We start from the raw sequence: 69,433 nt of genomic DNA, 5'->3' as shown, positions 1-69,433 counted from the left end.
TTGTAGATAATGGGGTTTCGCTCTGTCGCCCAGGCTGGAGTGCAGTGGCGCGATGTCGGCTCACTGCAACCTCCACGTCCCAGGCTCAAGCGATCCTCCCACCTCTGCCTCCTGGCTAGCTGGGACCACAGGGGCGCGCCACCACACCCGACTAATTGTTTCATTTTTTGTAGAGACCGGATCTTGCGGAATCGTCCAGGCTGCTCTGGAACTTCTGGCCTCAGCCCATCCTTCGGTCTCGGCTCCCAAAGCGCTGGGATTATAGGCACAAGCCACTGCCCCCGCGCCCACTTCTGCTTTTAAAACATGAGTCTCAGGGCCCTCTCCTGGTACCTCCTGTCCCCCAAGGCCATCTCTCCTCTGGCTTCTCTTCTCACTTCAACCAGCAGAGAGACAAGGGTTCCTCATGAGAGCCACTCCTTTGCAAAAGTCCCCCATTCATTCCCTTCCCTCTCTCTCCCTCCGTCATACTCTCCTGACAAAGCCTTGCCCTGGATGAACCGCTCCAGGCCACGCCAACAGTGCCCAGCATTGGTGGAGGAAACACAACCAGGAGAGGGTACCAGGAGCCACGGCCAAGTGGGAACTGGAAGCTGGAACAGCCCAACTACCCACCCAGCCTGCAGAGGAGAGACCAGAAATAGCCTTAGCTTCCAGGGAGATGGCGAGTGATCTCATCCTGCGCCTGGTCGGCAGGCCGTTGAGAGCAGCGGTCTCTTCTCTCTTGCTCTCCACCCCATCCGGACTTGTAAGCCCCGTTTGCCCACAGTAGTCCCTCAATAGAAATGTACGAAATGAATGGATGGATGAGGGGCTCTGGGCTGCAAGGGAGAAGGAAGCAAGCAGAAAGCCTTCCTCATCAGGGGGCTTCCTCCTCCACTGTCATCCCCAAGGGACTAAAGTCCCGAATGTGAGTGCCTAGCAGATCCATGCCTGGCTCCAGCACCCTGACTTGGAGCCCTCTGCCTGGAACAGTTACCCACTTCTCCTTCCCGGTGGAGCTGGGTCCTGAGATGGTGGTGAATTCACTGGCATTGAACAGAGACTGGACTAACAAGGGCGACCAGCACTTACCCAGTGCCACCTACCACCGTGCCGAGCATAGATTTGTATTTAATACACCTACCGTGGGAGGCAGGAGGCTGCTATTGTGCCCATACTAGGAGAAGGGAATGAAGACTTAAGGAATGGCATAAGGATCATTTGCATAGCTCTTAGTTATTTGGGCAACACATTCATTTAATTCCACAGCAATGTGGGGAATATGAGGGACTCTTCCCTGCCTTCCAGGTCAGCGACAGAAAAAACAAATGATTTGCTCAAGGCCACACAGCCCCAAGTCCTCAAACACCAAGTTCTGGCCTTTTTCCATTTGCCACCACTGCCACTCCACCTTTCCCCACCCCTAGGCAGCAAGAGTGACTCACGCTCTGAACTCACTCCACATCCCATTTACAGCACCCATGAGTAACTCTCCCTTTTAATAGCTTTGCACCAAGAATGAACCTAAACAAACCCCTTGCTGGGATGTGGACTCCTCCTTCTCTTTAGTTCCCGCTGTGTCTCCAGTTCCTAGAATGGCCAGATCCTGGGACTCAATCGGTTTGTTGAGTGAATTAAACCTACACCAAAGGACGCCAGGCAGTGCCGAACAGACCTCAAAAAGACTGGAGGAGAGGGAAGTGAAGGAGAGGGGGTGGGAGTCAGTTCTGGTCCCAGAAAGAAAAGAGACACTTCCTAGCATTCCTTTAGTGGCCAGTCTTCATGCCTCATATCCTATGGGGTCGGAAAATTGTTCCTCACATCTCGTCTCCATCTTATTCTCACATTCCCCACACACCTTAGGAGCAGGAAATGAGGTTGGTGTCCTCCTGGCTCCCCATGGCTGCTTCCAGAAGTTACGCCCCCCCCCGCCCCCACCCCACCCCTTATGAACATCCTTTAAGAAGCAGGGCATCCCGTTCCAGCGCTCTCTCCTCCTCACTGTCTTCTTCTGGCCTCCTGCTCACCCCCTCATTTCCTGAAGGCTCAGCCCCTGGCTCCTGTCTTGCTCTGCACCCACTCCTCTCATTATTCCAGGCAGCCTCCTCCTCCGCGCGAGGGACCTGTCCACCACCAGGGCCCCTTTGTTCCTTGTCCTCTTCCTCTCTGATTACCACTTCCTCCACCCCAGCCTCCCACTCCTGGGGCCACATGCTGACCTTGTCGTTTACCTGAAACTGACCTACCTCGGAGGCCCCGGCTCCATCCCCCTCTCTGTCTACCTGTCCCCCAAGGCCATCTCTCCTCTGGCTTCTCTTCTCACTTCAACCAGCAGAGAGACAAGGGTTCCTCATGAGAGCCACTCCTTTGCAAAAGTCCCCCATTCCCTTCCCTCTCTCTCCCTCCGTCATACTCTCCTGACAAAGCCTTGCCCTGGATGAACCGCTCCAGGCCACGCCAACAGTGCCCAGCATTGGTGGAGGAAACAACACCTGAGCAGATGAGGGCACTGTCCCTTCTTACTCGCCACCCTCCAGTGGGCTCCCAATGGCACCAACAGACCTAAGATGTTTGTGAAGTTGGTTCTCGCCCACTCTCCGCTGTGGCCACTATGCAGTCTCCAGCGGCCTAGAACTCTCCCCAACCATGCCCCCGATTTCACCTGACACACTTCTCCCTTCGTGGGGAATGTAGAGTCATCAGATAAGAACTTTCTTAAATTCCTAAGGCCAAATTCACCACTTACATGAGAACTCGCCTCCTATTTCTCTCCTGATAGCACGGGAGAGGGGACCCCAAAAACCAGCCATCCACAGGCGCCCTGGGCTCTGTCCTCTCATGTGTCCCCACTCTGCCAACTGCATCTTCACCCTCTCCCTGCCAGATCTTCCCTTCAGCATCAAAACATGAATTTGGGGGCCGGGCGCAGTAGCTCACACGTGTCATCCCAGCACTTTGGGAGGCCCAGGTGGGCGGATTACCTGAGGTTAGAAGTTCGAGACCAGACTGGCCAACATGGGGAAATCCCATCTCCACTAAAAATACAAAAATTAGCCAGGTGTGGTGGCGCTCACCTGTAATCCCAGCTACTCGGGAGGCTGAGGCAGGAGAATCACTTGAACCCAGGAGATGGAGGTTGCGGTGAGCTGAGATTGTGCTACTGCACTCCAGCCTGGGTGAAGGAGTGAGACTGTCTCAAAACAAAACAAACAAACAAAAAACCCCATGCATGTGGTAACACGGGCATCTTAAAAAGCCAAAACGATCACCCAAAGCTCCCTCCTTTCCACCTCCCCCTCGCTCAAGACTGCCCCATTTCTCTGCTGTCTTTCAGAGCCCAGCCTCTCTGGAGCTGCCTGTTCACGAGGTTGCACCTCCCTCACCTCCATCCTCTCTTGTCTGGCCTCTGCCGCTCCCTCCCGCCTGAAACTGCTCTTGTCCAAGTCACCAACAGCACAGTGGGTGCCTCATCCTCTCCCCATTGTCTTTCACAGGGGACGCCTCCATTGTGAGCCACTCCCCGCTCAGTCAGCTCCTGGTGCTGAGCCTCCTGCTTTTCCTCCCACTCTGTGCCTCTTCCAGCAACTCGAAGCATCGGGGGCTGGTCTCGGCCCCCTTCCTCTGCATTTGCACTCTGCCTAGGCCTAGACCATCGCTTGCCTTAGATACCATCCCCAGCACGTTGACTCCCGACGTCTCTCTCTGGCACAGACTTCCACTCAGCTCAAGACTCATACCTGACTGCCTACTTGACCTCACCATGTGAAAGCCTCCAGGACCTTAACGCAGAGCCTTGCTGTCCACCCGTCCCATCAGCAGGCCCACACCACATGACAGGCCAGCCCAACTCTGACCTGGACCACAAAACACCCTTGCACTTTCCACTGCACCCAATCTCTCCTCCACCCCAGCCAGAGTGGTTCTGGAATTTGTACCAAGTTCATGTATTTTATAATTCCCAAAACATTAATTAAAAAGAAAAAAAAATAACTTGAAAGCAGGGTATCAAAGAGATACCTGTACACCCATGTTTATAGAAGCATTATTCACAACAGCCAAAAGATGGAACCTGCCGGGGCACAGTGGCCCACACCCATAATCCCAGCACTTTGGGAGGCCAAGTCAGGCGGATCACTTGAACCCAGGAGTTCAAGACCAGTCTGGGCAACATGGCAAGCCTCTGTCTGTACAAAAAAAATTTTTTTAATTTTAAAAATTAGTTTGGTGCGGTGGTGTTTGTCTGTAGTCCCAGCTACTCGGGAGGCTGATGCAGGAGGATCACTTGAGCCCAGGAGGTTGAGGGCACAGTGAGCTGTTTGTGCCACAGCACTCCAGCCTGGGCAACAGAGTGAGACTCTGCCACAAAAACAAAACAAAACAAAAAAAAGGAACCTTCCCACTCATCAGCAGATGAGTGGATAAGCAAAATGCTATATACAGTGGAATATTATTCAGCCTGAAAAAGGAAGGAAATTCTGACACATGCTATAACATGAATGAACAGTGAGGAAATTATGCAAAGTGAAATACGTCAGTCACAAAAGGACAAGTACTGTATGAGTCCACTTAGCGTCGTCGAGATCACAGAGAAAGAAGTAGAATGGCAGTTGCCCGGGGGAGGGGAGAATAGGGGGGTTATTGTTTAATGGGTTCAGAGATTCAGCTTGGCAAGGTGCAAAGAGTTCTGGAAATAGGTTGCACTGCAGTGTGAATGCATTTAGTACAACTGAAATGTACCCTTAAAAATGGTTAAGATGGCTGGGCGCGGTGGCTCACACGTGTAATCCCAGCACTTTGGGAGGCCGAGGTGGGCGGATCACGAGGTCAGGAGATCGAGACCATCCTGAAACCCCGTCTCTACTAAAAATACAAAAAAATTAGCCAGGCGTGGTGGCGGACGCCTGTAGTCGCAACTACTTGGGACGCTGAGGCAGGAGAATGGCATGAACCTGGGAGGCGGAGCTTGCAGTGAGCCAAGATCACACCACTGCACTCCAGCCTGGGTGAAAGTGCGAGACTCCACCTTAAAAAAAAAAAAAAAAAAAAATGGTTAAGATGGGGCCGGGCGTGGTGGCTCATGCCTGTAATCCTAGCACTTTGGGAGGCTGAGGAGAGTGAATCACCTGAAGTCAGGAGTTTGAGACCAGCCTGACCAACATGGAAAAACCCCATCTCTACTAAAAAGACAAAATTAGCCGGGTGTGGTGGTGCACGCCTGTAATCCCAGCTACTCAGGAGGCGGAGGCAGGAGAATCACTGGAACCTGGGAGGTGGAGGTTGCACTGAGCCGAGATCGTGCCACTCCACTCCAACCTGGGCAACAAGATCGAAACTCCGTCTCAAAAAAAAAAAGGTTAAGATGGTACATTTTATGTTTTTTTGGTTTGTTTTTTTGCCATGATTAAAAAGAAAAACCCATAAATTAGCTCAAGTTTCTTTCTCCCTTGCTTTTACTTCTTGGTTTTTTGAGAGGAAGTCTTGCTCTGTTGCCCAGGCTGCAGTGCCATGGCGCGATTTCGGCTCACTCTGCCTCCCGGGTTCAAGTGATTCCCCCATCTCAGCTTTCACCATGTCAGTCAGGCTGGTCTTGAACTCCTGACCTCAGGTGATCCACCTACCTTGGCCTTCCAAAGTGCTGGGATTACAGGCGTGAGGCACTGGCCCAGCCTCTCCCTTGCTTTAAACTCCACGATGGTGTCCCGTTTCACTTAGAATAAAATCTGAATTACTGGCCTGGCCTAGAAAAGCCCTGCTGACTGCACCCCCTGCCCAGCCAGGCCGGGCTCTCCCTCCTTGTGGACTCTATCCCAGCTTCACCTTGAGCTAATACGCTGTTTCCTCGGACAAGCCTCCCCTAGCCAGTGTACCCACAGGTTTCCCCACGGCCTCTGCTGCGCCCTGTTCATTTCTTTTGGAGCACGGTTCCCAGTGTGTAGCTACGTGCTGGTGTGTTTAGTGTCTATCTCCCACCCCCACGACCTCCGTCACCACCTCCTCCAGGCATGAAGCTTCTTGAAGGCGGGAACCAATGCTGTTTGGTCGCCACTCTATCCCCAGCACCCAGCACAGCTCTGGGCATGTCCTTGGTGCCTTCCACATCTTTGCTGATGAATGGGTGAGACTTTCTCTCAGTGTGGCAACAGCGCAGCGTTGGACACTCCAGGAACTGAACCCCAGCCTCACCACTTCCTGGCTGTGTGATGGGCAGTCTTAACCTGTTTGAACTTCAGGCTCTTCATTGATAAAATGGGGACATCTTGCAAGGCAGTTTGAGGATTGTATTACATAACCTATATAAAGTGTTTGCCCCTGGTCAACCAACTGGTCCCTAACATCACTGTATTCTACGCCTTCAAGGGGATACTACTACGTAGGCAATAATTCTTGACTTTTGGTGGGAGGAGACGGTCACATACACCTTTGAGAACTTGATTACAACTATAGAATTACCTCTAGGCCGGGCACTTTGGGAGGCTGAGGCAGGCGGATCACGAGGTCAGATCGAGACCATCCTGGCTAACACAGTGAAACCCTGTCTCTACTAAAAAAATACAAAAAAAATTATCCGGGCATGGTGACAGGCGCCTGTAGTCGCAGCTACTTGGGAGGCTGAGGCAGGAGAATGGCGTGAACCCGGGAGGCGGAGCTTGCAGTGAGCCGAGATCATGCCACTGCACTCCAGCCTGGGCGACAGAGCGAGACTCTGAGAAACAAAACAAAACAAAACAAAACAAAAACCCTACCTCTAGATAGAGGTATATATGCTTATTCAGACATATATATATAAATTCTGAGGTTCACTGACCATAAAAAGTTCTACCATGGTTGCCAGGTTAAGAACCCTGAATGTAAGGAAAGAAACAAAATTAATGTGGTTAAAGAGCTGAAAGGTGGGTAGCCGTCAAGAACACATGGAGAAGCCTAGGAAGGCCAGACCCAGAGGGGGGTCCAAGGCTGGCGTCCCTAGTGCCACAGTGCCCTCTGGCGGTAGATCATAATTATTGCAGCGTACTCCCAGGCCAGAGGAAGAAATGTAGGACTCGGAAAATGCCCGAGTCCACTCTGTCTCCCCTCAAGCCTCCAGATGGCCTCTGTCCACCCATCTGTCCTTTAATCGTCTTCCCCACAGCCCATCTCTTAGGAATTTGATATCTCTTAAGGCAGTGAAATGTTTCTCAGAGTGAGGCCCAAGGACAGTTTACTCAACAGGTCCTCAGGTAAACAGATAGTTTCAGAGGACAAAGTGATCAACAATTTTGTTCCCCTACTTTTCACAGATCTGAAAAATGACAGTGATTATGGCTGTCACAGAAATATCATTATGTTCTAATAATGATTATGTTTTTACTACTTATTACAATCGTAAAATTTGCACAAGGGGTTTCCAGGACTGCTTGAATTATCTTGACTAATCCTTTCGTTGGATTGTTTCTTTTTTGAAACAGGGTCTCACCCTGTTGCCCAGGCTGGAGTGCAGTGGTTCAATCTCAGCTCACTGCAGCCTCAACCTCCGGGGCTCAAGAGATCCTCCCACCTCAGCCTCCCAAATAGCTGGGACCACAGGCATGCACCACCATGCCTGGCTAATTTTATTGTTTGTGGGGACAAGGTCTCACTATGTTTCCCAGGCTGTTCTCCACCTCCTGGACTCAAGCAATCCTCCTACCTCAGCCTCCCAAAGTGCTGGGATTACAGGCATGAGCCACTGCGCCCAGCCACCTGGGCTAATCTGATTTTCCATCCTGTACAGGTTTTTGTTTATATTTTAAAATGTGCTTTATGCATTCATATAGTCGTGCAATATCTCCAAATTACAAAAGTTATTAAATGGCTCAAAAGTGCTTCACTGACTCATCAGAGTAGCAATGAAAATGAAAATGCATTTGACAGCTCAGAATAATGTCATCCACATAAACAGTGACCAGGATTTCAGTGGGAATATAAAATAGCTGTATGTGCTAGAGGAAGAAGGAAAAATGTAAATGATTATTTAGCCCAAGCAGCAAAGAGAAACTGTAGAGAAGAGCTACCTCAGAGACTATCTAGAAACTGGGTTTTACTGGCTATTCACTCCTTGTCCCCAGTGAATTATCTGCTATGAAATGTCAGCTCTTGGCTCGAAGTCATCAGATCTTTTGTATCAGTCACAATCAGAGTCTACTGATTTTTTTTTTCCCCAGAATAAGCACAAAGCAACATTTTCCAGAATAAAAATTTAATTTTGTGCAAGAATATAGCATATCATTCAAAACTGCCCTCACTCCTACAGCTGCAAGTCACTGAACGACAAAGAAGCCAGACAAACTAGCTGGGAGGTTAATGACATTAATACTTAGAAGTGGCTGGGCACGGTGGCTCACGCCTGTAATCCCAGCACTTTGGGAGTCTGAGGCAGGTAGATCACAAGGTCAGGAGATCGAGACCATCCTAGCTAACAAGATGAAACCCCGTCTCTACTAAAAACAAAAAAAATTAGTCGGGCGTGGTGGCGGGCGCTTGTAGTCCCAGCTACTCTGGAGGCTGAGGCAGGAGAATGGCGTGAACCCAGGAGGCGGAGCTTGCAGTGACCTGAGATTGCGCCACTGCACTCCAGCCTGGGCGACAGAGCACGACTATCTCAAAATAAATAAATACATACTTAGAAGCAGTTTTATCAAATGCCACTGTTGCATGTCACATAACAATGGCAACACACAAGAGCAATCACCATGATATGTATCTGCTACCAGAGTCCTTTTTTTTTTTTTTTGAGATGGAGTCTCACTCTGTTGCCCAGGCTGGAGTGCAGTGGCACAATCTCGGCTCACTGCAACCTCCAACTGATTCTCCTGCCTCAGCCTCCAGAGTAGCTGGGATTACAGGCGCACACCACCATGCCTGGCTATTTGTGTGTGTGTGTATGTGTGTGTGTGTATTTTTAGTAGAGACGGGGTTTCACCATGTTGGCCAGGCTGGTCTTGAACTCCTGACCTCATGATCCACCCACCTCGGCCTCACAAAGTGTTGGGATTACAGGCGTGAGCCACCACGCCCAGCAATAGTCCTCTTCATGGCTGGCTAAACTCCTGATGCACAGACTGAAATGACCTTCATGTGACTCAGGCTGCAGTCACTAAGGACACATTCCTTTCAATGTGATCATGTGGAAACAGGCAGCATGTACGAGGGAATGCTTCCCTGTCACTCCAGCGCCCCACCCCACACACACACCATGAGGTACTCTGACCCTAGAAAGCAAAGGTGAACTGCATTTTGTTTTAATTTCACATTTTTTATTGAGATACAATTCACATAATTTAAAAGTTACCATTTTAGGACAGGTGGTGGCTCATGCCTGTAATCCCAGCACTTTGGGAGGCCGAGGCGGGCGGATCACGAGGTCAGGAGATTGAGACCATCCTGACTAACACGGTGAAACCCCGTCTCTACTAAAAATACAAAACATTAGCTGGGCGTGGTGGCGGGTGCCTGTAGCCCCAGCTACTCGGGAGGCTAAGTAAGGCAGGAGAATGGTGTGAACCTGGGAAGCGGAGCTTGCAGTGAGCCGGGATCGCACCACTGCACTCCAGCCTGGGCAACTGAGCAAGACTCCATCTCAAAAAAAAAAAAAAAAAAAACAAGTCACCATTTTAAAGACCAGGCACAGTGGCTCACACCTGTAATACCAACACTTTGGGAGAACGAGGCAGGCAGATAGGTTGAGCTCAGGGGTTTGAGACCAGCCTGGACAACATGCCCAAACTCCATCTCTAGAAAAAATAAAATAGCCCAGCCGGGCGCGGTGGCTCAAGTCTGTAATCCCAGCACTTTGGGAGGCCGAGATGGGCGGATCACGAGGTCAGGAGATCAAGACCATCCTGGCTAACACGGTGAAACCCCGTCTCTACTAAAAAATACAAAAAACTAGCCAGGCGAGGTGGCAGGCGTCTGTAGTCCCAGCTACTCCGGAGGCTGAGACAGGAGAATGGCGTAAACCCGGGAGGCGGAGCTTGCAGTGAGCTGAGATCCGGCCACTGCACTCCAGCCTGGGCTACAGAGCGAGACTCCGTCTCAAAAAAAAAAATAATAATAAAATAAAATAAAATAACTAGCCCAGTATGGTGGTGTGCACCTGAGGTGGGAGGATCACTTGAGCCTGGGAGGTTGAGGCTGCAGTGAGCTCTGATTGTGCCACTGCACTCCAGCCTGAGCGAAAGAGTGAGACCATATTTAAAAAAAAAAAAGTTAGTCCAGATTCTCTCCCTATACCATCCCCTGGCAACTGCTAATCTATTTTCTGTCGCTATGGATTTGCCTATTCTGGGCTTTTTATATAAATGGAATCATACAATATGTGACTGGCTTCTAAACAAAATGTTTTCAAGCTTCATGCATGTTGTAGCATGCAACAGAACTTCATTCATTTGGCTAATTTTTTTTTTTTTTTTTTTTGAGGCAAGTTCTCACTCTGTTGCTCAGGCTGGAGTGCAGTGGCATGATCTTAGCTCACTGCAGCTTCAACCTACCGGGCTCAAGAGATCCTCCCGCCTCAGCCTCTCAAATAGCTGGGACTACACATGCCACGTTTATTTCATTCATTATTGCTTAATGGACGTTGGGGTTGTTTCTACTTTTTGGTATTATGAATAGTGCTGCTGTGAACATGCATGTACAAGTCTTTGTGTGAACACGTTTTCTCTTCTCTCAGATATATACCAACAAGTGCAGTTGCTGAGTTATATGGTGATTCTATATTTAACCTTTTGAGGGGCTGCCAAACTGTATTCCAAAGCAGCTGAATCATTTTACATTCCCACCACCAGTGTCTGAGGGTTCCGATTTCTCTATATTCACACCAACACTGGTTGCTTTCCTTGATTTTATTATATAGCTATCCTAATGGATGTGAAGGGATACCTCATTGTGGTTTTGATTTACATTTCTCTAATAACTAATGATGCTGACCATCCTCTCATGTGTTCATTAGCCATTTCTATATCTTCTTTGAAGATATGCCTATTCAGATGCTTTGCCCATTTTTAAAATTGTGTTGTCTTGATTGTTGAGTTGTAAGAGTTCTTTGTATAGGCCGGGGGCAGTGGCTCACACCTGTAATCCCAGCATTTTGGGAGGCCATGGTGGGTGGATCACCTGAGGTCAGGAGTTCAAGACCAACCTGACCAATATGGTGAAATCCTGTCTCTACTAAAATAACAAACAAACAAACAAAAATAGCTGGGCTTGGTGGTGTGCGCCTGCAGCCCCAGCTAGTCGAGAGGCTGAGGCAGGAGAATCACTTGAACCCAGGAGGTGGAGGTTGCGGTGAGCCAAGATCGCACTATTGCACTCCAGCCTAGGTGACAGAGTGAGAGTCCACCAAAACAAAAAACAAAAAACAAAAAAACAAAACAAAACAAACAAAAAAAAAAAACAAGTGGTCTTTGTATATCCTGGATGCTAGGTCCTTATCAGATAGATATTTGCAAATATAGTCTTCCATTCTGTGGATTGTCTTTTCACTTTCTTATTGGTATCCTTTAACCCACAATGCTTTTAATTTTGCTAAAGTTTGATTTCTCTTAATTTATTTTTTCTTTGATTCTTGTGCTCATTTCCAAGAAACCATTTCCTAATTCAAAGTCACAGAGATTTTCACCTGTTTCCCCCTTTTTTTTTTTTTTTTTTTTTGGAGACAGGATCTCCCTCCACTGTCCGGGCTGGAGTATAGTGGTGCAATGTCGGCTCACTGCAGCCTCAACCTCCCAGGCGCAAGCGCTCCTCCCACCTCAGCCTCCCAATTAGCACACCATCATGCCTGGCTAATTTTTTTTTTTTTTTTTTTTTTTTTGAGACGGAGTCTCGCTTTGTCACCCAGGCTGGAGTGCAGTGGCCGGATCTCAGCTCACTGTAAGCTCCGCCTCCCGGGTTCACGCCATTCTCCTGCCTCAGCCTCCCGAGCAGCTGGGACTACAGACGCCCGCCACCTCGCCCGGCTAGTTTTTTTTGTATTTTTTAGTAGAGACGGGGTTTCACCGGGTTAGCAAGGATGGTCTCGATCTCCTGACCTCGTGATCCGCCCGTCTCGGCCTCCCAAAGTGCTGGGATTACAGGCTTGAGCCACCGTGCCCAGCCAATTTTTTTTATTATTTGTAGAGACGGGGTCTCACTATGTTGCCCAGGCTCCACCTATGTTTCCTTCTCAGAGTTTTATAGTTTTAGCTCTTGCATTTAGATCTTTGATGTATTTTAAGTTTTATATATGGTATGATATGAGTCTAAATTCATTCTTTTGCATGTGGACATTGATTTGTTTCAGCGTCATTTGTTGAAAAGGCGATTCTTTCTGCCACTGAATGGTTTTGGCAACGTTGGCAAAAGTCAATTGACCATAGATGTGCAGACAGGAATTATTATTATTATTATTTTTTGAGACGTAGTCTTGCACTATCGCCCAGGCTGGAGCGATCTCCGCTCACTGCAAGCTCCGCCTCCCGGGATCACACCATTCTCCTGCCTCGGCCTCCCACATAGCTGGAACTACAGGCGCCTGCCACCACGCCTGGTAAATTTTTTTTTTTTTTTTTTTTTTTGAGATGGAGTTTCACTCTTATTGCCCAGGCTGGAGCGCAATGGCACGATCTTGGCTCACTGCGACCTCTGCCTCCCAGGTTCAAGCGATTCTCCTGCCTCAGCCTCCAGAGTAGCTGGGATTACAGGCATGCGCCACCATGTGGGCCTGGCTAATTTTTTTGTATCTTTAGTAGAGAGGGGGTTTCACTATGTTGGTCAGGTTGGTTTTAACTCCTGACCTTGTGATCTTCCTGCCTCAGCCTCCCAAAGTGCTGGGATTACAGGCGTGAGCCACCGCGCCCAGCCAATTTTTTTGTATTTTTAGTAGAGCCAGGGTTTCACCGTGTCAGCCAGGATGGTCTTGATCTCCTGACCTTGTGATTCGCTCGCCTGGGCCTCCCAAAGTGCTGGGATCACAGGCGGGAGCCACCATGCCCGGCCGATGTATGGACTGGATTCTGTTCCAGCCGTCTCTTTATCTATCCTTATGCCAATACCACATCGTCTTGATTACAGTAGCTGTGTAGTAAGTTTTGAAAGGTAGGGCCGGGCGCGGTGGCTCAAGCCTGTAATCCCAGCACTTTGGGAGGCCGAGATGGGTGGATCACGAGGTCAGGAGATCGAGACCATCCTGGCTAACATGGTGAAACCCCGTCTCTACTAAAAAAAAAATACAAAAAAACTAGCCGGGCGATGTGGCGGATGCCTGTAGTCCCAGCTACTCGGGAGGCTGAGGCAGGAGAATGGCGTGAACCCGGGAGGCGAAGCTTGCAGTGAGCTGAGATCCGGCCACTGCACTCCAGCCTGGGCGACAGAGTGAGACTCCGTCTCAAAAAAAAAAAAAAAAGAAAAAGAAAGGTAGGAAGTATGAATCCTTTAACTGCGATCCTTTTCAAGATTGTTTTGTTTATTCTAGGTCCCATGCAATTCTGTATGAATTTTAGGATAAGCGTGTCCATTTCTGGGGTTTGGGGAGACAGTTTCAACAGGGATTGCATGGACTCTGTAGATAAATTTGGCATCAACATCTTAACAATATTAAGTTTTTAGACAATAACTATAGGCTGTCCTTTGATTTTATTTAGACCTTGTTTAATTTCTTTCAACAATATTTTTTAGTATGCAATTATTGCATTTCTTTGGTTAAATTTATTCCAAAGTATTCTATTCATTTTGATACTATTCTGAGTAGACAGTCTTCTTAATTTCACATTCAGGTTGTTCATCGCTAGTGCATAGAAATGCAACTGATTTTTGTATATAGAAAAGCCCGGAACTAGTAATGTAACTGATCTTGTATTCTGCAACTCTGCTGAACTGGTTTATAGCTCTAATTATTTTTTGTAGATTCTAATTATTTTTGTAGATTCCTTAGGGTTTTCTATATATAATATCATGACATTTGCAAACACAGATAGCTTTACTTCTTCCTTTCCATCACACAAGTTTTTTTAAAGGCAGGATGACATTTGTGACATTGATATGCTAAGGAAAAGCATTAATCTCATTGTAAAGGGTTTGTTCAAGTAGTATATCTTAGTGACACAACAGAACCTATGACTCAGGACCAGTATTTTACAACCTTCATGGTAGAAATAAAATACCAGGATTTCTTGAACTTAGAACTCTGGCACAGTTGCATCATCAACGCTTTACTATTTCCCAACATTGGATTTTTTTTTTTAGAAAGAAATCAAAAACATATTATTGAATATATTTTAAAACCACTGAGATTAAAAAGTAAACTTCATGTTATGCATATGTTACCACAATAAAAAAACAGTTGAAATTCAACATCAGAACATGAAATACTTTCCAACGAAGCCAAGGGTGGGATAAGAAATCTATTTGCCACCATCACCCAGGGTTAAAACAATCTTCCAAATTTTGAGTGTAGTGTGCTTACAGACGTAGGTCCTGGTGGTGTGGCAAATCACCCTCCCTGAGGATGTCTGCCACAGTTCTGAGTTCAAGTTTCATCAGCTTATCTAGGACTGTCTAACAGCCACAAAGCACTGGATGTCGTTCCCAAAGTCTGACACCAAGCTGAATTTAAATAATCTAGTGATGACAATGTCCTTCTCCTTGATTTAAAACAGAGACACCATTGTTACTTTTTTAGTGTTTTAATACATTATTTTAAAATTTGAGACAAAATTGTTTTTGAGACAGGGTCTTGCTCTGATGCCCAGTCTGGAATATAGTGGTGTCATCACAGCTTACTACAGCCTTGACCTCCCAGGCTCAAGCAATCCAACCACCTCAGCCTCTGCAGGCAACTGGGACCACAGGTGGTGCACCACCACGCCGGCAGGGACATTTTTTTTTTTTTTTTCCAAGACAGGGTCTCACGCTGTCACCCAAGCTGGAGTGCAGTGGCATGATCTTGGCTCACTGCAACCTTCACCTCCCGGGTTCAAGTGATTCTCCCACCTCAGCCTCTCAAGTGGCCGGGATTACAGCCGCCCACCACTATGCCCGGCTAATTTTTGTGTTTTTAGTAGAGATGGAGTTTTGCCATATTGGCCAGGCTGGTCATGAACTCCTGACTGCAAGTGATCTGCTCACCTTGGCCTCCCAAAGTGCACGGACTACAGACATGACCCACCGGCAGTGCCCAGCTGACCATTTTTTAAGTTGACCCAAAATTTTGGCATTTTGTGTATTAAACATCCATTAAAATGGCCCATGGAGGCCCAAGTTTGAGACATTTATTTGGTAGAAAGAGCACTGGGCGGCCAGGCGCGGTGGCTCACACCTGTAATCCCAGCACTTTGGGAGGCCGAGGCGGGTGGATCACCTGAGGTTAGGAGTTTGAGACCAGGCTGGCCAACATGGTGAAACCCCGTCTCTATTAAAAATACAAAAACATTAGCTGGGCGTGGTGGCAGGTACCTGTAATCCCAGCTACTTGGGAGGCTGAGGCAGGAGAATTGCTTGAACCCAGGAGGTGGTGGTTGCAGTGAGCTGAGATCCTGCCATTGCACTCCAGCCTGGGTGACAGAGCAAGACTCTGAAAAAAAAGAAAAAGAAAGAAAAGAAAAGAAAGAGCACTGGGCCAGGTGTGGTGGCTCAACACTCTGTCAAAAAAGAAAGAGAGAGAGAGAGAGAGAAGGAAAGAAGGAAGGAAAGGAAGGAAGGGAGGGGGGGAAGGAGGGAGGGAGGGAAGAAGAGTGAGTACTGGGCCAGGTGTGGTGGCTCAAGCCTGTAATCCCAACACTTTGGAAAGCCAAGGCAGGAAGATTGCTTGAGCCTAACAGTTAAAGACAAGCCTGGACAACATAGACAGACCCATCTCTATTTAAAAAAATAAAAAAAAAAGTTTAAAGAAAGCACTGAACTCATTATGAATCAGGAGCTCTAAATTCTAGTCCTGTTTTTGACCTTGGCTATGTTAAGCAAACTTTATCAGCCAATGTTTACTCATTTTCAAATGGATTGATATTTCTTGCCCTGGCTTCCTCACAGGGTTTCTATGACAAGCAAATGAGAAAATAGATGCACAAATGCTTTGTAACCTTGGCTTTGTGCAAATGTGTGAAATGAAATAATCTTTTCAAAGTTCACCTGTCCCTCTGGCTTCTCTTTCTCTTGGTTCCTTTATACATCATATATACGTCTCTGCCAGTTGCCAAACAACTGCTCCTCCCAGCTTTGCACGTATATATCTGCCACAACTTTGGGGAACAAACTCTGCTTGTCCCCAGTGAAGAAAGGGGCCAGATCTCCTAATCCTGCTCTAACTCTTCCTGGAGTCTCTCTCTCCATCTCCTGGGCTCCTCCTCTAGTTATGCAGAGGGAACAGGGCTTCTGATCAGCTTAGAGCAGCCCAGTTCTCTCTCACTCAATGGACGTGGCCCCAGCCCTGACTGCAGAGATCTGTCCCTTCACTCCACTGGGTTCCTTGTCCCGGCTTCCCAAGGAGCCCCACATCTGAGATTCCATAAACAAAGACACTCCCCCAACCCCCGCTGTGGCAGGCTGGGAAGCTGTGAGGAACTCTGAGCCAGAAAAGGGAGAGGACAGCCCCACCTTGTAGACCCCACCCTCTAGGAATGGATTTATGCTTCATTGTTGGCAGAAACCATAGAAACCACAGATGACCATGAGTCAGTAGATAATAAACAGGATTCTTTACAAACAGAGGTTGCCTGGGGCAGCCCTTGGAAGGTGAGGCCCTGGATTTCATGGTTTGCCCTGTAAGAACCTCCTAGCACCCCAGAACTCCCAAACATAATATTAGGCAATGCCAATGAGCACAGATCAATAATTTGCACAGGTAAGTCCTTCTGGGGTTCCTATTCCAGATGCCCTGGCACTCTGAACTCCCCCATCCAAAGCTTCTTTCCATTCCTCAAACTCACCGTGTGGTCTCCTGGCTCTTAGCTTTCCTACCCAAGCCCCCAACTCCTTGAAATTCTCTTCCCTCTTCTTACTCAGAAAATACCTATTCATTCTTCACACCTCAGCTTAAATGTCAGGACTCCGGCATAAATGTCCCTAATCCCTGAAAGTGTCAGAAACCTCAGAAAAGAGGGCCAGGCATGGTGGCTCACGCCTGTAATCCCACCACTTTGGGAGGCCAAGGCCAATGGATCACTTGAGGTCAGGAGTTCAAGACCAGCCTGGCCAACATAGCGAAACCCTGTCTCTACTAAAAATACAAAAAGTAGCTGGGCATGGTGGTGCACACCTGTAATCCCAGCCACTCAGGAGGTTGAGGCAGGAGAATTGCTTGAACCCAGGAGGCGGAGGTGACAGTGAGCCGAGATCTCACCACTGCACTCCAGCCTGGGTGGGAGAGTGAGACCCCGGAAACGATGAGATCTTACTTCTCCCTCACAGTCTGAAGACGGAGCACTTTCCATGGAGTGCTGATGAGCCAGGGTCCTGGGCTCCTTCCGGTATGCCAGCCCTAGGGCAAGTCTCTCAATGTCAAGGTCCAGGACTGCAACATCTCCTGTCCAAACAGCAGGATGGAGGCAGGACAGGATAGGAACGAAGTAGGAGAGGGGTCAAGTGCTCATGCTGGCTGGCGTCCCACCAGCCTTTTGACATGAGTCACCCTTCCGCCACTTTATAACAGAAAGGTAGACCTCTTATCAGTGGTAGGCAATAGCAGGTAGTGGAAACCGTTTTCCCACCACGGCCAAGGCAGGGAATAGAGGCTTCATTGTCCCTAGAGAATTGTAAAAGAGTAACCAACCAACCGAAGGCTCTTTGTTATCCCCTGGGCCAGCAATCCTAAACAATGTCAGTGATAGAACATTCCTCCCTGAAAATGTATTTTATTGGTCTAAGTTCTAAATCTAAATAAATGCTGTCATTACCACTGAGTTTTCATTATAGGTGAACTTCGGCTGGGCGGGTGCAGTGGCTCACGCCTGTAATCCCAGCACTTTGGGAGGCCAAGGCAGGCGGATCACCTGAGGTTAGGAGTTCGAGACCAGCCTGGCCAACATGGTGAAACCCCGTCTCTACTAAAAATACAAAAATTAGCCAGGCGTGATGGTGCGTGCCTGTAATCCCAGCGACTCAGGAGGCTGAGGTGGGAGAATCACTTGAACCTGGGAGGCAGAGGTTGCCGTGAGCCGAGATGAGGCCACTGCACTCCAGCCTGGGTGACAGAGTGAGACTCCGTCTCAAAATAAATAAATAAATAAATAATATGTGAACTTCAAGTTAACTTGTTTTTATAACTTAGCGTTTAAATATCATTATCTCCTATACAGAAATTAAAGCTGAAAGCTCCCGTTATACAGTGAGCCCCTGACACCCGCAGACTCAGCTACACGGGTTTCTTCCTTCAGGCTGGTCAGCGCCTCCGTCCCTGTGGAGCTGCTATGGAAGCAGGAGCTTGGGAGAGCCAGTGACACCATTTTACACTCAACTCCATCTATATATATATATATATATATATTTTTTTTTTTTTTTTTTGAGGCGGAGTCTCGCTCTGTCGCCCAGGCTGGAGTGCAGTGGCGCGATCTCGGCTCACTGCAAGCTCCGCCTCCCGGGTTCCCGCCATTCTCCTGCCTCAGCCTCCCGAGTAGCTGGGACTACAGGTGCCGCCACCACGCCCGGCTAATTTTTTTGTATTTTTAGTGGAGACGGGGTTTCATTGTGTTATCCAGGATGGTCTCGATCTCCTGACCCCGTGATCCGCCCGTCTCGGCCTCCCAAAGTGCTGGGATTACAGGCTTGAGCCACCGCGCCCGGCCTATATATATATTTTTTAAATTTAGAGACAGGGTCTCCCCATGTTGCCTGCCTGGTCTCAACTCCCGGTCTTAAGTAATCCTCCCGACTCGGCCTCCCAAAGTGCTGGGATTATAGGTGTCAGCCACGGCACCCAGCCAATCAACTCCATCTCAGAACTGGAAAGACACACACACACACACACACACACACTAGACAGGCACATCCCTTGCTGGTCACAGCCTATAGTCACGGTGTGTTTATAGTTGAGGAAACAGTCTAAAGATGCCTACAAAGACCCGCTCCGACAACAATGGAGAGTCCACATGTCCCGATACCCACATCAACATATGCTCTGAAGACAATCATAGTTATATTTTGATGTATTAATACTTACACACTAAAATGTCATGGAGAGTTTTCTTTAAATCAACAGAGTTATCAACTCTCTCATGCAGTCTGCTCACCCACATGTAGACACAGCTTAGTTTAACCTTTATATCGACCAGACCCCCATATGAGAAAAACTTAAAACAAAGCCGGGGCAGTCCTCTGCTTGCTTCCAGAGGATGCCCTCCTGGGTAACAGAATAGCTTTCGATAAACTGTCTTCTTACTGCACTCTGTGACTCGCCTTGATTCCTTCCTGCACGAGATCCCAGAACCCTCTGGGCTTCAAGGATCAAGACCCATTTTTCCACGAACAGAACCACATATCTCTGCCTTTCAATGGTAGATTCAAAACACACAATGATGGTGCCATGATTGCAAAGACAAAGGAATAACTTGAGTTATTTTCCTCTTGTCTACTTGAACTTTTTATTTGTGTTAAAAATTTAAAACAGCGAAAAGGAGGTCAGGTGTGGTGGCTCACGCCTGTATCCCAGCACTTTGGGAGGCCATGGTGGGAGGATCACTTGAGACCAGGAGTTCAAGACCTGCCTGGCCCACATGGTGAAACCCTGTCTGTACTAAAAATACAAAAATTAGCCGGGCGTGGTGACACACGCCTGTAATCCCAGCTACTCGGGAGGCTGAGGCACAAGACCCACTTGAACCCAGCAGACGGAGATTGCAGTGAGCTGAGATTGTACTCCAGCCTGGGTGACAGAGTGAGACTCTGTCTTTAAAAAAAAAAAAAAAAAGTGAAATGGAAAGCAAATTACAAGTTGTAATAGTTTTGTTTTATGAGGGCTAATATGAAAACTTCAATTCATGATTATTGCTGAAAATAACTTTTGTAGAGAAAGGGGGTGTTAAGAAATAATCCATGCTGGTTAGGTGCGGTGGCTTATGCCTGTAATCCCAGCACTTTGGGAGGCCAGGCAGGTGGCTCTCTTGAGCATAACAAGAACCTGTGTCTACAAACAATCATAATAACCCACGCCACATAGAATACTTTAGGCAGCACACAACGTCTCAACTTTCCCAAATCTTAAGATAGAATGCTTGGAGTGTAAAAGCGTCATGGCCTTGAAAAAAGGATACTTCATAATATCAGTTTGAGTTGAACCAACAAGTAGATAAAGAAAATGTGATATGTATATGGAGTTGGAGACCATGATTCTAAGTGAAGTAACCCAGGAATGGAAAACCAAACATCATATGTTCTCACTTATAAATGGGGGAGCTAAGCTAGGAGGAGGCAAAGGCATAAGAATGATAATAATGGACTTTGGGGACCCGAGGAGAAGGGTGGGGAGGGTGAGGGATAAAAGACTACTCATTGGGTGCAGTGTACACTGCTCAGGTGATGAGTGTACCAAAATCTCAGAAACCACCACTAAAGAACTTATCCAGGTAACCAAACACCACCTGTTCCCCAAACGCTATTGAAATAAAATTTTAAAAAATAAATAATAATGATATCGGTGTGGGTGAGTCTTCTTTTAATGAACTCACCACAAACCTCTTGTGGGTCTTCGTGTCTTCTCTGTCCTGTATATATTTTTGTAAAGGGCAAAATGTGAAGTTAAGAAGATGTGTTGGGATGTTGTGGGCTCAGACAGGGTGCAGCAGGAGTAGAAGTAGGGACAGTATTACTTTCCATACCCCCAAAGCTCCCCAGGAATACTGGAGTGCTGAGGGAGAGTCAGGTAGTAAATACTGATAGTGATAGCACCTTATATCATGCATGTGATAAGCTCGCTTATCGAGGCAGAGCTCCATGTCTTATCTATTTATCTTTTTTTTTTTTTTTTTTGAGACGGAGTCTTGCTCTGTAGCCCGGGCTGGAGTACAGTGGCCGGATCTCAGCTCACTGCAAGCTCCGCCTCCCGGGTTTATGCCATTCTCCTGCCTCAGCCTCCGGAGTAGCTGGGACTACAGGCGCCCGCCACCTCGCCCGGCTAGTTTTTTGTATTTTTAGTAGAGACGGGGTTTCACGGTGTTAGCCAGGATGGTCTCGATCTCCTGACCTCGTGATCCACCCGTCTCGGCCTCCCAAAGTGCTGGGATTACAGGCTTGAGCCACCGCGCCCGGCCATCATGATTCTTAAAAGCACCCAGACAATGCCCAGCTCCTGTGAAGCTCGAGGCAGATCTGCCACAGAGCAGCTTCTGAACCCTCACACAGAGTCCAGGGCCAGGCTGTCTGCCATCTTGGCAGGGCTGCTCTTCTCCAAATATTTTGCACAACTTCAAGAAGGGGGAAGTGAGGCCAGGTGCAGTGGCTCACGCCTGTTATCCCAGCACTTTGGGAGGCCGAGGTGGGCAGATTATGAGGTCAGGAGTTCGAGACCAGCCTGACCAACATGTTGAAACCCCCTCTCTACTAAAAATACAAAAATTAGCCGGGTGTGGGCGGCGGGCACCTGTAATCCCAGCTACTCAGAAGATTGAGGTAGGAAAAACGCTTGAACCCAGGAGGTGGAGGTTGCAGTGAGCCAAGATTGCACCTACTGCACTCCAGCCTGGGTGACAGAACGAGACTCTGTCTCCAAAAAAAAAAAAAAGAAGGGGGAAGTAAAAAGTTTCACATTTACTAGCAACAGATGAGCATTGCATCCTCCAAAAAAAGGAACATATATCAAAGGCACTTTACTATTCTATATTTACTAAGACTTGTAGGAAAAAACATCTTCATTCCCTTTTGCTCCCAATTATTGAATAATGGAAAGTCATATTCTTTTTTTTTTTTTTTTTTTTTTTTGAGACAGGGTCTCACTCTGTCACCCAGGCTGGAGTGCAGTGGCATGATCTTGACTCACTGCAACCTCCACCTCCCAGGCTCAACTCCCCTAGTAGATGGGTCTACAGGTGGGAGCCACCACACCTGGCTAATATTTGTACTTTTTTGTAGAGGGGTTTCACCATGTTGTCCAGACTGGTCTCGAGCTCCTGGCTTCAAGTGATCCACCTGCCTCAGTCTCCCAAAGTGCTGGGATTACAAACGTGAGCCACTAAGCCTAGCCTCAGTCATTAAAATTTTTTTTACATGTCTCCAATTTGCTATCATTTCTCAATCACTTCTCGGCTCATTTATTTATTCCTACCATGTTCTTAGATTAACTTACCACTGAGATGTGATTCTACTGTAAATAATGCATTGAACAATGATCATGAATACATCTTTTGGAAACCTGCGACTTACTAATGATATATCTTCTTGTTAATTTGCTCTGCACCCTAATTATTCTAGCAATAAATAATTATTCATCCACTGGTACATTCTATTATACCATAAACATAAACCATACAATATGTCAAGTAATGTTCTAAGTACTTTATATATTAACTCATTTGGTCCTCACCACAACCATATGACGTAGACACAAATATGAAGATTCTGTGGCACAAAGAGGTTAAACAACCTGTCTAAGACCACACAGCCCATAAGTACCAAAACCAAGATTCAGACCAAGGCTGCCTCAATCCACACATGAGCCAAACCCCTGCACATGTTGCCTGTCCTTGAAAAAATGTTGGGGTACAGGGGAAGCTCTGTCCATCTCACTGGGGAAGGGTACCATCTCAAATTTTTCTTTTTAAGTTGAATATATATTTAAAATATATTTCTGCCATCCTGGACAACATACTGAAACTTTGTCTCTACAAAAAATACAAAAATTAGCCAGGTGCAGTGGTAGGTGCCTGTGGTCCCAGGTACCTGGGAGGCTGAGAGGATCACTTGAGTCCAGGGAGGTCAAGGCTACAGTGAGCCATGATCACGCCACTGCATTCCAGCCTGGGCAACAGAGCAAGACCTTATCTCAAAAAAAAAAATACATATATATATATTTCTGTTTTAATTATATATCAGTAATTCTAGTGATAGAATGTGAGAGACCAAATGGGGCAAAATATCAGTAACTGACAAGTCTAGGTAAAGGGTATACAAAAGGTCATTATATTATTCTTGCAAATTCCTAAAACTTTGAATTTTTTAAATAAAAAGTTAAAGAGAATTATTTCATCTTAAATGTCACCAATAATATGCTAAATGTTACATTTTAAAATATAAAGAAAGATTTTAGATTCAAAAGTATACAAAGATGTATGCAGTTTTTCAAAATGCTTTTGGTAGTAGTAACAGATCCAAAATTTGAAGGCAAAACAGTCTTTTTTTTTTTTTTTTTTTGAGATGGAGTCTCGCTCTATGGCCCAGGCTGGAGTGCAGTGGCATGATCTGGGCTCACGGCAACCTCAGCCTCCCAGGTTCAAGTGATTTCTCCTGCCTCAGCCTACAGGGTAACTGGGATTACAGGTGCACACCACCACGCCCAGCTAATGTTTTGTATTTTAGTAAAGATGGGGTTTCACCGTGTTGCCCAGGCTGGTCATGAACTCCTGAGCTCAGGCAATCCACCCGCCTCGGCCTCCCAAAGTGCTAGGATTACAGGCGTGAGCCACCGAGCCCGGTCACAGGCAAAACAGTCTTAGGGAACATACCTGCTTTTTTCTCACTGGCCAGATTTTGCTACGTAGTCACTGGTATCCACTTCCCACAGGTTAGTTCCAGGAAATCAGATTCTAAGATGGGGATATGAATGTAAGAGGTTGATTTGGAAGTCTCTTGAATTTGACCCTTGAAGAAATGAAGCAGGATTAGGCAGAGGGGGAAGCAGGAGGATGATGCAGTCATCACCAAGGCCCTAGCCACAGGCAGCTCTGCAGCTAGGACAGCCCTGCAGAGTTACCCCCAGCTGGAAGAAGGGGCCCAGACTTTTATGCTTCCACATCAGCTACTGAGTGGATACAGGTGGCCCCAGCAAAGGGCGCAGAATCTTGAGTGAAGCAATTCTTTAGCTGAAGCAATCACTGGGAGAGGAGACTCAGCTGAAGCTGTCGACAGTGTCCACTACATTCCCACTTTACAGACAAGGAGGTTGAGGTATACAGCAATCAGCTGCGTGTAGTGGCTCACACCTGTAATCCCAGCACTTTGGGAGGCCGAGGTGGGTGGATCACTTGAGGTCAGGAGTTAGAGACCAGCCTGACCAACAATGTGAAACTCCGTCTCTACTAAAAATACAAAAATTAACCAGGCATGGGGGCGCACCCCTGTATTTCCAGCAGCTCGGGGGGCTGCGGCAGAAGGATCACCTGAGCTCGGGAGACAGGGATTGCAGTGAGCTGAGATCATGCCACTGCACTCCATCCTGGGAAACACAGCAAGACCTGTCTCAAAAAAAGAGTATAGCAATTAAATAACTTTCCCAAGATCACAGAGCTGATAAATGGTTGTATCCATTCTCCAACACCACATTAGTGCTGCGTAACAAGCACCCATAAAATATGTACTAACAGGCTAATAACAAAAAAATGTACTTTGGCACACGAATCAATCAGGTTGGCTAAGTCATTCTGCTGATTTGGTCCAAATTAGTCAGATTTCGGCTGGGCTCCCTCATGTGTTTGTGGCTATGGGTTGGCTTTCCTCGCCTGGTCTAGGATGGCCTGAGCTAGGATGACTTACTCTCCTGCACGTGGTCTCTTGTCCTCCTGAGCTTGCTCCTCATCATGGTGGGAAGCTTCCGAGACAATGAATGTGGACAAAGCCTTTGGAGCTCCAAAACTAGAACGAGTCCGTCGTCACTTCTACCACATTATATTGGCCAAAGCGAATCACAAGGCCAAGCGCAGAGTCAGTGTGGGAGGATCTTACCAAATGGCATAGACACTCAGAGATGTAAAAAATCAGGGACAAGCAACCATAGTGATGGAGCCCAAATGCAAACTCCAAAGACCTCACTCCTAGAGGTCTTACTCCACAGTCATCTCCCAAGCAAATCTTTAATTAGTATCTATGTCAAGTTCCACCTGGCCTGGCACTGTGAAAGAGCACGGTCCTGCTTTTGAGGAGTTTACAGCCTAGACAAGGAGCCAAGACACCCACCATTAATGTTTGGTAGCAAGAAAGGTAAGGCAAACGTAAGAGGGGCAAATGCAGCAGGAATCGGGGCAGGGGAGGTACTGTGGACCACGTTGGTCCAGGAGGGTCTGGGCAGCGATTGATTCAGGTCTTGGAGAATGTGCAGAGTTGAGTCAGAGAGTAAGGAGGGATGCACACCCGCACCTCCTCCTTCTCCTCCTCCTCCTCCCCCAGGTACTGATGGAGGGAAGGGAAGGAAAATAGACAGAATGCAGGGCCTGTGAAGAAGTAGTTGTTTTTTGTTTTTTGTTTTTTAATTTTTTGAGACGGAGTCTTGCTCTGTGTCACCCAGGCTGGAGTGCAGTGACGCAGTCTTGGCTCACTGCAACTTCCACCTCCTGGGTTCAAGTGATTCTCCTGCCTCAGCCTCCTGAGTAGCTGAGACTAGAGGTGCGTGCCACCACACCCAGCTAATTTTTTGTATTTTTAGTAAAGATAGGGTTTCACCGTGTTAGCCAGGATGGTCTCGATCTCCTGACTTCGTGATCTGCCCGCCTCGGCCTCCCAAAGTGCTGGGATTACAGGTGTGAGCCACCATGCCCGGCCTGAGGAAAGCAGTTTTCTAAATCCCCTCTCTGTTGTCCCCTCAGCCCCTTAGGATTTCTTTTTATCTGCCTTGGCCAGGCATTGAGAGCTCAGCATGCTGAGGACAACAGTATTTCATTGTTACATGCATTTACTATCCTCCTTTTGAGGACTGTGGGTGATGCCATCTTAGTTCTACTGAGCAGAAAGGCAGATGAGATTACCAAAAGACAAGACTAGATGGTTCCATAAAGGAAAGGGAATGGAGCCACCGGAGGGGGAAGATCAGGAAAAGGGGTTGGAAGGAGACAGAAGAGGGAGCAGGAGAGGAGAGGACTGAATAGATACTATGAGGAAGAATATTTTGGGGAGAGAGGAGTGAAGATGCCTGTTAGGAAACGATGCTGTATAATGAGCAACAGAGCCCTGGGCTTGGGCTCCAGCCAGCAGCCTTCAGTAAAGACCAGCCCTGGCCAGCAGCCTTCAGTAAATACTTCTCAAAGCTTTAGGAGTTGGATTTCTTGTGTCTTCAAATGCTGAGATGACCTTTTTTTTTGTTTTGTTTTGTTTTGTTTTGTTTTGTTTAACTGGTAATCAATTTATTAAAATAGTTGACTTAAGCATCTGCAATGGTGACTTCCACCTCAACTCCTGGCTCAACACTGATGGAAGTAATCTGCTTAACAATCTCAGAAGGACTGTGCAAGTCAATGAGTCGCTTGTGGATTCTTATCTGGAAACGATCCCATGTCTTAGAACCTTCACCACAAGGAGTTTTTCTTGTAGTGATTCTCAAAGTCTTGGTAGGCATTCGAACTGGTCCTTTCACTTTCAGGTTCTTTTCCTTCGCGCCTCTGATCAAGTCAGCACACACCTTTTCCAGGGATTTAACGTTGCGGCTCGTTAGGGTGATTCGAATTCGGTGAATTGCCACCTCCGGCTCCACGGGTGTTTTTCCAGTATCCTTAAAAGCCATGCCTGCTGCGCGGCTTCCTGACCGACTTGTTCCTCGGCGAGAGCGAACAGCGGTGAGTCAGAACCAAAGATCCGCAAGTCCTACGACCGCGTCTTCCTCAAAAAGCTGAGATGACCTTTAGGGCTGAAACAAGGCAGTCAGTTTTATCTGGTTTCCTTTCCATACACCAGGCTTGCCTAAAGCAACTTGTTTATTTTCCTATCGGATAGTAGTCAAAGGTGCCAGCTTAGGAATGAGACAAGTGAGTTCAAATCCTCACTTTTTTTCTTGCTAACTTTGTCATCTTGAACATGTCATATAACCTCTCTGAGCCTGTTTCCTCCCCTGTGATAGGAGTATGATAGTATCTACCTCACAGGATTTTTGTGAGGATTAAATAAAATAAAACATATAAACTATGTGTCTTGCACATAGTTGTTGCTTTAATAAGCTAGCTCTGGCTGGGCGCGGTGGCTCATGCCTGTAATCTGAGCACTTTGGGAGGCCAAGTCAGGAGGATCCCTTGAGGCCAGGAATTCAAGACAAACCTGGGCAGAGAGGGAGACCCCCTTCTCTACAAAAAATTAAAAATTAGCCAGGTGTGGTGGCACACACCTGTGGTCTCAGCTACTTGGGAGGCTGAGGTGGGAGGATCACTTGAGCCCAGGAGGTTGAGGCTGCAGTGAGCCATGATCGCACCACTGCACTCCAACCTGGATGACAAAGCAAGACCCTGTCTCTTAAAAAGAAAAAAAAAAAAGCTAGCTATTGTTATTATTATAATTATCCAATGATTCCAAAATTTAGTTATTTTATCCTTGTTTTACATACAAGAATGGAGATATAGACAAATCAAATCCAGCCGCCCCCAAAGCCTGATGAAGGGCTTCCCTATGAACAAAGACCCTGGCCTGAGACAGAGATGACTCCAAGCCTCTGAGCCCTGCATGGTGCATTTGTCCTCTAAAAACAACAAACAAACAAGTGCATGAGCAGTAAGGGAGGCAGAGATCCGTAACTGAGGTCATTTAGGCAGGCAGAAATGATTAACGCAAAATTAAGGTAGAACCCAACACAAACTGGATGCGAAGTCAGAGGCAGACATCTGTCCTACATACTCACAGTGGTCTCCTGTTTGGCAGGTGGCGGCTGGACCAAATGTCCTCTCTAAAGCCTTGTTAGATACAGGAATTGAGCCAGCTCTTCCACATCCTGGCTTTGTGACCTTGGTGAAGCTATTTTACCTCTGAGATTCAGTCTTGCACCAGCTAAGTGGGATGATACCGGTAGCATCTGCCTCTGGCGTTGCTGTAAGGAGAAATGGAATGATATCTTCTGAGCATCTCACCCAGTGCCTGGTGCACAGGGTGGTTCCTCAGACCTTGTCTGCCCGTATGAACCCAAACTCAGAACATAGTCTCTGAAGCAAGGCAAAAGGATCCAGGGTTTCTTTTTTTTTTTTTTTTTTGAGACAGAGTCTCGCTCTGTCACCCAGGCTGGAGTGCAGTGGCCGGATCTCAGCTCACTACAAGCTCTGCCTCCCAGGTTTACGCCATTCTCCTGCCTCAGCCTCCCAAATAGCTGGGACTACAGGCGCCTGCCACCTCGCCCGGCTAGTTTTTTTTGTATTTTTAGTAGAGACGGGGTTTCACCGTGTTAGCCAGGCTGGAGATCCAGGGTTTCTAAACCTGCTAAAATGACTGAAACTGTGGTTCAGTTATCCAAAGAGGGGTTCATGATACAGAGAAGGGTATTCCCCAGAGCACGAGGAAATTAAATTTAAGCTGGAAGTATTTGGGTCAGAGATGAGAAAGAACTTCTGAAAGTCAGGGTTGTCAAATTAAATTAGAAATGATGATTTAAGACTGTTGTGCTGCTAGTGTCTACTCTAAGAGGAGAATACCAGCTCATCTGCCTGGGCTGGGCAAGGTGTGCCATCATGAGATTGGCCCAGACAATCAGCCACCCTGGGCAAATGGGCCTCAAAATACATGTGCCCTAAGTGAGGACTGGCTGTGACCCTGGGCTAAGTGACAAGGGCCACAGAGTTAGTAGAAGTTGGCCATGGGGGAAGGGCTGTTCTAGTTTTGAAGACATTTGCAAGGGTTGACCCAGAGCCTTAAACTGCCTAGGTGCATGTAAGTTTGAGTCATCCTCAGGTGGGATAAACCTGAGAGGACCCAGTGTCAGTGCAGACCTGAGAGAGGAAATCAAATGACCACTGGAAGGAAGGGGCTTGAAGGAAGTGACCCCACCCACTGAGCAGAGCCACTTGAACAAAGGCATTGACCCTGGAAGAAGCATTGATGGAAGTGTTGGGCACAGGCAGGAGCCGTCCACCAAGGGCATCAGCCTGCGCTTCCGTTTGGGGAGAAGTGTTGGACTACAAGACCACTTGGGGCCCATCCGACTCAGGAAGGAAGGCCAGGCCTTGGAGGCTTGTCCGCTCCTGCCCCCAAAGACCAAGACAATGCAATGAGGTTTCATTGCATTTCCAGGGGAGGTCACTAGGGGAGACCATGGCTGTCAGGTACAGTGGGGCAAAGATAGAAGGCCAAGAAATAAAATGGCTCCAGACGTCTTTCACTTTGGATATGCCCTTGTCATTCCCGAAGGCCTGAACAGCCTGGAAAGAGAGAAAGATGGGGAACATTTCCACAGCTGGGACATTCGGTGCCATGGCCCCAACATCACCTGCTAAGGAACCTGCTGGGACTCCTAAGCCACAAAGACCCTATAGGTCTGGTTAAGATTCCATAGTCCTTGGCTGGGTGCGGTCGCTCATGCCTGTAATCCTAGCACTTTGGGAGGCCGAGGCAAGTGGGTCACGAGGTCAAGGGATCAAGACCATCTTGGACAACATGGTGAAACCCCATCTCTACTAAAAATACAAAAAATTAGCTGTGCGTGGTGGGGGGCACCTGTAGTCCCAGCTACTCGGGAGGCTGAGGCAGGAGAATCACTTGAACCCGGGAGGCGGAGGTTGCAGTGAGCCGGGATCGCGCCACCACTGCACTCCGGCCTGGGTGACAGTGCAAGACTCCATCTCAAAAAAAGAAAGAAAAGAAAAGAAAAGAAAAGATTCCACAGCTCTCGGTCCAGCCCCTTTTCCTCCTTCTCTACCCAGCCGACTACTACTCATCCCTCAAGTCCCAGCACAAAGCTTGCCTCCTCTAGAAGCCATCCCTGGCTCCCCTATGTAGTAACTGGTCCTTACAAAGTGTTCCTGCAGCTCCCAGTTTATCCCTTCTATGTCTAACTTCCATATCAATATTCTATTCACCCATCTGTTCATCCAATGTTCTGTTCACTACAGGGCATGTTGGCATGTGCCTGTAGTGCCAGCTACTAAGGAGGCTGAGGTGGGAGGATCACTTGAGCCTTGGAGGTATAGGCTGCAGAGAGCTGTGGTGGGGCTACTGCACTCCAGTCTGGGTGACAGAGCGAGACCCTGTCTCAAAAAAAGAAAAAAAATTCCATAGCCTCTCTGGGGCTGCCAAGCAGGAATGCCAAACTGAAATTACGGAAGAATGCCAGGTGTCTAAAAAGCAAAGGTGGTTCCTTTGGTCAGGGATGGAGCCGTACAGGCCAGTCCAACTGCAAGTCATTCTGTCTGGGTCCTCTAGCAAGTCAATCCAGTTCAATTCCCAAACACCATGCCAGTCTTGTGTTAGACTGCCCTATCCCTGCCCTCGGGCATAGGCAGCAATGCTAATATCAACAGTAATAGGCAGAACAAGAGTGCCTTTTAAAGAAACATAGCGGTCAAGGCTGTTGCAACCAGGGAGGAAAGTGATCAGCCTGGCTGCGGGATTATTAGGAAAGGCTTCGTGAAGGAGGCAGTCCTAGGAAAGACCTCGAAGGTTCGTCCTCCTAAGCCACCACCCAGAGATCCTCGACTTGGAAGCTGGGATATTCCCAGGGAGCCAATAGGGTAGACCCTCAGGAGGCCTTTAGGGAAGTCTGCTCTTCAATTTCTTTTTAAACATGCTCTTCCCTCCTCCAGAAATGCCCTTTCTTCCTTCTCAGCCCAACTGACTGCTACTCATCCTTCAAGTCCCAACGCAAAGCTCGCCTCCTCTAGAAGCCATCCCTGGCTCCCCTCTATAGTAACCGGTCCCTCCAAAGTGTTCCCACAGCCCCTGACTTAGTCCTTCTATGTCTAACTTAAATATCAATGTTCTGTGCGTCCATCTGCCTCCCCATTAGTCTGTAAGCCCCTAGAAGTCAGGGCCTCTTATTCTTTTCTATAGTCCTACTGTCTTGCACATTGCCAATAAATGTGGAAGGAATGGAGGAGGGGAGGAAAGAAGAAACTGGAAGCACCAGTTCTGGCCTGAGGCACCAGAGGCTGTGCCCTGTGGCCTGGCCTCCTGGTATTCATCTGCCTCACATGACCTGGCGCCTCCTGCTTGAACCCTCAGTTTCTGCCTCGCTCTGGGCAGGGACAACACAGCTCCCATTAGCTGCCTCTTGTTGCTAGTGCCTGCCAGCCCCTCATTAGCCCAGATGGTCCCCACTCCTGCCCTGAGAGATATGAGCTTGGCGGAGGTCGAGGCCTTTCCTGCCTGGTGAGCCCCTTATGCCAACCCCAGGCAGTTATTCTCAGGCTGCTATTGGACAGAAGCACTTGATCTTCAGAACTTTGGCCGTGGACACACACTTTACCATCAGTTATGGGGTCAATTTGGGGACCTAATGAGGAGCATCTTACCTGGGAGAAAGTGAGGGATATGACTCAAGCTAGGCATATGAGGAAAGGCTAGGATAACCAGGAATAAAGAGAAGTATCCAGGTGGCATACTCTGGTCCAAGGACCAGGTGGCCCCCAGCCTCACTTGGCAGAGGCCAAGCCTCCAGCCTCCCAATTCTTTAGATTTCATTCAGCTCCCTGAGAACGCTCCCCTCAGCCTGCCACAGGAGTGTGCTCTCTGCAGCGCAGAAGGGGTCATGGAGGTGGAGACGGTGAGAGTGACAGAGGAGAAGAAACAGAACATGGAGGCCTGCCTCCCAGGCCACACACCCATGTCCCACCACACCTCTGGTTCTAGACTTCAGCTTTCCCTGGGAACCTCTCCTCCCAGGGAGGCTGAAGACAGGCCCTGGGGCAGTGGTGGGTGGAGATTGGACCTCAGAGCCTAGAGGGAAGTGAAAGGGTTTAAACCCCCCCCAACCCACCCGCCCCCCGCCAACCACCTTCCACTGGGCCAGTCTAGCCAGCTCACCCCAGAGCACTGTAAGCCCAGGCTTGTCTTTGGTGCTCTCTCAGTTTCATCTTCCCTCTTACTCCTCCTTCCCACTCCTTCTGGGAGACACTGGGAGGAGAAGCTAGGGGCCACTGGCACCAGCTGTCTCTGGGGTGTCATTTAATACTGTCCATAATCACCACCTCCTCTTCTGGCTTATTAACTCTTTCCCTCACGGCTACTCTTGTCATCCCTGGACGTCTCTCTAACTCTGTCTAGCTCTCACAACACACACACACACACACACACACACGCACACACACACACACAGTGAATGGGAAGAGGGAAGGGCTAGGAACTAGGCATACTCTGGTTTCTTGCCACTGCAGTTCCTTTCCCACCTGACTTCACCCCCAAAAACTGGTCCCACCACCAGCTGGGAGGCAGGAGCAAGAGAGAGGCTGGTTCAAGGATCTGGAGGAACAGAGGACACTTCTGAACCAGCAGAGCAATCACACAACAGCAAGCTCAGAGAAAGAGAATCCCGGAGGGCGGATTTGAGGATGGACACGGGGAATACAAAATTAGAAACCGTCCAAAGACAGAGATTCCTCCTCCAAATGAAATAGAGTCACCAGAGTCCGAGTGAGGACTAGAACACACTGATCATGTATGTGTTTCATACGCTAGATGGGAAAGGGGAATAGAGACCCTTTCCCCTGGCAACTCAAGGAGATTCTGCTTCTGAAAGTGTTTCCTGAACTTCAGGATGCTCTGAAGAAGTAAGGAGCCGTATCAGTCACTGTTGAGTCCATTGGCAGGAAATAGACCACAGGCAGGGTGAGGGGCTGGGAGCCTCAGACCTGCCACCTGCCCACTACAGGGTCTTGGGTTTCATGGTTGTAAGATTACAATGACCACACATCCACAGGACACTTCTATCTCGAATATCCAGTGCTTCTGTCAGACAAGGTGCCATGATTCCGAGAAGTGAAAAGGTGGGGAAACCGAAGCGGGAGGATCACTTGAGCCCAGGAGTTGGAAACCATGTTGGGCCACGCAGCAAGATACAGTCTCTGTTTTCTTTTTAAAAAATAAATTTAGGCCGGGTGCAGTGGCTCACGCCTGTAATCCCAGCACTTTGGGAGGCCGAGACGGGCGGATCACGAGGTCAGGAGATTGAGACCATCCTGGCTAACACGGTGAAACCCCGTCTCTACTAAAAATACAAAAATTAGCCGGGCGCGGTGGCGGGCGCCTGTAGTCCCAGCAACACAGGAGGCTGAGGCAGGAGAATGGCGTGAACCCGGGAGGTGGAGCTTGCAGTGAGCTGAGATCCGGCCAACTGCACTCCAGCCTGGGCGACAGAGCGAGACTCCGTCTCAAAAAAAAAAAAAAATTAATTAATTAATTAAAAAAAATAAATTTAAAAAATGAAAAATAAAGAAAACAAAGTATGGTCCATTCATGCAATGCCCAGTACGTGTCAGTCCTTCCAGAGCATCTTTTTTTTTTTTTTTTTTTTTTTGAGACAGTTTTGCTCTGTCGCCCAGGCTGGAGTGCAGTGGCACTGTCTCGGCTCACTGCAACCTCCACCTCCCAGGTTCAAGCGATTCTCCCACCTCAGCCTCCCAAGTAGCTGGGACTACAGGTGCCCATCCCCACGCCCAGCTAATTTTTGTATTTTTAGTAGAGTCGGGGTTTCACCATATCGACTAGGCTGGTCTGGAACTGACCTTGTGATCTGCCCGCCTCGGCCTCCCAAAGTATTGGGATTACAGGCCTGAACCACCACACCCGGTCCCATATCATCTATTTTAGCAGCCACTGCAAGGGCTGGGTGACCCTGGTGTAGCCAGGAGTTGGCATATTTGCGCGTGAAGTGGGAGGGTGGAGAAGTGCGGGTCAGGCCTCAGCTGGACACCAGGCCCTATCGCTGCAGCAAAGGCAAAGTCCAGGACAGCCTTCCACCCTTACCTTCCACCAGGCAGGCCAGCCGGCCCTCTGAGAGATAAGGCTCACACTTTGGACTCCACAGCAGCGATGGGACCCCCGCCCCTCCAGCTGGCAGGCGGGCTCCCTGCCTGCTTAGGGGTCTAGGCCGAGGCAGGGGGAGGACGGGAGAGTCGGCCACTGGCCCCGACCAGTAGGAGAGAGGGGTGCCTGCCACAGGTCGTCACCCTCGCCGCCTCCCCCGGCGGCGCCCCGCCCCGCACTCAGCCCTCATTACTGCAGCGCCTCGCGGGGGTCTGGCCCGGAGGCGAGGGCGCGCGGTCCCAGCCCTCCCGCTGGGCCGGCGGGTGTTGAGTTCAGGTGCGACCGAAAAGGGGACAGGAGGGCACTGCCACGGGAGCTGTCCTCGCCAGGGGAGGCGGTGGCTGCGGGAGGGCGGGGGCTGCTCGGTCCCCAGGGTCCCGCCCCTCTGCCCCGAGCGGTGCTGGCGGTAGGGAGGGGCCGGCCCGGTCCCCGCCCTCCTCGCCCGGCCCCGCGCTGCCCGGCTCCGGCGGGCCGCTCGATCCCAGTCCCAGGCCGGGCATCGGGGCTGACTGGCATCTCCTGGGAACCGACGGCGACGGGAAGCCCCGCGGGCGGGGAGGGCGGCGCAGGGCAGCGGCTGCGGTGACACCTGTGAGCACAGGTGAGCGGCGGGAGGGCTGCGCGGCCGGGACTGGGGTCTGGAAGCCGGGGCGAAGAGGAAGGCAGGCCGGGCCTCCAGAAGGCGGGAGGAGGGGAGCCGGGGGCCAGGCTGAGAAAGGACCCTGGGTAGGGAGCAGTGCGAGGGAGACGGCGCCCTCAGAGGGAGGACTATTGGGAGGCGGCAGGAGGGACAGCGAACGTTTCCTCCTCTGCTCCTAAATCGGAGGAAAGTAAGGGAGGGTTGAGTCGGGACCTCAGGCTCACCTGGTCGGGGCACAAGCACCTGCGCAGCCTCCTTGAGCCCACCGCCCCTTAGGAGGCCTCTCCTCTTCCAGGCCCTGCCCACTCGAGGGCGGGCCCTCCCTCCAGGTTTAGCCGGGAGGGATGGAGCCCCACGCCTGGCCACCAGCTCCATGGTGGTGTTCCCAGAGGCTGGCAAGGACCAAATATACAGCCCGAGAAACTCTTCTTCTATTTGACTGATCCCTAAGGCCAGTGGCCGGAGAGCTGGCCCCACTCACCTCCCTGTCTGTGGCCAGGAGGGTTCGGGTAAGAGACGGGCAAGCCTTTCAGTAAAGGCCAGACAGTAAATATCAGCGACTTTGCGGCCTACACCGTCTGTCCCAACTAGCAAGAAAGCGGCCACAGATTATTAGGAGACCAGCAGAGGAGGCTGGATTCCAACAAAACTGTAGTTATGGACACTGAATTTGAATATCATATAATATTTACTTGTCCCAAAATATTGGTGGGTTTTTTGCAGGGGGGCAGAAGTTGTTCCAACTGTGTAGCTATGTAAAGGCTTGCAGGCTGTATAAAAACTGGTGGCAGACTGGGCTGTCTCCAGCCACCCCCACTCCCAGCCCACCCCACCCACCAGGGCCTCCCTCCAGCTTTTTCCCAGGCTTTATATGGGGAAGGGGATATATGGGGAAGGGGATGGGGTTAGAACCCTCCCACCTGGGTGTATCCAGAAAGCCCGAGACCTGTCTGTGACCCTTGTTCCCATTTGAGACCAGTGCAGGAGCTTGTACCCCAAATATGCACACATGTGAGAGAGGAGGTACATCTCCAAGGGGCTTCCTACACAGTATGTACCTGGACCTACCCTACTCCCATCAAGTCATAGATGAGGCAGCCATGTTCCCCCCAACAAGTGACTAAGCCCTTGGCCCTCTCCTCCCCCACTATACCCTCCTGCCCAGGCCCCGCACCAGTGTTGGTCTCCCACCTGGTGCCATTCGCTGATTGGGAATGGCCCTTCCATTCCTCTCTTTTCTCTCTTGCAGCCCTAGGGGACCTCTTTCTCCTGGACATTGAAGATATGGCCCTTTGGAGGTGACCCAGCAGAGAAGGGATGAAGGCCTTTGGTCCTCCAAATGAGGGCCCCCTCCAAGGACTCGTGGCCTCCCGCATTGAGACTTATGGGGGTCGGCATCGAGCCTCCGCTCAGAGCACTGCTGGCAGTCTCTATCCCCGAGGAGGCCTGCTGCTGGTGAGTCCAGACTGTGCCCCAAAAGTGACCTGGTGGGGCAGGAGGGAGGACACCCAGGCTGTGGAGCCTCTGTCCCCTTACAGGTTCAGAGGTTGAGCTATTCCTGCCCCTTACCCTACTCTTCTTTCCTGGGTTGCAGGGAAGAGGAGGGCAGTGACAGGGCCAGGCTCCAGGGATGTCACACCCCAGTCCCAGGCAGCTGGGCAGGAGAGGCAGAGCCAGGAGAAGCCAGGCCCGTAGAGGAGTGCTGTTAGACAGGTCTCAGACAAAGAGCTGCGGGTAAGGTCATCAAACCCCAGAGCTGGCGCCTCCCAGGCACCCGCCTCTGCTTGGCAGGGGTTTGAGGGCTTCCTGAGATCTGCCTCTCCCTGAGTCAGGATGAAGATGAGCAAAGGTTCAGGGTGTCCCTGCTCCTCCAGTGGTGGGTAGGGACAGGAGGGTGCCTGCCTTGGCTCCACCCCTGGTTGGAACTGCCTGGCCCTCCTCCCATCCTGACCAAGGAGAGGGGTGTGGAAGTCAAGTCTGTCCCTCAGCCTGCAGGCTTCCCCTCCACCTTGAGGACAGTTCTGCTTGTGGCTGGGATATCCCCTGCCTCACTGCACGAGAATTCTGCCTGTGGAGATGGGACTTTCCTAGGCTGTGGGTGAGAAGGGAGACTAGGAAGCATGTGGGGTAATTCAGGCCACAGGCAAATGAAGGAATGTGACCAGGCCTGCCCTGGGAGGAGCCATGTGGTGGCAGTGGCCTCAGCCTTTCACACGGAAGGGCAGCCACTCCCAGCTGGATGGGATGCAGGCTGCACACCCCCGGGGAGGAGGCTGCACATGTGTGTGCCCTCGTCCCCATGTGTCAGGGAGGCTGGTCACAGACAAGGAGAGTTACGAGAGACCAGAATGCTGTGTGCACCATGCCTTGTCCATGCACCCCCCCGGTACGGAGAGCAGGAGGCAGTGGAGGCACACACACCAGAGTCCAGGCATGTGTGTGCCTGTGCACCTGCTCGGCAGGAGGCCCCACTTCTGCCCCAGGCCCACTTGGGGAGCCAGGCTGTCATGCCCCTGCCCACTCAGCTTAGCCTTGCTGGCAGCAGCCGCTGTGACTCAGGGCAGGAGCAGCCCACACCAAACTGGTTTGCGGGGAGAAGTGAGCCAGCCCGACTTACCAGGGTGGGGGAACAACATCTAGAGCCAAGACTGCCCCCTACTACCTCTCTGGGGTTTCTGGGGAAAGAGAGGCACCCCCAGAACTTCCCCTACTCCTCTCCCAGGATCCCAGTCGCCGACGCCTCCAGCAGTATGTCCCCTTTGTCAGGGGTTCTGGCCAGTCCCGAGGCCTGTCACCCATGAGATTGCGAGATCCAGAGCCCGAGAAGAGGCACGGGGGCCATGTGGGGGCTGGCCTGCCTCACTCCCCCAAACTCAAGGTAAGGGGGTCCCTCTCCTCCCATCCCCACGCATGCAGCCCCAATTGTGATGGCTCCACAGATGACCGGCAAGCCCCAGGGGCTGAGACCACAGGTCCAGGAGGCTGCTGCCTGCCAGTCAGACATGGCTCTGCGTAGGGCCCCTCAGGGATATATCTCTCCTTAGTCTATGCATGGCAACCAGGGACTTTGACTTAAGACACTTTGATTAAATGTGGATAAACGATTGATATTGAGCTTTCAGTTTTTGAAAATTACCAAGTCAAATTACCAAGTCGCTGAGAGTCAGGTATGCTCCCTCCATCCTCAGGACCACACCATCCTTTGCCGCCGCTGTGAGCCTCACCCCTCCTCTAGAGCCACATCCAGATGGAGTGAGTGAGGGTTAGGAGTGTCTGTTGCTCACATTACTAGGTGCCAAAGAAACCTGTAAAATGGGCCGGGCGCAGAGGCTGACGCCTGTAATCCCAGCACTTTGGGAGGCTGAGATGGGTGGATCACCTGAGGTCAGGAGTTCGAGACCAGCCTGGCCAACATGGTGAAACCCCGTCTCTAGCAAAAATGCAAAAAAAATTAGCTGGGCATCATGGCGGGCACCTGTAATCCCAGCTACTAAAGAGGCTGAGGCAGGAGAATCGCTTGAACCCAGGAGGTGGAAGTTGCAGTGAGCCGAGATTGTGCCACTGCACTCCAGCCTGGGCGACAACAGCAAAACTCTGTCTCAAAAAAAAAAAAAAGAAAAAGAAAAAAGAAACTTGTAAAATGTAAGCCATGCTACCTCATAAAAAAATGCCATTTTATGGGCAAATTGTCAGTGGTGCCTGAGACCACTGGTTCTCTAAGTCTTGTTCTGATTCACTTGAAGTTCCCTCTGAGTGTCTGTTTCTGTCCCTCCCCTACCTCATTCTGATTCAGGAGACCCATGGAAAGCCTCTTTCCTGTCAGGGAGCCTAGATCAGACCCCTCTCCAGGGATCTTTCTGCAGACCAGGGTGCCTCTTCACCCACATTCCAGCAATGCCTTTTTCCCTGGAATTCCAACTGGGGCTGACCCCTGTCCTCCAGGCCTCCGTGTCCCCACTCATACTCAGTGCTGCCTGCCATCTCCCATTCCAGACACACACACACTTAAACACACATGCACACACACACAGCCCTCCTGGAGCCCTGTGGCTGGGTGCCAAGGATGTGGCCAGAGCTGATGCCCTGCTTGGCTCCCCCAGGAAGTCACCAAGGCCCATGAGCTGGAGGTGAGGCTGCACACTTTCAGCATGTTTGGGATGCCCCGGCTGCCCCCTGAGGACCGGCGGCACTGGGAGATAGGAGAGGGTGGCGACAGCGGCCTGGCCATCGAGAAGTCCTGGAGGGAGCTGGTGCCTGGGCACAAGGTGAGCCTGAAACTCACAAGGTGAGTCCGTCCCCACGGTGTGAATGCACACATAGATTCTGCTCTAGAGGAGGGAAAGGCCTTGGGAAGTGGGGTCATGTGGAAAAAGCATCTGGAAATGCGTTGATCTGGGTTCAGACCCCAGCTCTGCCACTTACTAGTGAGACCTTGGTCAAGACAGTAAAGTTCTCTGGGCCTCACTTACCACATATGTAAAGTGGGGATAATACCACCTACACATTGGTTTGAGGATTAAAAGTTCATGGTCGGCCGGGCGCGGTGGCTCAAGCCTGTAATCCCAGCACTTTGGGAGGCCGAGACGGGCGGATCACAAGGTCAGGAGATCGAGACCATCCTGGCTAACACGGCGAAACCCCGTCTCTACTAAAAACACAAAAAATTAGCCGGGCGAGGTGGCGGCGCCTGTGGTCCCAGCTACTCGGGAGGCTGAGGCAGGAGAATGGCGTGAACCCGGGAGGCGGAGCTTGCAGTGAGCTGAGATCCGGCCACTGCACTCCAGCCTGGGCGACAGAGCGAGACTCCGTCTCAAAAAAAAAATAAAAAAATAAAAAATAAAAAAGTTCATGGTCATGTACAAAGTGCCTAGAACCTATGAAGTGGATCAAGTAGCACTTAGCAGCTGATACATGCCATTCTAATTATCACTCCCCACTGAACCAGCATTCTCCCCACCCCAGGAGATGAGCCGGGAGCTCTGCCACCAACAGGAGGCCCTGTGGGAGCTCCTGACCACCGAGCTGATCTACGTGAGAAAGCTCAAGATCATGACCGACGTGAGCCTCCCTCAGCCCCAGCCCCGGCCCCATCTTCCCTGCATGATCCCCCATCCTCCCAGACTGGAAGACAGGTCACTGGGGGAGGGAGGGGCAGGATTTCAGGCCAGTCTGGGATCCAGGAAGATAGGTCAGCAGTACTGAAGTTGATGGGGGGTGGGAGGTGGCACTGAAGGGCTGCGCTGGGTCCTGAGACCCTCATCCCCCTCCCTGCAGCTCCTAGCCGCTGGCCTGCTGAACTTGCAGCGAGTGGGACTGCTGACGGAAGTGAGTGGGTGCTTGGGGGGGATCCTGGCACAGCCCGAGCTCTGAGCCTGGGGATGAGGGTGGGCCCTGCAGCCATCCCTGTCTACATTCCCACTGCCCTATTTTTTGGGACGCCTTGCCCTCCCTACTTCCCTGTTACTGGGGACTCCAAGCAGGCCACAGGCCCCCCATTTCCCAGACTGGCATCCTTGAGATCTTCCGAGCCCACTGCCCCGTTCATCCCTCTTCACCCCCGCCCCTGCTGTCCAAGCTTAGGGTCCTCACCTTTCCTGGGCCAGTGCCACCCCTGGTGACCTGCCAAAGGTGTGCTGCTCAGTTCTGCTCCCTCCTCCAGGTGTCAGCTGAGACCCTGTTTGGAAATGTCCCCAGCCTGATTCGAACCCACCGGAGCTTTTGGGAGGAGGTGCTGGGGCCCACCCTGGAGGAAACTCGGGCCTCGGGCCAGCCCCTGGACCCCATGGGTCTGGAAAGTGGCTTCCTGACGGTGAGGCCTGTGAAGGGCTGTGTCCGGATGGGGCAGGACTGGGAGCCCGCGGGGGTCCTGTGTGTAGGGCATGCCCGCAGTACGCAACTCTCTGTGGTTTGAAGGGCCGCAGGACACAGCCCCTACCCCTCATATCACCTCATCTCCTCCCTGCATGCCACAAGTCTGACCTCTGTGCCACAGGTTCCTTGTTCTTCTGGAGGCCCTTATGAAATGAAAATCTGTCTCAGGGAAGGGTCACACCTCGGCTCCCATCAACTACAAAAGCTGGGTGCAGCCAATGGGGCCTAAGTGAGGGGACCCTTAAGATGACTTGGGCGGGTGTAAAAGGCCACAGGAGGCACCCGGGGCATGGAGAAGAGTGACAAGAGAAAGCAAGAGGGCCTAGGGTCTGACTTTCTTCTACAATGTTACCTAGCCAGGAAAATGTGGGCCCTGCAGGGAAAAGTTGCAGTGGGGTAGAGAGGGAGGCGTCCTTCTCCTGGGAGCCTTAGGCAACCCCTCCACAGGAGCAAGGCTTCTGAGCAAACCCTTATGTGGCCACCCCACCCCCAGGGTGAAATGGGATCTGCAGTGTCCTGAAAACGGTCCAGCTGAATTATTGATGGTGGGAGAGTAAGTTCAGAGCAGCAGGCCCCAGCAGCACTGTGGATGGAGGGAGCTCAGAGAGCTCTAGGTCTGTGTCGGGACCTCAGGCTCCTCCCTGGCATCCAGAGAGAGGCCTAGCCTTCAGAGCATTCCTGGGAGGATCCTGGGAGGCAGGGACTGTCAGGAGGGAGCTGGGCTCAGGGACTCCATGAGACTCTCTTCACCTGCTCCTGGGTCCTGCAGCCAGAGCCTGTATTCATGGTCTTCTCCCCGTGCCTGCTCCCCACCTCCTGTATCTGTCTCTCCAGTTTGGCCAGAGGTTCCACCCCTATGTCCAGTACTGCCTCCGAGTGAAGCAGACCATGGCTTACGCCCGAGAGCAGCAAGAAACTAACCCTCTCTTCCATGCCTTCGTGCAGGTGGGAGAGGGGTGCTGGGGAGGGGGACGGGTGCATCTTAGCCAGCCAGTCTCCAGCAGAGCCTGAGGCTGAGTTCACCACCAGGCAGGGCAGGAGGGAGCAAACCCCTGAGCCCCACCCGCCTTCCCTGCAGTGGTGTGAGAAGCACAAGCGCTCCGGGAGGCAGATGCTCTGTGACTTGCTCATCAAGCCCCACCAGCGCATCACCAAGTACCCACTGCTGCTCCATGCTGTGCTCAAGAGGAGCCCCGAGGCGCGAGCCCAAGAGGCCCTGAATGCCATGGTAGGTGCCCCGGGGGGGGCTAGGACTCTGGTGCGTCAGGGACTGGGTCTCTTTCTTAGTGTGTCTGTGACAGTGTAGCGCTGTGCTGTGGCTGGCGTTGGTTGGGAGAGGTGCCGAGCCGTCCCTCCTCCCGCACCCCCAACCCCACCTAGATCGAAGCCGTGGAGTCATTCCTGCGACACATCAATGGGCAGGTCCGCCAGGGCGAAGAGCAAGAGAGCTTGGCGGCTGCAGCCCAGCGCATCGGGCCCTACGAGGTGCTGGAGCCCCCCAGTGATGAGGTGGAGAAGGTGAGAGGGCAGAGGGAAGGGGCCCAGGAAAAGCAAGGTCCCAGGGATACTGGTGAAGGGGGGCCTGGCGAGGCCAGAACGCCCCGTCCTTGGGTGCCATGAGGGTGTCCATCATTCCTTCCCGGTGGTGACAGTCCAAGGGGTAGAGGTCAGAAGAGTACAAAGCAGGCACTGGGAGGCTTCCTCTAGCCCATGGGGGAAGGACAGAAACAGAAAGGTGTTGGTGGCAGAACCAGGAGCCGCTCTTGGCCAGGAAGTCCAGGCAGCCTGCCGAGCACCCTGACCCCTCCCCTCTGTGTCCCTCAGAACCTGCGTCCATTCTCCACCCTGGACCTGACATCCCCCATGCTGGGGGTTGCCTCTGAGCACACCAGACAGCTGCTGCTGGAGGGACCCGTGCGAGTGAAGGAGGGACGAGAAGGGAAGGTGAGGGTGCTGGGGACAGAGTGGAGGGGACGGGGCATGGTGGGAGAAGGTAAGAGGCAGAAACGCCAGAAGTGGGAGAAGAGGAGTTTTGGGGAAAGGATGTGGTTCTGGCTAAGCCCCAGTCATTTGTGTGACCCTGAGCCAGCCACTTTCCCTGCCTGTAAATCGAGAGATGGGACCAAAGTGACGGCCCTGGCCACTCCCACATTTGGGCTCTGCGTGTGTCCCTGTGTGTCTGAGCACCATGCCTGTGCCTCCTCCTGGACCAGCCCTGCCCCTGGCTCCAGCTGACCCTGTCTCTTTCCCCTACGCCCCCACACCCAGCTGGACGTGCACCTGTTCCTCTTCTCTGACGTGCTCCTCGTGACCAAGCCCCAGCGCAAGGTGGACAAAGCCAAGGTCATCCGCCCCCCTCTCATGCTGGAGAAGCTCGTGTGCCAACCCCTGAGAGACCCTCGTACGTCCTTCCTGCGGGGAGCCTTTTCTTCTCCCTCTTCTTAGCGAGGGGAAGGAGGGGCTGGGATGGAGATCAAATAAAGGCTGGCCTCTCGAAGGTTGTCTCCTCCATCCAGACAGCTTCCTGCTGATCCACCTCACTGAATTCCAGTGTGTCTCCAGCGCCCTCATTGTGCAGTGTCCCAGTCCTACAGACCGTGCCCGGTGGCTGGAGAAGACCCAGCAGGCTCAGGTACGGGGAAGCCAGGGATGGGGAGGCATGGGCAGGGGTCCCCAGAGCTCAGAAATGGAAGCACGGCGGTGGCTCACACCTGTAATCTTAGCACTTTGGGAGGTCGAGGCGGGAGGATCACCTGAGGTCAGGAGTTTGAGACCAGCTGGCCAACATGGTGAAACCCTGTCTCTACTAAAAATACAAAAATTAGCCAGGCATGGTGGTGTGTGCCTGTAGTCCCAATTACTCTGGAGGCTGAGGCAGGAGAATCACTTGAGCCCAGGAAGTGGAGGTTGCAGTGACCTGAGATAGTGCCACTGCACTCCAGCCTAGGTGATAGAGTGAGACCCTGAAGAAAAAAAGAAGGAAGAAAGGAAGGAGGGAAGGAAGAAAGGAAGGAAGGAAGGAAAGAAGGAAGGAAGGAAGGAAGGAAGGAAGGAAGGAAGGAAGGAAGGAAGGAAGGAAGGAAGATGGGAGCAAAGAGGGGAGGAGGAGAGAGAGGCTGGGGTGGGTTCAGGTTCAGACTGGACAATCTGATGTGCCCCAAAGAGGGAGGCAGAGCCTCCACCATCCATCAGAAGATGGAAAAAGCCTTTGGCCAGCTACTGTGCCAGCCACTGGGACAGCCCAAGACATGGCATCCCCTGAAGGTTTGTACAGCCCGAAATGATTAACTTCTAGAAGTCATCTTCCATTTGCAGACATTTACAGGGCACTTGCTGAGTACAGGCGCTAGGGCTAGGTGCTAGGGAATCAGAAAAGAATAAACCACCATTCTTGCCCTCAAGGTATAGGTGCTGTAGCCTAGTTAGAGTAATTAGTATACAAATAATAGAAAGACGTTATGTAGAATGAAGCCGGGACAGAGAAGGGAGCAATGCATTGTCTGCTGGGTCTGTTTGGAAGGAACACAGAGGAGCTGATGTCTGAGCACCATTTGGGAGGATACCTAGGAGTATGTCAGGAAGTCAAGGGCGGAAGGGAAGGGCATTCCACATGGAGGAGCAGAAAGTGCAAAGGCCAGAAATGTGAAACAGTTGTGTGTGTTGAGAGGACTGCCCCCATTAGTATTGCTACAGTATAAAGTACAAGAGTAGATACAGCAGGGAGAGGCTAGCAGGTAGGTGCCACCAGGTCATGCCCATCTCTGGATGTCACGATAAGGTATCCTGTAGGTGAGCTTTGTCCTTTGGATGACAGAGGGCCAGTGAAAGGGCCGGGCAGGGGAGTGATGTGAGCAGATAAAAAGCAGGAGGAGGGCCGGGCGCGGTGGCTCAAGCCTGTAATCCCAGCACTTTGGGAGGCCGAGACGGGCGGATCACGAGGTCAGGAGATCGAGACCATCCTGGCTAACACGGCGAAACCTCGTCTCTACTAAAAACACAAAAAATTAGCCGGGCGAGGTGGCGGCGCCTGTGGTCCCAGCTACTCGGGAGGCTGAGGCAGGAGAATGGCGGGAACCCGGGAGGCGGAGCTTGCAGTGAGCTGAGATCTGGCCACTGCACTCCAGCCTGGGCGACAGAGCGAGACTCCGTCTCAAAAAAAAAAAAAAAAAAGCAGGAGGAGTTCAAAAGAAGAGAGATGCAAATGGAGCTGTATTAGGTCCCATAAACTTGGTGGCCTAAAACATATCAGAAGCTTAATCTCTCATAGTTCTGGAGGCCAGAGGTTTCAAATCAAGGTGTAGGCAGAGCTGAGTTTCCTCTGAAGGCTCTAGGGGAGAATCCCTCTTTGCCTCTTCCAGCTCCTGGTTGCCCCAGGTGTTCCGTGGCTTGTGGCAACCAAGTTCCAGTCTCTTTTTCTGTCTTCCCCTGGCCTTCCTCTCCGTATGTCTGTGTCCAAATTTTCCCCTCCTTTCTCTTACAAAGACGTGAGTATTAGATTTCGAGCCCACCCTAAATCCAGAGAGAGCCATCTTGAGCTCTCAGGATCTCTGCAAACCTGCAAAGACTCTTCTTCGAAATCAGGTCACATTCACAGGTTCCAGAGGGTAGGACACAGATATATCTATCTTTTGGGGGGCCACTATTCCACCCACTACAGGAGTGGAATGGCCAAAGGGGGTGAAGATTTGAGTTGGACTTTTAAGGATGGGAAGACCATGAGCAGAAGAATCAGAGGACCAATTGGGCTGGATATATTTCTGGAATAACGGCCATATCTGCCTAAGTCTGGAGCACAGGGTGTGTGAGTGCATGGTAAGAGGCCAGATTCTACAGACCCTCAGAGCTGCAGAACCCTGTGGCCTGGATGGGCTTGGGTTGAATAGGGTCGACAAGAGACAGCCCACCGTGAATCCTTTTTTTTTTTTTTTTTTAGACAGAGTCTTACTTTATTGCCCAGGCTAGAGTGCAGTGGCATGATCTCAGCTCACTGCCGCCTCAACTTCCTGGGCTCAGGTGGGTCTCCCACCTTAACCTCCCACATAGCTGGGACTGCAGGTGTGCACCACCACACCTGGCTAATTTTTTGCATTTTTTTTGTAGAGACAGGGTCTTGCCATGTTGCCCAGGCTGGTCTTGAACTCCTGAGCTTAAACGATCTGCATACTTCGGCCTCCCAAAGTGCTGAGATTACAGGTGTGAGCCACCGTGCATGACCCTGCCATGCATTCTTTTTTTTTTTTTTTTTTTTTTTTGAGACGGAGTCTCGCTGTGTCTCCCAGGCTGGAGTGCAGTGGCGCGATCTCGGCTCACTGCAAGCTCCGCCTCCCGGGTTCACGCCATTCTCCCACCTCAGCCTCCGAGTAGCTGGGACTACAGGCGCCCGCCACCACGCCCGGCTAATTTTTTTTGTATTTTTAGTAGAGACGGGGTTTCACCATGTTAGCCAGGATGGTCTTGATCTCCTGACCTCGTGATCCGCCCGTCTCGGCCTCCCAAAGTGCTGGGATTACAGGCTTGAGCCACCGCGCCCGGCCGACCCTGCCATGCATTCTTGAGCAAGGGTGAAATCAGTGGGTTTCCTCTTGAATTGGGTTTTCAGGAAATCAGGTAGCAGTGTGCTAGGTGGGCTGGAGGAGGGAGAAATTGGTGACAGGAGGTTTATTGTACTAGTTTGGGTGTGAAACATGGAAGGTTTAGTGCCACAGCCTTAGGGAGACATTGCAAAAAAGAACAAAAAACAAAGGAGAAGAAAGGAGCTAAAGAAGAGGGAAGAGGCAGGGGAGCTTTAGGGACACTGTGGTTAAAGTCTATACTGAGTTCAGAAAAATCCATGTGATTTTTCATGTGACCTTGTGAAAGTTATATGACCTCCCTCAACTTCAATTTCTTCAACTGCAAAACAGATATACACAATAACAGTATCTGCTTCCTAGGGAGACTCAAAGCTGTCTTTCAGCTTAGGCACACAGGCTGGTGCCAGCACTGGGCACAGGCTCAGGAACTCCAGATACCCAGGGGCAAAGAGCACAGTTGGCTTCCTGAAGTTTCAGTTTGGAAGACTGCATTGGCAGTGGGACCCCAGAGAGAAATGCAGTCATTAGAAAGGGAAAGGGAAACTCGTTTGTTTAGTTATTGCTTCCTCGGTGAGGTGGCTTTAGGGTAGGAATATTTAAACAGCAGCCCTTTGAAATCGAGGCAGCCAAGATACACCCTAGTGGAGATATCTTAGGGGCTTTGGGAAATGCAGAAAGAAAGACCCGGAATTCAGGTGAAAAATAAGGACAAAAGACACACCCCAAGGAGAGGCAGGTGGGTTTTGTGATGAGAGTGGTCTCCCATCTGCCCTGTCCCCTGCTTCCAGCTACGTTCACAGGCCCCTCTGCGGGGCAGGGGCTTCTCTCCACCACTTCCGCCTAAGCCTAAACACATTTTCCCCTAGGCTGGACTGACTGGCAAGTGAATCATGCTGGTGGTTAATCAAATTTTCTTGGCCAGGCATCGTGGCTCACCTCCTGTAATCCCAGCACTTTGAGAGGCTGAGGCAGCCAGATGGCTTGATCCCAGAAGTTTAAGACCCAGCCTATGGCCAACATGGCAAAACCCCATCTCTACAAAAAATACAAAAATTAGCTGGGCGTGGTGGCGTGCGCCTGTAGTCCCAGCTACTCGGGAGGCTGAGGTGGGAGGATCGCTTGAACTTGGGAGGTAGAGCCTGCGGTGAGCTATGTTCCCACCGCTGCACTACAACCTAGACAGCGGGGTGAGACCTTGTCTCAAAAAAAAAAAAAAAAAAAAGTTAAATAAAAAATTTTCCTGAAGGCTAGAGGCTCAAGGGGAGCCCAAGGACAAAAGCAGAAGCTAGTGGCATCAGTGTTCCTAAAGCTCCACTTCCCCAGGACAACCAGTGGGGGTGGCAGCGAGTGCCAGGCTGCCTTTTTTCTTTGCCACCTCCACCTTCAGAACTTTCTCCTCTTTTTTTGGTTTTTAGTCACAGAACAGCAGCCAGACCCTCACCTCCTCCCTTTAGAACCCCCAGGGCTACTAAAAATTACCGGTATTTTATTAAGCAAACAACTCAGCCCCCGGTAGCCTCACTCCAGGCTAACAGGAAAGAGCTGTAAAGATCTATAACCAAGATACGCACCAAGGCTCCCTGGCCTTCCTTAGCAAAACAAACAAAACCGAAACTTTGGAATTACTTTTCCTGCTATTGTCTTACACCAAATTCTTAGGGAATCCTCTCTGGAGCCATCAGTCTTTATAAACTGAAGAGGGCAGTAGAGTCTCTGTTGGTCCTTTTCATGGCGCAGTCCCCAGGGGTCAGACTATTGTTTTCTCGCCCTGGCAGAAATGTTGACTTGCAGATTTATTCCTAGCGGGTCTAGCTGTGATGACTCACGCTTTCAGAGAAAGTAAACTTCTCCAGGGAAAAGAGACTGAATCTTGGGGAATGCCCAGGGACTGAGAAGAGGAAAAGGAACAGTGACAGGAACAGAAAGAGCTGTCAGAGATGGCGACCGAGAAATGAAAGCAGGGAGACTGAAGGAGGCAGCCGAAGCTAAGAGCCAGGGTCTGAAGGAGAGGCCGGAGCACCTGTCAGGGAGTTACTTCACCCCTTGGGGAAATGCAGTGCACGCAGGACAGACAGTCCGCAAGTGGCCAGGCACAAGGCCCAGCACTGTATGGGAACTCCATAAATGTTTGCCATTGTCATCATTAGGAGAAAGGGGTGGTCTTTGGGCCTGGGTAGGGCCTGCTGCTGATTGGGGAAACGTATCCGCATCTGTTGCCCAGGAAGTCAGTGGGCACCTTTCAAAGCTCGGTTTTAGTCCAGCACTGGGGAGTTCTGGGAGGAGAGTGGGTGAACCTAGGAGCCACCCCAGAGACAGCAGGGAAAGGAGGCATTTCCTCTCCACGGGGACAAAGGAAGGAGAATCCTGCTGGGGCCCCTCCCTTCCTCTTCTCAGTTTTGTAGGGGTGTCATATTCTGGCTCAAGCACCAATTTCCTTTTCCTTTCCCGTCCTCCCCTCTGCCCCCTCTGTGTCTCTCCTCTTATCCAAGCCAAGAAAATCCTCCCAGGGTTGCTGGAGAGGCTTTGGGCTCACCGGGAAGCACCTCAAAGAGGCCCATCCCCATCCCTCCCATTCCCCCGACCCCCCGCCCCGTGCTCATGGCTTGGGTTGGGCAAGGGGCAAGTTTAGCAGAGATGCTGGCATTGGACGTCCCTTACAGAAACTCTGCTTCCTTCCAGTTCTTTTCTTTCACATAATATCCCTCCCCTGGCACCCCAAACGCAAACCTGAATTTGGTCCTGTGGGGCAAAAGGGCACCCCAACAGGACAAGCAGGTCGGCCCAGCGCCTCCACCCTCCCTTCTCTCACTCCTTCCCTCACTTCACATGGAGCTGGGAGATGAGGCCTGGGAAAGAAGGAGTCCTGCCCCAGGTCCTAGCCCTGGCAGGTTTCCTGCTCCCAGGCACCCTCCCCTGCTCTGGCCAACAGACCACATCTTAGGAGACTGCTGTCACCCTTGGGACTAAGTGACTGGAGAGCCAGAAAAAGCAGAATTGGAAATACAAGGCTGATGTCATTTTCCTATCCCCGTTCATCCATTTCATCTCTTGTCCCGACCCAGCTGCCCCCAGGGTTTCTGGAGAGGCTTTGGGAAAGTCTAGGTGCCCAGGAATTGCTGGCTCATATACTTCAAACTGGGGAGATACTGGATATATTTCACAATTAGTATAGCATGGGCATCAGCCAATCAGAAGGCAGTGTGCACTAGAGGTCCTTTGCTGTGCCAGATGTTCTCCCCCTGGTTGCCAGATCATGGGGGTGGGGGAAGTGGATGAGACCCAGACAGCAGCCATTTCCTTACCAGCACAGAAGACTTCAATATTTAACAATGATATGGCCATACCAGCAAGTGCTGACATTAGTGCTGCCCACTGCAGCCACCGGTACCTCCCTTTTGCCAAGGCTTGCCTCCGCCTCCAACCTCAGCTCTATCACCTTCTCTTCCCTCTCCTTCCCCCTCCCTCTTCCCCTCCCCAAGCTAACAACTGACCTTTCATAACTCTTTACCTTTCAAGGCTGTCCTTGAACGTGTTGCATTGACTGAACTAGGACTCAAAGAGCAAGGCCCTGCCCCAGCTCTGCTTCTCTGTACCCGTGGGACCTTGGGCAAGTCACTTCACCTCTCTAGGTCTAGGCTTCTTATCTGTAAAATGGGCTAGGATTCATGTTCTCCACACCACAGGGCAATGGTGTGTATCAAATGACCACCTGTGCAAAGGTGCTTTGAAAATTTTTTCTCAGATGGCGCCATTTCATTCTGATGGTAACTGTATGAGATCGCTGCGGGGGGAGAGGAAGACAGACAATATAATGCGTCCTCTCCCTGAAGGACAGCAGAGACCTCAGCCCAGGACAAAGCCCACCTCTGCCCATGTTCTGCCCTCCTGCTCCTCCCAGCTTCAGGGCAGAGGCCCAGGTGGTAGGAGAGGGACGCTCTTGAAGGAGCAACCAGTACCAATTCAGAACACTTATTCCACCATCACCACCAACCAGGGAGGGCTTCCTGAAGGAGGGGGCAGACCTGATAACGGGTCTGCCAATGGGACATGAGAAGCAGGAAGACTGTACAGGTAGGAAAAGGGCCATTCTTTTCACCCCACTCACCCCCAGCACTAGCTCCAGAGTTTGCTGCCAACCAAATCCCGGCACCACCCCACTTTCTTACTGTAAGAAGTACCCCCTTGGGCAGTTACTTAACCTTAAAGTCTCCATGTCTCAGTAGTAAGGTAGGGGTAAAAAGATCTGGTTCATGGGGTTTTTGTAAAGATTAAATAAGGTAATGTAGGCCGGGTGCGGTGGCTCACGCCTGTAATCCCAGCACTTTCGGAGGCCAAATGGGGTGGATCACAAGGTCAGGAGTTTGAGACCAGCCTGGCCAAGATGGTGAAACCCCGCCTCTACCAAAAATACAAAAATTAGCCGGGCATGGTGGCAGGTGCCTGTAATCCCAGATACTCAGGAGGCAGAGGCAGGAGAATCGCCTGAACCCGGGAGGTGGAGGTTGCAGTGAGCCAAGATCATGCCACTGCACTTTAGTCTGGGTGACAGAGTAAGACTCCATCTCAAAAAATAATAAAATAAAATAAAATAAGGTAATATATGTAATGCACTTAGCAGGGTGCCTGGCAAACAACAAGTGCTCAATAAATGAGAGCTCTTAATAATGAAAGTGTCCTGTCCCAGATCACCCTACAGAAACTGAAGGCAGAGGAGTACGTTCAACAGAAGAGGGAGCTCCTGGCCCTCTACCGGGACCAGGACAGGGAGTCCCCCAACACCAGGCCCTCCACGCCTTCCCTGGAGGGCTCTCAGAGCAGCGCAGAGGGGAGGTAAGGCTCACATGGACTACAAGGTCTCCCCGAGTAGGGGGCCACAGACAGGGAGGGGAAGAGGAGGAAGCCCTAAGGCTGAGAAATGGCATCACTGTACACTTCTGGTGGAACTGGGAATAGATAGAGGAACACAGGCTATAGGGCAGGGTAGGGAAGGTCGGTATCAGCAGGGTCGGGGGTGGGGGTGGGGCACAGACAGCCTACAGAGTTAGCCAGCCTAGAGGCACACAGGGGCGTCCTGAGAGCAGCAGGCTCGAGAATGAAGGTAGGTGTGGATTTGCAGAACATCAGAGCTGCCAAACCCCCCCAGTGTGAGAGGTCCATCTAGGATAGCACCACTGCTTGGCAGCAGCTTAAAGAGAAAAGAAGAATCGATCATTGAGGATAATATCAAGTAAGTTCAGGAAGCACTCAGCAAAAACCTGACCACCCACTCGATACAACATCCTGGACCAGGTGCTATGGATAAAACAGTTTAGAGGCAGCCCGCACTCTCTTAGGAGCTTAAAATCTAGCCAGCCACATGAGAAAAACAATCACAGTGCGATGGAAAGGCGATACCAAAATAAGTTTGGAGGAGGGGCCGTTTCTGGATGTAGTGATCAAGGGAAGCTCCCTGGACTTGAACTTGACCCCTATGCATCTGACTCTGCCATTAATTGTAGGACTCCTGAGTTCTCGACCATTATCCCCCACCTGGTGGTGACAGAAGACACAGATGAAGATGCTCCCTTGGTACCAGATGATACCTCAGACTCTGGCTATGGCACTTTGATCCCAGGCACCCCCACGGGCTCCCGCTCCCCGCTGAGCCGTCTACGCCAAAGAGCCCTTCGGCAGGACCCTCGCCTCACCTTCTCCACCCTGGACCTCCGGGACGTCCCTCTGCGTCCCCAGCCTCCCAACCCCCAAGCTCCTCAACGCCGAAGCGCCCCCGAACTGCCAGAAGGAATCCTCAAAGGAGCCAGTCTTCCCCAGGGAGACCCACCGACCTGGTCTGAGGAAGAAGAGGGGGCCTCCGTGCGAGGGAATGTGGTGGTGGAAACACTGCACAGGGCCCAGCTTCGGGGCCAGCTTCCCTCCTCCCCAGCCCATGCTGACTCTGCCGGGGAAAGCCCCTGGGAGTCCTCAGGGGAGGAGGAAGAAGAGGGGCCTCTGTTCCTGAGAGCTGGCCACACATCCCTGCACCCAATGCGGGCTGAGGACATGCTCAGAGAGATCCGGGAGGAGCTGGCCAGCCAAAGGATTGAGGGTGCCACAGAGCCCCAGGAGAGCAGGCCACGGAAGCTGACTCGGGCCCAGCTGCAGAGGATGCGGGGACCCCACATCATTCATCTGGACACCCCTCTGTCCACATCGTAAGTGCTGGAGGGAAGCTGGCCTGGGAGGGGACAGACAGGGATGTCTGTACGGGGTGGGGGATGCAGTATAGAAAGAGGGCAGTGCAGGAGCAGGGGTGGAGGCAAGAAGGGCTCTCCGCCTCTCTTCACCCGACTCTCACCCATTGCCACTGACTGTCGCCTAACACCCCCTCCTGTCTTTTCAGAGAGGTGTGAGGAAGGCAGAGGACCTTTGGCATGCATCTCTCCCAGAGGAGATCTCTCCCCAGTAGTGCTGGTCACCTTCTGGCATCCATGACTCTACCTCAAGGACCACATTTCCCAAAGGAAGCCTGGCCCAGGCACCCTGCCTCCGGCTCTGAGGACTTTGGGGATCAAGAACTGTAAATTTATGTATCATAGGTGCACCTAAGCCCCACAGAAAGTTGTGCATAAAAATGACTGCCCTGGCTGGGCATGCCTGCCTGTAATCCCAGCACTTTGGGAGGCTGAGGTGGGAGGATCCCTTGAGCCCAGGAGTTCCAGAACAGCCTGGGCAATATAGGGAAACCCTGTCTTTATAAAAAAAAATTTTTTTTAATTACCCAGGTGTGGTGGTGCACCTGTGTCCAGAGGCTGAGGTGGGAGGACCCCATGAGCCCAAGGGTTGGAGGCTGCAGTGAGCGCACTCCAGCTTGGGCAACAGATGAGGGTGGGCGGAACAAGAACCTGCTACTCCTGTGTCAGTTGGCGTGATGGTGGTGGGCTACCTGGCCCTAGTGCACGGCTTTTCCCATCTCACCCCTCAGGATCTGGGCCTCTGCCCCTGCCTCCCATCCTGACAAACCACTCTCTCTAAGAGCAGAGCTTTAATTTCAGAAGTTTTAGTGTATTTACAAAAGTCCACAGCTCCAGCTGAAGGCCCCATTGTTCCGTGCTCGCCCCCGCCTTGGGACAGTTCAGCTTGCTTTGTGCTTGTCCAGGCAGAGGGCATAGGACTGCCAAGTTTCTATTAGTGTAACATGATTGATTTTAAAAAACAACAAAAAAAAACCAAAAACAAACAAAAACTGCTTATGTACTGTGAAAAAGGCTCAGGGACGAACCAGGAGCCCCTGAGCAGCCTTGCTGGTGAGGACACCCAAAACGGGCATGAGGCATAGCGTCTCTCATCCGGGCATGAGGCATAGCGTCTCTCATCCTCGCAACCACCCACTCAAGCTCTTGAGCCCACGGCGCTCCTCTCTCCGCGCGCTCAGTGCTGTCAGCGGCGCGCAGCTGAGAAAAGCTATGTACATCTAGAGGGTAGCACCAAGTAGGCGGCTGCTAGCCCCTGTTTGCCCCTCCAGGACCCCTCCTCTCCAGAAAAAAGTGGGGTTGGAAGGGGATCTTGCAGGACCATCCTTAGAGCTGCCCGCAGGGGCGCAGCCTCATCTGAGAAGACCGGGCCCGGGCGGGAGGGCGGCGGGGCTGCACAGCGCCTCCTCGATGTCCTCCAGGCAACCCAGCAGGTCCATGTCGCGGAGCACGCGGCCCAGCAGCTCCAGCGTGGCCTCGCGTCGTGGCGTGCGCCGCCTCCAGGTCGCCAGCATGCTGTATTGCGCCTCGCGCAGGCAGCGCCCGTTCTGCAGCTCCAGCCGATCGATCTCGTGGTCGCTCAGCCCTAGGCGCCGCACGAATTCCTTCCAGCGCAACGGGGGCACGTTCTCCACCACGGCATACAGCGTCGCGGGGTCATCAGCTGCGGGGACGCAGGCCGGTGAGCCTCGGGCGGCAACCCCAGGCCCCGCCCCGCATCCCGTGCCCTCCGCTTCTCCTGGTCCCTTCTGGGAGGCCGCCCGCGCTCACCCGGCCCTCCCCCAGCCTCCTCCCCCCAGTCTCCAGCGGCAGGAGAAACTCACTCTCTAGGCTCTGTGGCTTGTGGGCGCTGTCCTCCCACTTCTGAAGGGGAGTGGGGATGGGGGCAGAGGCGAGGGCTGTTGCAAGGATGGGGTCAGCCCCCAGGTAGGGTGGTGCCATCTCTCTGCGGGAAGCCGCGAAGTTGGGACAGTCACCGGGGGTATAGGTGGAGCTGGAGGTGAAGGTGGAACTGGGCATGGGACTGAAGCCCAGGGTGGGGGTGAAGCCTGGAGTGGGACTGAAGTTTGGGGTTGGGGCCAGGGGCTTAGTAGTAGTTCCTTCAAGCTCCCCCTGAAAGAGAGAAGGTGGTGAAGCATTAGTGGGGGAGCAAAACCAACCCTGGCCCTCTTTATTCTGGATAGGGGCTGGGACTTAGAGGGAATGAGGCGAGCCTCCGGGAGGTGAAGGATGATTCCAGGGGATCTGAGTATTAGGCAATTATGAGGAACGGTCAGGGACATCTGGGAGTAGCTCTCTGATTTCATCTCACCTCTTTTTCAGGTGTTGATTTCCCACAAACTGAGAAAAAAGAAAGAAAGCATCATAAATTTCACTTCCTCTCTCAGCCCTGGCACCCTAGACTCAGCTGGCAGTGGGGACTTGTGGTGACACGCCTCAGGGCCTATGTGGCCCCAGGGACGAGAGAGCTACTCATGCAGCTCGACCTCTCCCCAGCCATCCAGGGCCACCTTCTACCCAGAGTCCGCAGCAGTGTGAACTGAGGGGACATTCCTCACCTCCCTCCACATATGTCCATCGCACCCACCCACATCCTCCCTCACCCCCACCAGCTCCATCTCCCTCCCAAAGGCCCCACTCACCAATGGCGTAGAGCTTGGACTTCCACCGTTGGTAGCGATACATTAAACCAATGAAGAGGAGGGATAAAAGGCAAAGACCAAAGAAGATGACCAGGGGCAACAGCACTGTGGTGCCTGGAGACAAAGCAGGTGTTGGTCAGAGGAGGGGGCAGAGGGGGGCCACAGGGATAGACGGATGGGTGGGATGGATGGGTCGGGGCAAGGAGAGGGAGAGGGCAGGTGAGCACGGTCACTTCTCCTCACCTGAGTCCTCAGTGCCCTTAACATTCTCAGTCTGGGGTAGGCACAACTTGGTGCACTCCAGGGTTTTCTTACAGCTAAAAGAAGAGATGGCACTGGTGAATAGAGGCCCTACCATTGGAGGAACGCAGAAAAACAGCAACACAGATTGTTGGACATCCTTTACAAATATTTTTGCTGTCTCTTGATATAATTTGTTTTGGGAACTGATGCAGAAGAATGAAACAGTTAATCATAGGATCATTTAATTTTAGAATTGGCAGGGATCTTGAAAAGGCTGTGGAGAAAATGTGAAAAGCAGTCAGGGTCATCACATGAATTCCAGTCCATTCCTTGGCTAGCAGTGTGAATCTAGGCAAGCCATTAACCCCCAAGCCTCGGTTTCCTCATCATCACAGGGATCACCCACCTCTCAGGATTGAGGATTAAGCAAAATGATTATGCCTCATTTAATTAATAAGTGCTTGAGAAGGTAACTAGCTCGCTGTTATGGGATTGCTGTTTCATCACTGTTTTGCTGATAAGAATCCTTTCGCAAAGAGAGGTTTAAGGGCTTTTTCTTAAATGACACTGCTAGTTACAATCCCTGACTTCGGGGAGGGGGAGTCAAACATGCATATGAAAAATTTATTTTATTTTTATTTATTTATTTATTTATTTTTTGAGACGGAGTCTCGCTGTGTCTCCCAGGCTGGAGTGCAGTGGCGTGATCTCGGCTCACTGCAAGCTCCGCCTCCTGGGTTCACGCCATTCTCCCGCCTCAGCCTCCCAAGTAGCTGAGACTACAGGCGCCCGCCACCACGCCCGGCTAGTTTTTTGTATTTTTAGTAGAGACAGGGTTTCACCATGTTAGCCAGGATAGTCTCGATCTCCTGACCTCGTGATCCACCCGCCTCGGCCTCCCGAAGTGCTGGGATTACAGGCTTGAGCCACCGCGCCCGGCGAAAAATTTAAAAATACATGTTACTGGGGCAGCCAGAGAGCACGCTGTAGAACTAGCAGAACTTCCACATTGGGAGTTGTCACTGGACAGTGTGGAGTGATGAGAACTCTAAGGGGTGGTGCTGGAAGGAACTTGAGAGAGTGAGTTCCCAGCAGGAAGCTGAAAGCAGGGAGAGGCACTTTAGCCCACCTCTCAAGCTCATGGTGAGAACCACATAGAATAGTATAAAAGTGCTTTCAAGAAGAAACGGAGCCAGGTGTGGTGGCTCACGGCTATAATCCCAGCACTTTGGGAGGCCGAGGCGGGTCAAAGTCAGGAGATCGAGACCATCAGGAGATTGAGACCATCCTGGCTAACACAGTGAAATCCCATCTCTACTAAAAATACAAAAAAAATTAGCCAGGCATGTTGGCGGGCGCCTGTAGTCCCAGCTTCTCGGGAGGCTGAGGCAGGAGAATGGTGTAAACCCAGGAGGTGGAGCTTGCAGTGAGCCGAGATCGCGCCATTGCACTCCAGCCTGGGCATTAGAGTGAGACTCCATCTCAAAAATTAAAAAAAAAAGTGCTTTCAGGAAGAGACAAGCCAGGTGCGGTGGCTCACGTCTATAATCCCAGCACTCTGGGAGGCTGAAGCGGGTGGATAACCAGGAGTTTGAGACCAGCCTGACCAAACTGGTAAAACCCCATCTGTACTAAAAATACAAAAATTAGCCAGGCATGGTGGCACGTGCCTGTAATCCCAGCTACTCGGGAGGCTGAGGCAGGAGAGTCGCTTGAACCTGAGAGGCAGAGGTTGCAGTGAGCCAAGGTTGCGCCACTGCATTCCAGCCTGGGCAACAGAGCAGGACTCTGTCTCAAAAAAAAAAAAAAAAAAAAAAGATGAAGATTAATGGAAAATAAATAGCTTTGTGTCAGATGTGTTGCAGGTTTTGTTTGTTTGTTTTTGGTTCTCATAAATTCACCAAATGAATGTCATTATGCTTACTTTAAATATAAGAACGGCAAGGCCCAGGCCAGGCTTGGTGGCTCATGCCTGTAATCCTCGCACTTTGGGAGGCCGGAGGATTGCTCGAGCCCAGGAGTCCGAGGCTAGCCTGGGCAACATCGTAGGACCCTGTCTCTACAAAAAGTAAAAAATTAGCTGGCTGTAGTGGTGTGTGCCTGTAGTCCCAGCTACTCAGGAGGCTAAGGCAAGAGGATGGCTTGAGCCGTGGAGGTGGAGGCTGAGCCATGGTTGTGCCACTGCACTCCAGCCTGGGTGACAGAATGAAACCCTGTCTCAAAAATAAATAAATAAATAAAAGTCAGGCTCAGAGATGTTAAGAAGCTTGCCCAAGGTCACATAGCCAATAAGTGGCTATGCTGGGGTTCAAACTCTGAGAGCCCTCAGAGTTTATTCTTTGCAAGTGAGTGACAAGAACAGCCACTGTGGAGCCAGGAGTGAGGAGGCCTGGACACAGAGACTAAGGGGGAAATACCATATTTCATCAAACCTAAGATGCCATCAAGAATAAAAGGCACTTTTCTTTACCTGACTACTCAGACACGCACAAAGCTGCCAATTAAACCTTGATGAATCATCAATTACAGGAAGTTTGATTTCAGAGCTGTCAGAGTGTATGTCCTAGAATCAATGAACTATCGTAGATCCTATGGCCCAAGAATCTACATATCTGAGTTGGAAGGCCTACAAGTCCTTGGGGCATGATCTTCTATCCTCAAAGACTCCTTAAGATTTGAAGAGCGAGGCCGGGCGCGGTGGCTCAAGCCTGTAATCCCAGCACTTTGGGAGGCCGAGACGGGTGGATCACGAGGTCAGGAGATCGAGACCATCCTGGCTAACACAGTGAAACCCCGGCTCTACTAAAAAATACAAAAAACTAGCCGGGCGAGGTGGCGGGCGCCTGTAGTCCCAGCTACTCCGGAGGCTGAGGCAGGAGAATGGCGTGAACCTGGGAGGCGGAGCTTGCAGTAAGCTGAGATCTGGCCACTGCACTCCAGCCTGGGTGACAGAGCCAGACTCCGTCTCAAAAAAAAAAAAAAAAAAAAAGAGGCCGGGTGCAGTGTTTCAAGCCTGTAATCCCAGCACTTTGGGAGGCCGAGACGGGCGGATCACGAGGTCAGGAGATTGAGACCATCCTGGCTAACACTGTGAAACCCCGTCTCTACTAAAAAATACAAAAAATTAGCTGGGCGTGGTGGCGGGCGCCTGTAGTCCCAGCTACTCCGGAGGCTGAGCCAGGAGAAAGGCATGAACCTGGGAGGCAGAGCTTGCAGTGAGTCAAGATCGCACCACTGCACTCCAGCTTGGGCGACAGAACGAGACTCTGTCTCCAAAAAAAAAAAAAAAAGATTTGAAGAGCAAGGGGAAGGACTGCCTGGTGTCTTAACGAAGTGTCTCCCACTCAGCCAGTAGGAGCCTGAGCACTCTGGGGCATCCTGGCATCCGTTGTCCCACTAGTGGCTCCCATCAAAGTCACCCATCCCAATCCATGCCACCATCCAGTGCCCAGCAGCTCTCAGAGATACTCACTTACTACAGGAGACACACTCGTTTTCTCTTAGAAAGAACCCTGCATGGCAGGTGCACACGGTATTCTGTTTCTCCTGGCCTGTAGGGAGAAGTGCAGCACAGCTAAAGAAGGAGCACCCTGCACCCTCACCCCACAGGACAGAGGAAGTGACGAGGGAAAGGGTGGGGGCGGCCAGAGAGGAGTTGGTCGTCAGACCCACAGACTATGGGAGGGGAAGGAAAGGAAATGCCGCTACATGGGGAAGGGCCAGTCCCTGGGGTGGGGAGAGGGCTTGGCGTCAGGAGAGCTGCACTCACAGGAGAGGTGCACGGTCCCATTGAGGCAGAGGCTGCAATTGAAGCACTGGAAAAGGTTTTCACTCCAATAATACCGGTACTGGTTCTTCCTGCAGCCACACACGGTGTCCCGGTCCACGGTGCAAGAAGAGATCTCCACCTGGCCCATTTCTGGTGAGGGGAGAAGATGGGGTATGAGTCCTGCATCCTCCTGTCCCTGCATCTCCTTCCTGATATTCCCCTAAGTGTGTGTCTGTCTCTGTAACACACACTCACATCCACGCAGTGTCCCAACACACACACCTTCCTGCCCACACCAACCAGCCTGCACACAGACAGGCATGCACACACCGGTCAAGGCCCGCCTGACTCTCCAGCCTGTGCACACTCACCCTTTCGGCATTTGGAGCAGCTGAGGCAGTGCCTGAGGTGGTTCTCTGAAGCGGTGAAGGAGCCGCTCTCACACTCCCTGCAGTCCGTATCCTGCCCCGGGCCTGGACAGTCATTGTACAAGTAGGTTCCTGTGAATGGAGCAGCAGTTAGGCTGCAGGTGAGAGTTCAAGGAAGGAGCCCCATGCTAGGGACAACAGCCAGAGCCAATTCCCTGAAGTCTCTAGGAGAGGAGGGAGGGAGAAAATCCCAGTCCAGGAGAGGCAGCAAAGTTAGGGAAGAACATCTGGAAGAAGCAGAGGAAGAAGCAGCACCCCAGACCTGAGGGCATTCACCGTTTCCACTTGCCCCTACCTTTGTGGCACTTGGTACAGCAAACGGAATTATTTTGAGGGTGGATGTATTTTCCTTGGGGACACACACTATCTCTCTTCTCCCTGTCCCTGAGGGGAGGGACCAGTCCAATAACCCCTGAGGGGTATATTCCCACCAACAGCTCCAGGAGCACCTGGGGAAGAATCAGATAGAGGATAGACACCATCAAGAGAGGGAGGGATGGGAAGCTTAGGGGCAGCAGATCTAAAACTTCCCCAGCTCTGGCCGGGTGCAGTGGCTCAAGCCTGTAATCCCAGCACTTTGCGAGGCCGAGTCGGGCGGATCACGAGGTCAGGAGATCGAGACCATCCTGGCTAACTCGGTGAAACCCCGTCTCTACTAAAAAATACAAAAAACTAGCTGGGCGAGGTGGCAGGCGCCTGTAGTCCCAGATACACGGGAGGCTGAGGCAGGAGAATGGCGTAAACCTGGGAGGCGGAGGTTGCAGTGAGCTGAGATCCAGCCACTGCACTCCAGCCCAGGCGACAGAGCAAGACTCCATCTCAATAAATAAATAAATAAATAAAAAATAAAAATAAAAATAAATAAATAAAACTTCCCCAGCTCAAGTCCTTCCTTGTGAAACATGCTGCCCAGGCCAACCCACTCACCAACGTTAGAGTTCTTCCTTGAATCTTAGACAGTTGGGATCATATAATCTGATGCTTATTGTTCTCTAGTTGTCCTGTGTGTTCATTTTTGTTCCCTCAACTCAAAGCTAGTAGGCCCCAGACCTAAGCTGTATTTTTTTTTTTTTGAGACAGGATCTTGCTCTGTTGTCCAGGTTGGAGTGATAAAATCACCGCAGCCTCCACCATCCACACTCAAGCAGTCCTCCCACCTTAGCCTCCTGAATAGCTGGGACTACAGGCGTGCACCACCATGCCCAGCTAATTTTTTTTTATTTTTAGTAGAGGCAGGGTCTTGTTATGTTGCTCAGGCTGGTCTCAAAATCCTGAGCTCAAGTGATCCTCCCACCTTGACTTCCCAAAGTGCTAGGATTACAGGCGTGAGTCCAGCCCCGTATTTTATCCTTACTGTGAAATCCCCCACAGCAGCCCACAGTGCTGGACGCAGGGCAGATGTTGAAAGGATGTGTTTTTGATTGGGAATTGGCAGGTTACTTCAGTGATGGCCCTTTCTTCCAACAAGCAGCCCTAAAGATTGGGGCGGTGTTTCTTCCTCTGGGTGCTGGGTTCACCGTGTGATTGCTTTGTGAACATTCACAGAGGTAAACAGTGAGGATCTGTGCACATCCCGGGAGTATTTCTAAAAAGGTCAGCTGGTGGTGGGGGCGAGTGATGTTCCTGTGAGCTCCATTCCTGGGGAGCGGGCAGAAGCAGAAGGAAGTTTCTTTACATGCTTGTATCAAACCTTACTCCGCCTCCTGCCCTCACATTCCCTGGCCCATCCCCTCCACCTCAAAATTTACACAAACACCCGGGGTTGGCAATGACAAATGGGGAGGAGAGTAAAAGGGAAAGGTTGGGGATCCCACATGGGTAGATGGGGGACAAAGTTGAGATGGGGGGAGGAGTGGGCAAAGGTGTGCAGGACACTCAAATAGAGCTGGCCAAGGCTAGTGACTCAGCTTGGATGACTGTCAGGTGGGAGCTGAGGGCGTGCTGGGGAGTCCTGGAGCCCCTGCACGCCACGGTATTCTGGAAGGTACGCTTTGCAGTCTCAGGCCAACCTCACAGCAGCTAAACGGCTTGTCCTGTTCTGGCATCAGTGCCAGGAAAGCAAAGCCAGGAGTGAATATTTAGCTCCAACTTGGACTTTGATCTCTGCCAGCTTCATTTCTGGTTTTCCCTGGGCTTCGGTTTTGTTTTTTTTTTTTTCTCTACTATAAGAGACACTTTGTGTAAAGATAAGAGGGTGTCCTCAACGTCTGTTAAACACTGAGGAGTAACTGACTCACCAGATCACAGAAACCCTAGCGCGGGGAAGGAGGGCCAGGCAGCCCACAGCCACCCAGCCTCACCAACTCCACATTTCGGAGCAGGAGGCCAGTCAGAGCCTGAGTCAGCCACTGGGAGATGCTGCAGCTGTAGCTGCGCAGGCCCGGAAGTTCAAGCCTCAGCCGCAAACATGGGAAGTCACACACAGAAACACAACAGCAGCCCCCGCAGGTGGAGGTGTGCGCCCCTGCTCAGAGGACAACCTTCCCCAGCCCACGCCAGCCAACGCCGTGCCACCTCCCCTGAGAACAGGACTGGGGCTTCCAGGGCAACAGGAAGGGTTTGGGGTGGTGATGGGAAGAACTTCCCAATCCTGAAAGTGTGGTTCCTTTCCCTGAAGAAGCTATTGGAGCACCCAAGGTCACTGGCACTTTGAATCCCATCCAGGGGGCTTGAGGCAGAGTCAACAGGCAGAGACAGAGTCATGACGAAGAACTGGGGGATGCCAGCCCCAGACAGCCTTAAAGGGAGCTTTTCAGGGACCTCTGGCCAGTGGGGAATGAGCCTCCCTGCGGGGAGGGAGGGAGAGAGGCTTTCTCAGGCCACATGTTCCCTTCTCTTTCCAGCACTCTGGGGGTTAAGTCAGATCCGGGAAAGGGAAATATTTTCCCAGCAACTCCGCCCCAGTGACTCAGGCCAGAGGGAGGGAGATCCAGGGAGGGGAGAGGGAACTAGCAGCTTCCCCAGCTCCTCAAGGGTCATGAGTCAGCAGAAAGGCAGAAGGCACCAGCCTGCAAGAGGGACTCCATCTAATCCCTTCTTCCTATGGCCCAGTCCCTCCTTCCCATCCCCACTCAACCCCCTTTCAACCCCTCCCCTTTCCAAAAGCCAGGCCACAGACCCTTGTCCCACTTGGCCCTCATGTTCCGGGAAATGCCTCCCTCTCCCCGTTCCATCCCAAAGGGAAGTCTCCCTCGACCCTGGCTTCCGCCCATCAGGTCTGTGCCCTCCCCTCCCTGAGGGCCACTTGGCTCCTCCTAGCCCCTCAGCATCCTTTAGCTGAGGCCCCGCCCCAGCTCCTCCTCCCAGTTCAACACCCGTCCCGTGAGCTCTCACTCCAGCCCCCAACACGCCCCAGTCCCAGCAGGAAGCAAGCCGAGGCTGCCCTCCCACCCTGGGTTCACCACGTTCCCACAGCCTGGCTGGTTCTGGCCAGCTGTGCTGGGTTTGGGGGCCTCCCTGGCGTCCCCAGACAATCCTTAGGAAATAAGGCCAGTTCTGAGTCTCCACAGCCCCTCCCCAAGCCCACTGGCAGCACAGGAAAGGCTCCAGAGCCCTGAACACCCACTTCCAGGAACGAGGGAGCAGGCGAGAAGGGATGCCAGACGGAAGAACCAGCCCTGCTTCCCAGGCTTCCCCTGGCCCCCAGAATGCTCCGGGTCAGCCCTCTCTGACCCCTGGGAGCCAGGGCCCTCAGACTCCCCACCACTGGGCACCACTGCTGGCATCAGCTGGCCCCAGTGAGCCCAGTCCTCAGCAGTTGCATTAGTGAAGCAAAACAGCCGAAACAGGAGGTGAGCTCTTCAGGCCCAGACTCCAGCCTGGAGCAGAAGGGCCGGAAGCTGGGGTGCCTGTGGAGAGACAGTTGAGGGGGTGGCCCAACACCCCTCCAACTCCCCCACAATTTCCGCCAGAGAAGGCTTTAAAGTGTGACTTCCTGTGCTGGGGCTGCAGAGTGGGGAGGCGAAGCTGAGATCGGCCTTGTGGTCTGACCCTGATCCAGCCACCTTGCAGGGACCCAATCAGTCTTCCTTTCCCCCTCATTCATGTGTCTGTTCATTTAATGTCAAGATGTTGGGGGAGGCCATGGCAGCTTCTCCTCCAAGCGCCCAGCTGAGATCCCATCTTCCTCCCATGAAACCTCCATTGATGATATCTGTTTCCTCCACCCCAGCTCCTGAGACCCACAGCCCCTGTGGGCTCAACTCACGTGAACTGACCCTATCTACTTTTGGCTCTTATCATAATATGGTTATGTTGGTTGACAGATAGGATCTCCCCAAAGTGACCACGAACCTTGTAAGATGACAGATCAAATAATGTGTTGGTCAGAAAGTGTCTTATCCTCCCCTGGTGTCCTCTCAGCTCCCAGAACCAGGCCTCCAGACTGGGAGCAGATAAATACAGATCAACTGATCGATCTAATGACACATCTGTCTTCCACTCTGGTGGAAGCCAGTGATTCTCAAAGAGGGAGATGAGGAGACAGCACCCCTAGTAGGAATATATTTATCTCCAGGGGAGAGTTTTCAGACCATCCCCCCACCTCCCCACACACAAGCACACACACCCTTACTGAAGAGTCTGGTGTGCTCCTCTCCTTTTGAGAACCACTGATGAGTGAACACAGTGCGTCCGAATTATACAAAGGCAGAAAGAAGTTGGAGCACCTCTCCTCTAGCTTGGTAGGTGCACCCTTCCACACGACCATTTCCCTGGCCCTTAACATGCCCCAAACGGACTTCATCCATCTCCTCACCTAGACAAATGTCACACCATCAACTTCCCGGATGAATGTTGAGACCCTGCCACGCTCCCTCCCCAGGGCCCTGTCCCTATCCCTGCTGCCATCCCATGTGTCAGTCTTGCAAGGCCTCCCTCTGTGATCTCTTAGCCCTCTCTGCATCCCTGGGTTGCCTCACACCTGGGTTATTGCAGTCGTCTTCTAGCCTCTCTTCTGCTCCCACCCATCCTACACACATTTTTATCTTCATTCAGGCTTTAAATGGCACACACAAGTGTGTGAACCTTCCTCTCCATCTCCAGAGCCTGGCTCCAAAACACTTCCATGGTCATGGAAATGATCTGAATGGGCACCTCCAGGGATGCCTCACTTCTCTTTTTTTTTTTAAATAGGGTCTCACTCTGTCGCAGTTCACTGCAACCTTCACCACCAGGATGGAATGTAGTGGTGTGGTCAGGGCTCACTACAACCTCCACCTCCTGGGCCCAAGCGATTCTCCTGAGCTCAGTCTCCCAAATGCTGGGATGACAAGCACGCCCCACCATGCCCTGCTAATCTTCGTATTTTTTGTACAGACAGGGTTTTACTGTGTTGCCCAGGCTAGTCTCGAACTCCTGGACTCAGGCAATCCACACGCCTCGGCCTCCTGAAGTGCTAGAATTACAGGCATGAGCCACGGCACCCATCTGAGATGCCTCACCTCACTTCTAATCACAGTCCAGGCACAGAGTGTGCCCTAAGAGAACAGCTTCTGAATAAACGAATGAAATGAATTCCTCCACCTGGGACCATATTCAACACTCTTCCTCCATCCTCTCCCCGACTCCCTCTAATTTTCCCATTCATATTTCTTAGTGTTTCTCAACATGGTCTTTCCACTCCCACCAAGGTGTCTGATTTCCTGCCACCCTGCCCATCAACACAAAATCCCATCTCTCCATTTCTCTCCCCTTCCTCACATCAGTGTCCAATTCTGCCTCCCTCCTTTATAGCTACCCTGACAGGCAGTGACTTCAGATGTCAGCTCCACATCCACTTTTCTATGAGGCTTTCCCTCCCCCATCCCATCTGACCCATCTCTTGTTCCTTAATTCATTCAGCAAATAGCTAAGGAGTACAGTTTATGTGACAGGTCCTGTATGGGTGCTAGGGATGCTGAGGTGGATAATACACAGCTCGTGCTCTCAAGAACTCTCGCTTGAGTCAAAGACAGTCAGTTGTTGGCACTGACCTCTATACAGGGAATGCTGCAGTTGCACGGCGAAGGACACTGAAGCAGCGTGGGGAAGCTCCTGAATTTTCTGTAGCTGAGCACAGGAGCTGAGACCGGCTAAGCAAGGCAAGGCAGTGGACTAAGGCTCGTCTCCTTCCCCAGTTCCTTCTCCTCCCATTGGTGCTCCAGGACACCACATCACCATGCATTTGTGGATATTTTCCTCCGGATTGCTCTGACATCATTTTTCACTGTAAGCCATCTTGGTTCCTAGGCTGTAAGCTCTTTGAGAGCAGCAAAATCCTGTTTGCTTTGCCACCATCTCTCCTGTATCATTCTTCCCTACTCCCCTACCTTACCTCACCGCCCCCCCGCCCCCACGTCCACCCCCCACACAGTACGCTCTGCATTGCCCATTGAATGGTGAGACATTCAGAAGGATGTTGCATTCCCTTTGTTTCCCCTTTCCCCCAGCTCCAGGCCAGGCTTCTGTCTCTTAGGAGACGTAATCCCACCTGGGCTGAAGCACCCCAGGACCCAGGCACTTCCCTTTACCTGTTCAGGCTACATTTACCCTCTATTTTCCAAACACAGGTAACCACCCAGTAATTACTACTAATCACAGCAATATAAACACTTTATTGAGTGCTTTCTATTTGCTACAACCTGTTTCCCTGATGGACTGTCAAAGCTATGGGCAGGGATTTTGTTCTCTGCTGTAATCCCAGCACCTATCACAGTGTCTAGCCTAGAGTGGACACTTAACAAATCAAAGGAACACTTAACATGTATCAGTCTATTCAATCTTCAAAACAACAGTATGAGGTCATGACTATGACCCCCGTTGTGGAGATAAAGAAACAAAGGCGGCCGGGCGCGGTGGCTCAAGCCTGTAATCCCAGCACTTTGGGAGGCCGAGACGGGCGGATCACGAGGTCAGGAGATCGAGACCATCCTGGCTAACACGGTGAAACCCCGTCTCTACTAAAAATACAAAAAAAACTAGCTGGGCGAGGTGGCGGGTGCCTGTAGTCCCAGCTACTCGGGAGGCTGAGGCAGGAGAATGGTGTAAAAACCCAGGAGGCGGAGCTTGCAGTGAGCTGAGATCCGGCCACTGCACTCCAGCCCGGGCAACACAGCGAGACTCCATCTCAAAAAAAAAAAAAAAAAAAAAAAAAAAAAAAGAAACAAAGGCATGGAAGGTTAGGTTAATAGAAGCTGCTCCTGTTCGTGCAGCAGGTGCGTGAGGGAGCCAGGGCCGCCCCCAAACAGAAAACAGAAGCAGGATGTCAGGGCAGCTGGCTGGTGGGGAGACCGTGGGGGGAAGGACAGCGGGAGGAAGGGAAGAGGGGGTGGGACTAAGGAGGAGGGAGAAGGAGAAGAGTGAGACCCTGACAAGGGACGTGCTGCTTGGGGACCTGAGGCTGGAAATGTGGGACCGGAGCAGAGCAGAGAGGAGGGGAAGGAGGACTAGCGAGAAAAGATTTCAAAAAAAGAGGCTTTGAGAAGTCTGAGGAGAGTCTGGGGAGATTGTTGGAAAGAAAGGAATGGTGGGAGAGGAAAAGTATAAGGCACTAAAGAGAGGGGAGGTAGGCGCGGCCTTCAGAGGCCGGGCAGGGCAGGGCCACAACAGGACAGGGAAAATCTGCCCAACTAGATGGGCCCAGGGCATCTGAACGGGATGATTCCCGGGCCAAGACGTGGAGGACGATCAAGGATACATTGAAACAAGGCTGAAGCCAGAGAAGGGGACATTTTCCAGTGACGAAAACAACTTTCTACCAACTTCCCCAAACTGAACTGTAGAATAAGAAACCAAGGGATTGTTGTTTAGCTCTGTGGAAAGCAGCGGGGAGGGGAAGCTGGAGGACAGGCCCAGCGACACTGACCAGGTGGGGGTAGGGCTAGCTCCCTGGGAAGGCTCAGTCCCACAGAGGCCACCCGCCTAGCAGCAGGCAGAAGGGTAAAGAATGTCCCCAGGTGAGAGACGGGGGCTTGGCCAGGGTACTGGGGACGCTGTCCACTGGGTTGCCTTGCCCCATCCAGTGTCCCAGCCCATTCTCAAATACCTCCTGCCACAGGCATCCCAAACCCACCACACCACCCCATCCCCACTCCTCAACTCACTCCCCCACTTCACCAGCCGCCAAACTCCTGCCCTACAGGGTGTGCTTTGCCAGGTTCCACAGGCAGCCTTGCCTCCCCACGGCCCAGCACACTGCAGGCCAGCCAGCTGACTGCAGGGACAGAATTCAGAACCGTCTGGACTCCCAGAGCGCTAACCTTCCTACTCCCACTCCTTTCCTTTCCCCACCAAACCTGCCCCACCCTGGGCCTATCACCTGCCCACATTCCCGTGGCCCTCGCAAACTTCCACGGCTGTCAGGGCTCAGGGCTTCCTTTTACTCTCTCCCTCTCAAACTTCTCCCATTCCCCTGCCTCAGCGCAGCCCCTACTCCAAGCGGTGGATGCATGGGGAACCCCACACTGGCAGTGGCTGACGTTAGGACCTGCAGGCCTGAGGCCGGCGCCAGGACCAGGCCCGGGCAGGAGAGGCTCGGCCCCCTCCCGGAGAGGGGCCACGCCGGCCGGGCGGTGCTTCGCCCACCAGCCCACTCTTCCCTTTGTCCCTGGTCTCACCAGTGGCAGCAGTAGGTCAGGCACGGTGGAGAGGCCCATGCCAGACAGCTATGGCCTCTCACTCCCCCATTTGGGCTCAGGACAGTGTGGCAGCGGCAGCGCTGGCGGCTTCCCGGGACTCGGTCTGTCCAGGACGTCCCAAGTGTCTTGGGGTGACAGTTGAGGGTTGAGACTCGGGCATAGAGACCACGGCCTGGTTCCAGTGATCTTGAACCCCAAAGGCCAGAACTGGAGCCTGAGTCCAGAGAATTCTGAGAAAATTAAAGCAGAGAGGAGGAGAGAGGAGGTGGGAGGGGAAGAGTGAGGCGGTGTTGCAACAGCGGGACAGGAAGAGCTGGAGGAGGAGGCCAGAGGAGGCGGGAGGAGGAGGCCCAAGGTTCTTTAACTCTTTGTAGTCCAGTCACAAGCGCAAGAGTCTCAGATCTGGCTGCCTTGCGCCCCCAACCCACCAATCCCACCACTCCCAACCAAACACCAAGGGGCAATAAGCCGCTTCCCCGCATCCCTAGCCTTTCCCAAATGGAACACAGCAATGAAAAGACCCAGAGTTTGGGAGTCAAATTCTCTGGGTTCCAGTTCAGAATGCTTAGCTTCTTAGCTGGGTGGTCTCGGACACATAACTGAACCTCTCTGGGTCCGTTTTCCAATTTGCAGAGTGGAGATAACCTGTCTCCTGGGGTTCCTGCAAGGATTTGTTCAGACACGAGAGACATAGATAAGCGTCTGACACATGATAGATACTCCATGTCCCTTAGTAATCCTCCCCTTTACTCCACAATTCTTCACTAGCCTCCTGGTCTCCCTCTTTCTTGGGAATTTACCGATCCAATCCAAACCTCAAAGTAAGTCCTAACCCTCATTTTCTGCCCTGACTGGGTCCCTGCCACTTCTCACCCCAGGTCTCATCCAGTCGCTGCCTGGCCAGGTCCCCCCACCCTGCCCCACGGTTGATCCTTGCTCTGCCACCAATCATGGGACATCAGGCAACTCCTCTCCTAAGCCTCTGTTGGTTCCTCATTTATTAAATAGGGGTAACAATGCCTGCCCACCTACATGGGGAGAGTGATACCATGAGCATCAATGAGACATATCCACTAAGCTGCCGTGGAAATAAAGATATCTCCATCAAGTGTTCCTAGTATATTCCCAGTGCTCTTTCCTAAATATTCCAATACCTCAATTGTAACTAACCTTAGAGATCATCTACTACAACCCCCTAGGTTTTTTTTATTTCTCCATTTGCTTGTTTTTCATTTTTGTGTTTGTTTCGAGGGTCCGCTCTGTTTCCCAAGCTGGAGTGCAGTGGTACCATCACAGCACACTGCAGCCTCGACCTCCCAGGCTCAAGTAATTCTCCCACCTCAGCCTCCCAAGTAGCTGGGACTGTAGGTGCATATCACCACGCCCGGGTAATTTTTGTACTTTTTGTAGAGACAGGGTCTTGCCATGTTACACAGGCTGGTCTTGAACTCCTGGGTCCAAGCGATCTGCCCACCTCAGCCTCCCAAAGATCTAGGATTACAGGTGTGAGCCACCATGCCCGGCCAACCCCCTGGTTTTATAGAGGAGAAAACTGAGGTCCAGAAACCCAGTGTGCCAGGAGGCAGAGCCAACCGAGAACCCCAGACTCCTGACTCCCGGT

The 69,433-nt window shown here is 51.6% G+C and overlaps 3 protein-coding genes across 6 annotated transcripts; 1 reads left to right on the top strand and 2 right to left on the bottom strand.

The window, feature by feature from the left end:
• Nucleotides 1-26,223: 26,223 nt before the first annotated feature.
• On the bottom strand, nt 26,224-26,683 carry LOC105484174 (small ribosomal subunit protein uS10-like). Its single transcript, XM_071072327.1, has one exon. It carries the CDS (start codon nt 26,597-26,599, stop codon nt 26,240-26,242), a length of 360 nt encoding a protein of 119 aa, XP_070928428.1. The 5' UTR covers nt 26,600-26,683; the 3' UTR covers nt 26,224-26,239.
• A 7,552-nt stretch (nt 26,684-34,235) lies between these two features.
• LOC105484175 (pleckstrin homology and RhoGEF domain containing G6) lies at nt 34,236-52,641 on the top strand. 4 transcript variants are annotated; one of them, XM_011745547.2, is made up of 16 exons: nt 34,236-34,402; nt 35,691-35,896; nt 37,164-37,319; nt 38,542-38,706; nt 39,404-39,499; nt 39,716-39,766; nt 40,101-40,250; nt 41,147-41,257; nt 41,391-41,540; nt 41,693-41,830; nt 42,137-42,256; nt 42,581-42,713; nt 42,829-42,944; nt 50,570-50,715; nt 51,384-52,076; nt 52,265-52,641. In XM_011745547.2, exons 2-16 carry the CDS (start codon nt 35,759-35,761, stop codon nt 52,272-52,274), a joined length of 2,373 nt encoding a protein of 790 aa, XP_011743849.2. In that variant the 5' UTR covers nt 34,236-34,402; nt 35,691-35,758; the 3' UTR covers nt 52,275-52,641. The 4 variants fall into 4 exon arrangements, with proteins under 4 accessions (XP_011743849.2, XP_011743851.2, XP_011743852.2 ...); XM_011745549.2 differs by having other exon boundaries at nt 34,299-34,402; nt 41,735-41,830; XM_011745548.3 differs by lacking the exon at nt 34,236-34,402 and adding an exon at nt 34,759-34,950.
• Nucleotides 52,642-52,891: 250 nt separating this feature from the next.
• On the bottom strand, nt 52,892-68,107 carry LOC105484176 (TNF receptor superfamily member 1A). Its single transcript, XM_011745551.2, has 10 exons — nt 67,792-68,107; nt 59,493-59,646; nt 59,141-59,269; nt 58,770-58,919; nt 58,473-58,551; nt 55,001-55,074; nt 54,758-54,871; nt 54,427-54,455; nt 53,939-54,227; nt 52,892-53,778 (listed from the first exon to the last, which is right to left on the bottom strand). The coding sequence occupies exons 1-10, from the start codon at nt 67,828-67,830 to the stop codon at nt 53,468-53,470; spliced, it is 1,368 nt and encodes a 455-aa protein (XP_011743853.2). The 5' UTR covers nt 67,831-68,107; the 3' UTR covers nt 52,892-53,467.
• Nucleotides 68,108-69,433: the final 1,326 nt, after the last annotated feature.

The sequence above is a fragment of the Macaca nemestrina genome, chromosome 10 (assembly GCF_043159975.1).
Source record: "Macaca nemestrina isolate mMacNem1 chromosome 10, mMacNem.hap1, whole genome shotgun sequence".
Classification (NCBI taxonomy): Eukaryota; Metazoa; Chordata; class Mammalia; order Primates; family Cercopithecidae; genus Macaca; species Macaca nemestrina.
The sequence above is the reverse complement of the archived record's forward strand: the minus strand, read 5'-3'. Positions and strand labels throughout refer to the sequence as shown.

Coding starts and splice junctions, on each gene's coding strand:
- LOC105484174 (XM_071072327.1), bottom strand. CDS start 26,599: ATGGCTTTTAAGGATACTGGAAAAACACCCGTGGAGCCGGAGGTGGCA.
- LOC105484175 (XM_011745547.2), top strand. CDS start 35,759: ATGAAGGCCTTTGGTCCTCCAAATGAGGGCCCCCTCCAAGGACTCGTG. Junction 38,707..39,403: donor AGCTGGTGCCTGGGCACAAG/GTGAGCCTGAAA, acceptor TCCCCACCCCAG/GAGATGAGCCGGGAGCTCTG. Junction 39,767..40,100: donor GAGTGGGACTGCTGACGGAA/GTGAGTGGGTGC, acceptor TCCCTCCTCCAG/GTGTCAGCTGAGACCCTGTT.
- LOC105484176 (XM_011745551.2), bottom strand. CDS start 67,830: ATGGGCCTCTCCACCGTGCCTGACCTACTGCTGCCACTG. Junction 59,647..67,791: donor CTGACCTACTGCTGCCACTG/GTGAGACCAGGG, acceptor ATTCTTCCCCAG/GTGCTCCTGGAGCTGTTGGT. Junction 58,920..59,140: donor CTGCTCCAAATGCCGAAAGG/GTGAGTGTGCAC, acceptor TCCCCTCACCAG/AAATGGGCCAGGTGGAGATC.